Below are 72,089 nucleotides of genomic sequence, written 5' to 3'. Positions count from 1 at the left end.
TCACGATATTGTTATACACTACTTTTATGATGCCTCAGTTACAATAGTACGTTAGATAGTGTCAAACCATATGGATCTTTACACGAGACAATCTGGTAACTTGAAGTCATAGGCTCATATGCACCTATGGTATCTAAAAGATTTATTCTATAGACACTGGAGCAACTATCCATATGGATATCCTCTAGTGTTGTCAGTCTGATGAACATGTTTATAATGTGCACCTATATATTACACTAAGTTGTTTATGAATAGCTTCGACATGTGAGAACTATCATTACCTTTCGGTGGGGTCACTCATAACTGTGATAATCTCATCGTTATTACACATGCCCTTGTTCATTGTAATGTTAGGATTACAGATACTTCTAGAATAACCACTTAATGTGTACATAGGGTTTCACGATTAATCATCTGATCCCCTCATCACAGTTTTACCATTCTAAGAACACATTATTCACACAATCATATAAAAGGACACACACATTTGAGTTGAATAACAATTAATCCTTTATTAATTAATGAAAGTAAATTACAATTACAAATGTCAAATTAATTGGCTCTAGGGCATCTACTCTAACATATCCTTCCTCGTTGCCTCTGCTTATGTGTAATTATTTCAACATACATAGGCATGTGCTCTTACCTATGAGGGTGTGTGCCCCTTCAGGTATTTATTTCAATTTTATTTTAAAACTCGTGTTAACCACGTCACTTCGAGGGTATTTCAATAATTTCTCTTCTACATATGATCGTGCTAATACTATACATGGGAAGTCCATATGTCTTAGTTAATCACTAATTAGTCATCGACATCCAACGATCATCAGAGCACCAAAAAACCCAATCTAAATATGGGAGTTCGTACACACGGACGTGTGTCTTATGCCACATAGCTATATGGTAAATGCCAAAACTGGATCAAGTAGCTTGCATTCGATCCCTAATTCACTTATATGCTATCAAATGTTGTTTATTCAATTCTTACATAAGAAGAGTGCTCACAACAATAATATATTTCCACTTTAACGCAATTGAGTGTCAAGAAACTAATCATCAACCTAATTAACTTCTCCATGGAATAATAACTAAACCTAAGCATCCAGATATCTCATTATGAAACACAAGTTAATCCATTCTAGTATAAGCATGCATAAATCGTATCATAAAAAGACATAAAAAATTACATAAGCCATATTAACATTAATAACTACCTATAAGACAATTATCTCCTTTTGCCCCTCATCATACATGTTTTCCATCATCAAAAGAATGTATTTTGGTAAAGGAGAACGCTTCATAGTCCACAGTAAGATACAAATCAACCATTATCAAGGGGGAAGGTAGAGTTTCTACATTATACCTTTATACACAGCAAGCAAAATATAACACCCATTTCTAGATACATACCCTTACTTGGAATATAACTCAAAAAGACATGTACAACTAGACTACTTAATTAAAAACCTTGTAATTTAATGTATGATCATACAAGCTTAAGTGTTCAAAAAGGTGCAATGAGAATAAATACTAAAATACATCATTTAATAAACTTCATAAATGAAAGAAATATTTGAAAATTAAACCATCTTAGTTAATGTGTCTAATAACCCATGATCTGTAACTAAAGTGAATAAAAAAATAAATCATATTAAGAGAATCTAAAAATGATAATTATGCCCCTTGCCCTCATGTAGCAACTCGCTAAACCACTGGTTCCACTCGTATACCCCACTACTCACCTTTACTTGTAAAATAACAAAAAGGAATGTGTGAGTGAAAACACTTTGTAAGTTGGTGACCTCTCAGGTCCCTGAATAGATATATAACTAGTAAACCTAGTGTTCTATTTGCAAATCTAAATGTGGTCATAACTCGACATTTCTGTGCCCTGACTTTGGCCATCTATAAAGATTACTAAGGCCTAAGCTAGAATTGATATATCTGATATCCTAATAAAAGCATAAGACATCTTACATGTCACTATCTATTGTGCTTTGCACACCTACCATACAACTTATTAGGCTACCTAATTGGGACACCCTAGTCACACAGGAAAAAATCTAGTAGTAGTCTATTTCTTTATCATATAAGCTAATCACAATTGTTATCTAAACTATTCTAAGATAACCTCATAACATAGTTACATATGTAATGCACCCTATTGATCACGTGAGAAAAATATCCGAATAATTAATCCTTACCATGCATACCTAAATAAAATAAGTGGTTATGTGTCATAGCGCCAAGTGCATGATGCATTTCATGGGTATCCATTCCTATTGCTTTCATGAATCTTGCCACTTACGCAAATATTAGGTGGCTAGTTGGATGTGAACCACTTACGCAAATATCTAACTTAATCGGGGTCTCATGTCATCTTTCACATAAGAAGGCACTATTTCTATTTCTATCTAGCTTGCTTCTTTTATTAAATTCTTTGTTCGTTTCTTTTCCTTTTTCTTCCCCTATACTATGTTTAAACTAGGGGAAAATGGTCTTTTAACTAGCTAAATAGGTGTATGTCTAAGGTGAACCCCCGTGTGCCTCTTTTAAAACTCAGCATCCACTTTTGAAAAGTCACATACAGACGTATGTCCTATATCACATGGTCATGTATGGCTTTCCTTAGAACGAGTGTGAAACTTTTCTATTTTAAACTAAGGACACATGGGTTTGTACCATCACATACACGACCGTATTTGTGATCTGGAGATCATAACTTGTCGTCTTCTACACTATTTTGACTAAATTTTAACAATCCAACATATATCAACAACAAAATGAATATCTCTAAGCACTCTAAGTATATTTATTCAATCAATCACACATGTATAACACTTATCATCAAAGATCAAAACTAGAATTTATATACAATTTTCAATTTACATCCAAACTTCATAATCATGACCAAATCAAATAATTTCATTGTCATAGAAGCATAAATGTGCATATAAAGATCACCATGACACTCTTAATCAACCATAAATTCAAGTTTTTAGAATATACATCTTACATTTACCAAGGCATGTTTGATATAGTCAAGGGAATAACTAACTTACTTATCTTTTGAAGTACAAATGGTCTTCACATGACTATAGAGGTGTGCACAGTCCATTTTGGTGCGGTTTATGATATTTTTCAACCCAAATTGAAAAGAAAAGGTTCGAAAAAATTTCAAACAAGACCAAACCATTTTAGATTGCAAACCAAACTAAAAATATATGATTTGGTGTGATTCAGTTTACAGTTCAAATTGAATAAAATCATTCACTTTCAATATTTTGCATTCAAGAAAAAATAAATGAATAATAACCATGATCAAAAGGCATGATTAGTTAGAACTTATCATTGATGTCTTCTATCTGTAAAATTTCATATACTATATATTAGATTATAAAAATAACAAAATAATAACCATGATCAATAGAATTAATTTAGACTTTGTGCCTGTTTTCTTCAATTTTCTACTCCTTTCAAGAGAATTAGTATAGCTTTTAGTGATGCTTTTCTACCCAAAATTCCTCTCCAGGATTCCTACACTTTCTGTTCAACTACAGCTACTCTCCTCTATTACATCCTAGTCTCTTTTGTAGATGGATCATGCCCTGTTACTGCTACAGATTTTGCCAAAATCTATTTAGGGGGTTTAGAAATTGGAATTGGAAACATGTTAAAATTACAAGGCCATATTATTAAAATGCTAAAAACAAAATTAAGAAATGTAGCAGAGTTATGCATGTTCAAGGCCATATTATTAAAATGCTAAAAGCAAATTGGAGAAATGTAGTAGAAAAGAAAATTTTGATGAGTTAATCAAATAAAAAAAATATAATTTAAAGCCTAGATAATTACTATTTGTTGTCTTGCAATCCTAGTTGCTCTGTATTTTGTCACATTTTCCAAGAGCTGATGTGATGCTTTTTCAAAATTAACAAATCCTATAAACCAAAATTCATGTTTGCATTATAAAATATCGTACTAACATTAATTAAAGAGATTAAACTATACATGTATACGTTTGTCACTTATATATAGTTAGGATTGTAACAAATACATATATTTAATTTCAAATCACATACACCTACAAGAGATATTACTTATTAGAAAGCTATGGTCTAACAAAGCTAATGAAAGTAACATATAAATAATAAATATCGCCCTAATAGCTTCTTAATAACCATTCTAAACGTGGAAGAAAAAAATTGATAATTCAATAAATCTTTTCCATTTAGAGAAATTCATATAGAGCTTTATGAGAAGTCAAAGAATAAAAAACTTGTATTCATAGGTAAACAACATTCTACTAAATGGATGACAGTGTCATTCAAACTTAATATACAAAGCCTAAAAGATAAGTATACTAGACCCAGGATAAAAAAAAGAGAATTGAATAGATTCATAAAAAATCAAATGTTCTTGAAGTTAATTCACTAAAAACTTGTGCCTAAGGCATAATCAACATCTACTTATTTTGCACACCAAATTACTAAGAACTTCCTCAAAAATGGATTCGAACTACAAAATCAGTCTTAACGAACAATACTTCTACTTATGTAAATACATGTTATTAAAGAAAATCACAACATATACATAAGATTTAGTTTCTAGAAGAGACGACAAATAGAGAAGGCATTCTACATTCCCATTAAAACAAAGCCACATAAATGAAACTTGACCATACCAACCCATAATCAATACACTTCTTTTAATATACTTTTCTTTGATAACTAAACTAACATTCATATAGCCATCTCACTAATAGTGTAAAAGCATAGCCAAAATTAGACTTGAACGGTAATGTTGTTTAATACAAAAGAAGCATACGTATGCCATAAAAGTGTTCAATCATTGCAAAAAATTTCTTAGTTATAAATAGTCTTTAAATTGCTTAGTTCTAGCTTTTAAAGTAAACTAACGACTTACCTGTGATGCACTGAGTTGATCAATGCTTCAGATGATGATTGAGACAAGGAAGATAGTAATAGAGCTATGGTTATTTTTTGTTGAGAAAGAACCACGGTGATGTTAGAGATTCAATATAAATGGTATATAGTTAGTTACAGTGCTGAAGGCTGAAGGGGAGAAATTATCGAGATTTAGATGAGTTAGGGTTGTGTTATGTTTTAATAACTTTCATCAAATAATATATATATATATATATATATATATATATATATATATATGTAGTTTACAGTTTGGTTTGGTTTGAAAACCACCAAAACCGCAAACCATTTTTCAAAAAATTTTGAACCTAAATCAAACTATAATTTTTAAATGGTTTGGTTTGGTTTTGTGGTTTGAACAAAATTATGTACACCCCTATGTGACTATAAGAAATTTTGGCATCCAATGGCTCATTTCTATTGACTATAAGACTTTCATCCCATTGTTTTCTCTTTTGAGTGCGATTAGGGTGAGAGTAATATCAATAATTTACGTTAAACGCATTTTTATGTTTGCTTGTTGGACGTGATACATGGGTGTGTATGGTGTCGCACAACTAAGGGAACACCCGATCTTGTCACAATCTTAATCTTATCAGAAAAATTCAAATTTGTTAATGATACATGGTTTTGTATCCCTTTATACACTATGATGTATCACTCTGAAGAATATTAATAATTGAATTTATAACAAGGGAAAAGACTAAAATATCCTCAAGCTTACCTATGGTTATTACATTCTTCTCCCTTTATGAATTTCATCCTCGAAATTCAATCAAAAATATGTATAAACTACTGCCTTATATCATGCTCAACCTCCTATGTGGCCTTCTCAACTCGGTGATTCTTTCATAAAACCTTAACAAGGAGGATCTATCTACGTTTGAGCTCTTTAACTTGCCTATCTAGGATTTAAACTAGACATTCTTCATATGCCAAATTATCCTCAAACTTGGCATCCTCAACTCAGAGCATATGGCTAGGGTCACTAATATACTTGTATAAAAACAACATATGGAACATGTTATGAATGTGGTTTATGCTTGTTGGCAATGCAAGCTAGTAGGCAACCTTACCTACACGCTTAAACACCTCAAATAGTCTTACAAACCTCGACACTAATTTGCCTTTCTTGTTGAATCTCATAATATTCTTGTAAGGGGCTACTCTAACAAATATCTTATCACTTACACTAAACTCAAGATCACGTCTCTACTAGTATAAATCACTCTTTTGATGGTCTTGAGCCTGCTTCATCCTCTCCCCTATCAATCTGACATCTTCTATAATCTTTTGGGTCATCTTTGGTCGCAAAACTTAAGTCACAACATCTTTCTCTCCTGTCTCATCTTAATACAATGGTGATCTACATCTACTACCATATAAGACCTTTAAAAAGTCATCTTGATAGTTACATGGTAGCTATTATTATACACAAATTCCATTAAGGCCAACACCTCTATCCAACTCATTCCTCGATCTAGGCAACAAGCCTTTAATATATCCTCGATCACCTGGTTGACTCTCTTAGTCTGACTATTTATCTAGGGATGATAGGCTATGTTGAAGGCTAACATTGTACCTAAGGATTTTTGCATACTTTGTCAAAAAGTTGAGACGAACCAGGTGTCCTAATCTAAAACTATTTTCTTAGGTACTCTATGAAGCATGACTATTTTTCCAACATACATCTTACTTAACTAATTCGTACTTGTAGTGTCCTTTACTATAATGAAGTGTGTCGATTTGGTCAATCAATTAATTGTGACCCACAAAGCATTACATCCTTCTCTGACCCTTAGCAATTTAACCACAAAGTCTATTAAGATATGTTCCCATTTCTATTTTGGAATGCTGAGAGGTTGCAACAGTCTTGATAGTCTTTGGTGTTCAACCTTAAGTTATTAACACACTAGATACCTAGCCACAAAATCTGTTATATCTTTCTTTATACTTAACTATTATAAAGATCTTCTTAAATGTTGAATCTTAATATTTTGATGATGATAAAAATCAAAGTTTAATTTACTAATATGTCCTTAGAATACTAAAATGCATTATAAGATAGTCAAAATATGTAATTTACAGATAAATTTGGATCAAGAAAATATTAGTGAAAATTGGTCATACCTACTCGTGATGAAATCCTTCTGGAAATAAAATGATATAGTCCAACCATGACCCAAATTAAATATTAATGCTTTTAAATATTAATTAGTTGACCCAAATCAAACTAATATTAATTTCCTTTAACCTTAAGCATTAAATGTCCTAATTGGGACATTTGAAAATTGTCACACTCATGACATCTCTCTTTACATTTTGTTGCCATGTGTCACCTCTAACCAATGTCTTGCCACCATGTGTCCAAGAAAGCTTCAAATTCATTGTTGATTGCCATGTGTCTAATTCTATTAAATGTCCCAGCTAGGACATTTGCAAACCTTTCCACCTATGACAATTTTCATCTGAATTGCCATCAGATGTCGTCTCCTAGTTATCCAATGCTTATTACCAAATGTCAAAATATTTCTTATCCCAGTCGGTCTATACTAAAAAGTATCCCAACAGTGACACAAAATCTAGTATAAGTGCAATATGTGTAAAGTTTGTCCCGCTCGTGTAGTTTTTCAAAACTTTCCACCCATGCCATTCTTAAAATCAAACTCGTACTTCAACTGCACGCAAGCCAACATATACTCGTTCAAGCTGCTAGATTGTTTTTTTAAATACAAAAATAAAACAAGCCACCCGTGGCATGATTTTATCGCTCGTACTGAAAGTTATTCATTGAAGCATTTAAACCTATCCGTTGTAACCTTGATCGAGGTTCTTTTTCTTTGTCAAATTTTTTCAAAAGACTATTGATAGAAACTCAACCCAACGGGAATGAAATATCTCTATAAATTTGGTTTCAAATTGAAGAGGAAGGGTGGTGAAAAAAGGAGAAGAAAAATAAAAAAAAGCCAAAAGGAAAAACTGAAAACATTATTACTTTGATTTCTCTGTAACTCTCCATGAGCTTCAAACTTTTATTCTTTTAGAGTTTTGTTCACTTAAACTTCTTCATATCTTGTAATCAAATATTGTAGGTGCAATCTTGTATCAACTGGTGTACTAGGCGAAATCCTGGATATATTGCTTCAAACCACTCTAAACAAGCATTTCTACAACTCAAACTTATTAAATATATCTATTATTACTGCTATTTATTATTGTAGTTATGGTTATTAATATTGGTTTTTATTGTTGTGCTTTGCTTGTTATTTATCTTAGTTGTTGTTGTTGTTTATTTATGCTTTGAAGTCTATTACTATTGAATTTATTATTAGTGTTTCCATTGTGTGGTTTGTAATGTTAGTTCTAGAATTTGTTATAGTGTATCTTTTAATTTTTTGTTAAGAACCTATTCACCCCCCCTTTAGGTTCACATTAGCCATTACGAAAGTATTTAACAATTGGTATCAGAGGTTGAACTCTAGTTTTATTAAAATTTAACAATTTTTAGAGATACAGTACTATTTCTTAATGGCTAATACACTTACTCCTATTTTTGCTGAAAGGCAATACACTATTAGGTCTTCTTTATTTTGTGGAACAGATTATACCCAATGGAAAATTAGAATGAGGCTTCATGTTAGGTCTATTGACTTTAAATTATGGAGAATTATTGAATATGGTGATTTAGTGCCAATAAACCTTAGAACTAATGAACCTAAAAATGAAATGGATTTTATTGATGAGGATGAAAAGATGATGAGCTTAAATGCTAAAACCATTGACATCTTGTTTTATGCTCCTGGTAGTACAAAGTTTAATAAGGTATCGGCTTGTGAGTTTGCTAAAGAAGTTTGGTCCATACTTCAAATCACACATAAAGGAACAAGCCAAGTTAAAGAGTTAAAGATCTAGTTTCTCTTTCAGGAATATGAGTTATTTGAAATAAAGTCTGGAGAAAATATAACCAACATGTACAAATGATTCTCTAACTTAGTGAACAATCTCAAAGGACTCAAACAAAGTTTTGGGATGATTGAATTGGTAAAGAAGATTTTGAAATCACCACTGAATTCATGAACCATAAAGGTAACGACTATTGAAGAGTCTGAGGATCTTAGCAAGATTAGAATGGATGAACTCATAGGAAGTCTTTTTACCTATGAAATGAAAAGAAAATCAAAAGAAGAAGAAGTTAAAACTAAAAGAGATATTGCATTGAAGGTTATAGATGAAAAGAAAGAGAGAAATTCTTCCATGGATAAGAATGATGTGAGTCTCTTAGCTAGAAAGTTTAGCAAATTTATATCAAGATCAAAGAGGAACAAAGGAAAAGGGTTTGCTAGACAAAGAGGAATAAAACAAGAGGGCGAAAAGAGCAATAATGAGATAATATGTTATGAATGCAAGAAACCGGGCCATATTTACTAAGATTGTCCTCTGAGAAAGAAGAAGAAGGATGAAAAGAAGAAGAGATTCAAGAAAAAAGTGTTTATGGCCACTTGGAGTGGAAACAACGACTGAAGTGATGAAAGTGAGTCAGAGGAAGAAAAGGCCAACATATGTTTCATCACTAAAAGTGATTCAGAAGATGAGATAAATGATTCAAACTCATACTCTTTGCATGAATTACAAGATGTATTTGAAAACTTGATGGATAAGTATGAAAACATAGAAGCAAAGTATAAATCATTAAAGAAATAAGTAATTTTCATTAAAAAGGAACATGATATACTTCTACATGATCATGATGAGTTGACTAAGAAATTTGATATTGCTCGAAATGAAAAAGATTCATGCCAAAAAGAATTAACATGCATGAAATAGAAACATGAAGAATTAAAGAAAAAAGTATCTAGTTTGAATGAATTATTTGAAAATTTTAAAATAGGTACTAAGAGGTTGGATAAGATGTTTGCATCTAAAAGAAGTGGTCTTAATAAGGAAAGATTAGGGTATAATGAAAGTAACCCTTTTTCAAATACATGTAGACTTTTAAAAAACCTCATGCATTACAGATAAATTGTAAATTTTGTTCATTCATTGGGCATACTATTAGACATAGTCCAATTAGAAATGGTAAACCTTTCAAAGTAAAGAAGGTTTGGGTTCCTAAAGGGACATTTAAAACTAACGTTGTTGGACCCAAAACTATTTGGGTACCAAAAAATAAATAGATGAATTTATCTTGTAAGCTTACTTACAATCCTTTTTGAGGTCCTCTAGCAACTGGTATTTAGATAGTGGATACTCAATGTAACCTCTCCTAACCATTAGGTGTGTTACGGAAAAACGGCAAGAGTTCCCCTATTTTAGAGGGCCTGGGGAAATTTTTTTTCTTTTTAATTATGCCTTGTAACACTCCAAGTAGCAATTCACACAAACCAGTCCTACCAACAGACTAGATTTTCATCAACTTAATCACAATTAATAAAATAAGTACATAATAATAACCATCATAAAAATTATCACCCACAGAAACTTTATAACCAATTTTCGTAACTAGCCATATATATATATATATATATACATATATAGATATAGCTATACATAATCACATATATATATATATATATATATATATATATATATATATATATATATATATATATATATAGGAAACAAAATATATACATATCCACCAATATTTATATCCAGTATATATTTATGCATATATTCATATATACATCAAGGCATAAAAATCAACAAAAACATGGTGCTTTTCTCCTTTAGCCTCATGTCTGACTAGTGCTCCCTGGGAACCTCTGCGGCAACTCTTTACCTGTAAAATATTAAATTAAACGGAGTGAGCGACCATGGCTCAGTAAGATAATCATACTCAGTACTCAAAGTATTTTATACTAGTACTAATCTCTTCCATACTCAGCGTGTCTAGGCTATTCATATATAAAATAATTAACACGGAACACACATTAAACACATATCATAATTCTTTTCTTTCACCCATTTATTCATTTCCTTACTATACAAATATGATTCACTCATTATGATGTATGCATGTATGAGTGCCCTGACTTTTATATTTTCTAATCATACATCTTTCTCAACTCTTTATCAGCCACATAGGCTTGCATGCATGATTCTAATACAAATGACTTTCATAAAATATTTACTAGTTCTTTCTTCTTTTTTTTTGTTTTTTTTCAAATATTTTCATTGATCGGTCTAGACTACATATGACAGTACTTGCAGTCATCATACAAGGTACAATTCTCTTTTACACGCATATTTCACTTTTTTTTTCTTTGTTGTCAACATAGTACAGTTGATATTTTTCTTTGTTGTCCACACAGTACAGCTCGCGTGTAAAGATTTTAAGTATGTTTTCTGCTTTCCTGTATCATATGAGTCATTATAAAATCAAAAATACTTGTTTTCCATTTTCTGAAAATATGCATAACTTAGAAAATGTTTTTCCTCTTTCTTTATTTTTTTATGAATCATGCATATGCTATGATTCCTTATGTATGCATATATAACCATAATATGAAATATGTCCATTCATTATTTTCCCTTATCCTTTTCACTCCTTATCAAACATCATATTATCTTCTCAAGCATTTATTTATATCTCATGCATCAAATTAATTTCAAAATATATAATATAAACTTAATATAAGGGCTATTCCACATATCATGCACATAATTAAACAAAAATTAACTTAATGCAAATTCTTTCATCAATTCATCATTTCTCATATATTCAACACACAAAATCCACAAAGCTAACCCTAGGAATATGAAATGTCTAAAATACCCTTATGGCCAAAAATTACATCATGAATCCTAATGAATATCTTTATCCATTTAAGCAAAAATCACCTTAATTCTAATACCTTACACACTTATATAAGTAAAGGTTATTGAAATAACCTAACTCAAATTACTTCAAGTATGTAAAGTATGAAATTCTTACCTTTTCCTTGGTAATTAGGTGATTTAAGCTTATCTTCCTTCTTTTCTTCTTCCTAGCAACCTTAATCAATCAAAAATATAATCATCCATCAAAACCTTAAACTTGACGTCTCTTAAAAATTAAATTTTTTACCTTAGAACTGAATAGAATTGATAGATCTACACTTTTTATAACTAGAGGCTCTAGAAATTAGGTGGTTGAGCTAGATTTTTTGATGAATTTTGCTTGAAGGAAAGCTTTAGCTAAAAATTATGGAGTTCTCAGCTAATGAAGAAGAAGATAAATAGTTGATGGGTTTTATAAGCTTTTTGGACCAATTTGCCCTTAACCTTTTCCATAAATGACTATTTTATCCTTAGCCAATTACCAAAACCCTTAGCCCCACCATATAATTTCAAGTGTGTCATTCAATTTTCATTCCCACTTTGTCTCTTAAATCCTTCTAAAATGACCATTTTACCCCCTTTGAAAATTATTGTTCATTTAGTAGTTTTCTATAATCTTTTTCTAATTTCTTTAAATAACAAGTTATAAAATCAACTCTATGGGTAATTTTGGAAGTGGAGTTTACTGATATACCTAAATCCGGGTGTTACATTTCTTTCCCCCTTAAAAGAATTTCGTCCTCGAAATTTAAACAAATAGGTTGGGAAATCTCTCTCTCATTTGTCGCTCAACCTCCCATATGGCTTCTTCCACCTTATGATTCTTCCATAATACTTTCACTAATGGAATTGTCTTATTTCGAAGCTCTTTTATTTTTCTGTCTAGTATCTGCACAAGCTACTCCTCATAAGCTAAATCTTCTTTTAATTCCACATCATCTGATTTCAATACATGTGAAAGATCACTGATGTACTTTCTCAATAAGGATATATGAAATACATTATGAACTCGATCCATACTAGGTGGAAGTGCAAGTCTATAAGCCACCTTGCCCACTCTTTATAGAATTTCAAATGGGCCAATAAATCTTGGAGCAAGTTTCCATTTTCTTCCAAATCTCATCACGTGCTTATTAGGGGTTACTTTCACAAAAACTTTGTCACCCGGTTGAAACTCTACTTCTTTCCTTTTCAAATCTACATAACTCTTTTGTCTGTCTTCAGCTTGCTTCAGTCTAGTCTTGATAGTCTTTATATCTTCCACCATCTTCTAGGTTAACTCAGGCCCAAGAACTTGACTCAAATCATCTCGCTCTCCTATGTCATCCCAATGTAATGGGGATCTACACTTTCTTCCATAAAGAGCCTCATATGATGCCATTTTAATGGTGGACTGGTAACTATTATTATATGCAAATTCTATCAATGGAATCATTTCATGCCAAGTCATTTTGTAATCTAAACAACAAGGCCTCAACATATCCTCTAGTATTTGATTCACCCTTTCTGTCTGGCCATCTGTTTGAGGATGATATGGTGTACTAAATGCCAACCTAGTACCTAATGCTCTCTGTAAACTACCCAAAAAGCTGAAACAAATCTAAGGTCTCTATTTAACATAATACTTTTGGGTACGCCATGTAATCTCACAATCTCCTATATATAAATCTAGGCCAATTGATCTGAAGCAAAACTATCTTTCACTGGAATAAAATGGGTCGATTTAGTCAATCTATCTACAATCGCCCATAGTGCATTATAACCTTTTTGTACTCGAGGTAGGCCAATGATGAAATCTATTGAAATATCTTCCCACTTCCATTCAGGAATACTAAGTGGGTGGAACAAACCTGAAAGTCTCTAATGCTCAGCCTTAACCTATTGACATACCAAGCACTTAGCTATATAGTTACCAATATCTTTCTTCATACCTATCCACCAATAAGTTTTCTTTAAATCCTGATACATCTTTACTCCCCTAGGGTGAGTAGTGTAAAGTGTATCATGTGTTTCACTCAATATTTTCTTTCTCAATTCCAGATCTTGGGGAATACATACTCTGTTTATGAACTTGAGCACTCCATCTATCATTTGAAACTCAGTTGCTTTCCCCTCACATATCTGTTGACTTATTTTCTGGCACCACAAATCTTCTACTTACTTCTCTTTTATTTCATTGAGGAGATTAGGTTGAATTTTCAATTTGGCTACTCGACTCCCTATCACCTTAATCTATTCCCTCTGAAACTCTTCCTGTAACTCTATCTGAGTGGTGAGATGAGCTATGGCAATCTTTCTACTCAAGGCATCGGCTACCACATTCGCTTTACCTGAGTGATATTTAATATCACATTCATAATCTTTGACTAGCTCCAACCATCTTATTTGTCGCATATTCAAGTCTTTCTGAGTGAAAAAATATTTTAGACTTTTATGGTCAGTGTAGATATTACATTTAACTCTATATAAATAATGCCTCCAAATTTTTAAAGCAAAAACCACTGCTACTAACTCTAAATCATGGGTAGGCTAGCGTGTTTCATAATCTTTTAATTGTCGAGAGGCATACGCTATCACCTTACCCCTTTGCATCAGCACGACTCCCAAACCATTATGTGAGGCATCGCAATAAATATCATAGTTTACACCCTCCTCTGGTAATACTAAAATAGGAGTTGTAGTTAACCGCCTTTTTAGCTCTTGGAAACTCTTTTCACAAGCTTCAGTCCATAGAAAAGGAGTTCCTTGTCTAGTAAGAGTTGTAAGTGGCCTGACCAACCGAGCAAAACCCTATACAAATCTCCTGTAACAGCCGGTTAGCCCTAAAAAGCTTCTGATCTCTTTCACAGTCTTCGGCCTCGCCCATTCAAGTATTATTTCCACTTTACTGGGGTCTACAGCTATACCTTCCTTAGTAACCACATGTCCCAAAAATACTACTCAATCCAACCAGAATTCACACTTAGAGAATTTGGCATACAATTTCTTTTCTCTCAATCTTTGTAGCACAAATCTCAAGTGTTCGACATGTTCTTCTTCTGATCTAGAATATATCAAGATATCATCAATAAATACTACCAAGAATTTGTCAAGGCAATCATGAAATACTCGATTCATTAAATCCATAAAGATTGCTGAGACATTAGTCAATCCAAAGGGCATTACCACAAACTCGTAGTGCCCATAACGGGTCCGAAAAGCTGTCTTTGGAATATCTTGCTCGGCAATCCTCACTTGGTGATAACCTGACCTCAAGTCAATTTTGGAAAACACAAAAGCTTCTTTCAATTGATCAAATAAATCGTCAATTGAAGGCAACGGGTATTTATTCTTTACTGTAAGTTTATTCAACTCCCTGTAATCTATGCACATACTAAGCGACCCATCTTTCTTTTTGACAAATAGTATAGGCGCTCCCCAAGGAGAGTGATTGGGTTTAATAAAACCCTTATCTAAAAATTCTTACAGCTGTTTCTTTAATTCTTGTAATTCAGTTGGAGCCATCCGGTAGGGGGCCTTTGAAATTAGGGCTGAACCAGGTTCTAACTCTATACTAAACTCTAACTCTCTCTCTGGAGGTAAACTTGGTAGCTCATCAGGAAAGACATCTGAAAAATCTTGTACTATTGGGACATCCTGAACACCCAATCTTTGAATATCACGCTCATGTACCACATGAGCTAAATATCCCATACACCCATTTTTTAATATTTTTTGCGCCTTTACACTACTGATCATCATACTAGGCTAATGGCCCTCTCCGAAACTAAAGTGATCCTTATTATCGAGTTGGAATCGAGCCTTTTTCTTTCTACAGTCAATCTCGACTCCATATCCTTCTAAGAAATCCATGCCCAGGATAACATCAAAATTAGGCATATCAAAGACAATAAAGTCCACCTTTAACTCTCTCTCATGTATCACTACCCTCTGGTCTTTTAACATCTTATCAGTAATCACACTCTCACCATCTGGCATCACAACTCTAATGGAATGGATAGATCTAATAGGTACTAAACCTACCCTTTCAATAACCCCTAGTGCAATAAAGGAATGTGTAGCTCCTGAATCAATCAATGCATATAAGGAAACAAAATGGAATAAGAGCTGACTAATAACTGTAGATGGGCTAGCCTCTGCCTGACTATGGGTAGTTGTATAGACCCATGTATTAGTACCTCTCCCTAGTTGCACTGGCAGAATTAGGATTTGCTATAACTGTATCGGGATTGGCACCTCGGTACTCTGGTAATCCTTTGCTATATGCCCTGGTTGTCGACATCTATAACAAATCACCTGTTTCTACTGGTACCAACATTCCCCACTATGATGTCTCCCATAAATCTGACACTGGGGAATATTTTCTTTTCTAGGCCTCTTGTCACTCTTCCCATATTTTCTATTTGCTTTTGACTGAAATTTTCTTTTTCCCCTGTTGTTTATGAAATTGGAGTTAATTGAACTACCCCTTGATGTTATAACAGGTGTTGAAATAGTCAATGAAGTAGGTAAAGCTGACTGACTTGGCATCACTGTCTAGGGTGTTGTCAATGATGGAGGTGTTGACATGGAAGGTGCATTCCTGGGTAGCTTATTAACATATACCTCCAACCTCAATGTTCTCTCCAATGCCTCTTCATAAGTTTGAGGAGGTTGTGGTCCAGCTAGCACATGCAAGGCTATCTCCGGTCTAAGGCCTTGAAGAAATTTGTCTAGCCGGAGACTAGGTGTACTCACCATACCTGGAGCAAAACTAGATAAGACATCAAAATGGGTAGAATAATCCTTTACTGAACCCTCCCCCTGCTGCAAAGAAATGAACTCCTGAACTTTGACTGCTATTACATCAGTTGTTCTGTATGCCCTTCTGAAGTCTTGCCAGGTCATTAGATGCATATTTTTGGTTTCTTTAACTAGACCCGCCATACGTGGGCCTCTCCCCTCATCAAGAAAATGGCATACCAAACTTTTTCTCTATCAGTTATAGGAAACAAATCTATGGTACTTTTTACTTGCTTGATCCACTCATCAGTCACCAAAGGATCTTTATTACCTTTAAATTCATGAGGGGTATGCTGACTAGGTAAGGAATAAATGGGCTTAAGTTGCCTTTGAACTCCAACTTCTCCTCTCCCTTCATTCCTCATTTCATTTCTGATTTCTTCTATGACCTCATGAATCTCACTTCTAATCTCATTTCAAATGGCATCTCTAGCTATATTTTCAGGTGTGGGTCTATCTTGACTCTCAGTCAACACTTGACAGATTATATCTCTAATTTCTACTAGCCTAAATCCTGAACCACCTGACGGGGCAGGGTTAGATGGTTCTCCCGTCTCTCTCTGAATACCCCTTCCACGACCCCGTTCTCGTTGTGTGGTACTCCTCATCTAAAAACTGCATAAGTATAACTACATAAGAATTTTATTATTCTATTATTTGAATACGGGCAAAGAAAACAACTTACTGTAGTCAATTCTCGGGAGTTGATCTGTGAGACATGAGAGGCACCTATACAATACTAGAATGCAAAACTATAGATATATTGTATTATATTATATTATATTACCACACATTCTATTATATCTTTCTTTAAGCGCCCAAAATCACGCTCTGATACCAAAAATGTAACCTCTCCTAACCATTAGGTATGTTACAGAAAAACGACAAGAGTTCTCCTATTTTAGAGGGCCTGGAGAATTTTTTTTTTCTTTTTAATTATGCCCTGTAACACTCCCAATTAGCAATTCACACAAACCAATCCTACCAACCGACTGGATTTTCATCAACTTAATCACAAATTAATAAAATAAGTACATAATAATAACCATCATAAAAATTATCACCCACAGAAACTTTATAACCAATTTTCATGACTAGCCATATATATATATATATATAGATATAGCTATACACAATCACATATATACATATAGGAAACAAAATATATACATATCCACTAATATTTATATCCAGTATATATTTATGCATATATTCATATATACATCAAGGCATAAAAATCAACAAAAACATGGTGCTTTTCTCCTTTAGCCTCATGTCTGACTAGTGCTCTCTGGGAACTTTTGCGGCAACTCTTTACCTGTAAAATATTAAATTAAACGGAGTGAGCGACCACGGCTCAGTAAGAAAATCATACTCAATACTCAAAGTATTTCATACCAGTACTAATCTCTTCCATACTCAGCGTGTCTGGGCTATTCATATATAAAATAATTGACACGGAACACGAATTAAACACATATCATAATTCTTTTTTGTCACCCATTTATTCATTTCCTTACTATACAAATATGATTCACTCATTATGATGTATGCATGTATGAGTGCAATGACTTTTCTATTTTCTAATCATACATCTTTCTCAACTCTTTATCAACCACATAGGCTTGCATGTATGATTCTAATACAAATGACTTTCATAAAATATTTACTAATTCTTTCTCTTTTTTTTTTTGTTTTTTTCAAATATTTTCATTGATCGGTCTAGAGTACATATAACAGTACTTGCAGTCACCATACAAGGTACAATTCTCTTTTACACGCATATTTCACTATTTTTTTTCTTTGTTGTTCACACAGTATAGCTAATAACTTTCTTTGCTGTTCACACAGTACAACTGATATTTTTCTTTGTTGTCCACACAGTACAGCTCGCGTGTAAAGATTTTAAGTATGCTTTCTGCTTTCCTGTATCATATGAGTCATTATAAAATCAAAAATACTTGTTTTCCATTTTCTGAAAATATGCATAACTCAGAAAATGTTTTTCCTCTTTCTTTATTTTTTTATGAATCATGCATGTAACCTCTCATAACCAATAGGTGTGTTACAGAAAAATGGCAAGAATTCCCCTATTTTATAGGGCCCGAGGAATTTTTTTCTCTTTTTCATTATGCCCTGTAACACTCCCAATTAACAATTCACACAAACCAATCCTACCAACCGACTGGATTTTCATCAACTTAATCACAATTAATAAAATAAGTACATAATAATAACCATTATAAAAATTATCACCCACAGAACTTTATAATCAATTTTCATAACTAGCCATATATATATATATATATATATATATATATATATATATATATATAGATATAGGAAACAAAATATATACATATCCACTAATATCTACATTAAGTGTATATATATATGCATATATTCACATATACATCAAAACATATAAATCAACAACAATATGGTGCCTTCATCCCTCAGCCTCATGTCTCATTAGTGCTCCCCGGGAACCTTTGCTGCATTTCTTTGCCTGTAAAATATTAAAGTAAACGGAGTGAGCGACTATGGCTCAGTAAGAAAATCATACTCAATACTTAAAGCATTTTATACCAATACTAATCTTTTCTAATATTTTCCATACTCAGCGTGTCTGAACTATTTACAACAAAATAATTAACACAGAACACGCATTTAACACGTATCATAATTCTTTTCTTTCACACATTTATTCCTTTCCTTACTATACAGATATGATTCACTCGTTATGATTTATGCATGTATGAGTGCCATGACATTTTTTTTTTCTGATCATAGATCTTTCTCAACTCTTTATCAGCCACACAAGCTTGTATGCATAATTCTAATGCAAATGACTTTCATAAAATATTTACTAATTTGTTTATCTCTCTTTCTCATTGACCGGTCTCGACTACATATGATAGTACTTGCAGTCACCATACAAAGTATAATTCTCTCTTACACGCATATTTTTTTTCTTTGCTGTCCACACAGTACAGCTAATATTTTTCTTTGGCTGTCCACACAGTACAACTGCTATTTTTTTTTTGCTGTCCACACAGTACAACCGATTATTTTCTTTGCTATCCACACAGTACAACTCGCGTGTAAGGATTTTAAGTATGTTTTCTGCTTGCCTGTATCATATGAGTCATTATAAAACCAAAAATACTTATTTTCCATTTTCTGAAAACATGCATGACTTAGAAAATATTTTTCCTCTTTCTTTATTTTTTTTTTTTAAATCATGCATATGTTATAATTCCTCATGTATGCATATATAATCATAATATAAAACATACTCATTCATTGTTTTCCCTTATTCTTTTCATTTCTTATCAAACATCATATTTTCTTCTCATGCATTTATATATCTCATACATTTAATTAATTTCAAAATATACAATGTAGGCTTAATATAAGGGTTATTACACATATTATGTACATAATTAAGCAAAATTAACCTATATCACATAAAATGACATTTTTGCCCTTATGGCCAAAATTTACCTTTTTACCCTTATGGCCAAAAATTACATCATGAATCCTAATGAATTTTTTTATCCTTTTAAGCATAAATCACCTTAATTCTAATACCTTACACACTTATATAAGTAAAGGTTATTTAAATAACCTAACTCAAATTTACTTCAAGTATGTAAAGTATGAAATTCTTACCTTTTATTTGCTAAATAGATGATTTAAGCTTATTCACCTTCTTTTTTTCTTTCTGGCAACCTTAATCAACCAAAAATATGATCAACCATCAAAACCCTAAACTTGACATATCTTAAAAATTAAATTTCTTACCTTAGAACTGATCAGAATTGACAGATCTACACTTTTTATAACTGGAGGTACTGGAAATTAGGTGGTTTAGCTAGGTTTTTTGGTGAATTTTGGTTAAGGGAAGCTTCAGCTAAAAAAATAATGGAGTTCTCGGCAATTGTTGAAGAGAATGAATAGGGTATATATTTTATAAGCCTTTTGGACCATTTTGCCCTTAATCTTTTCCATAAATTACTATTTTATCCTTAGCCAATTACCAAAAACCCTTAGCACCACCATATAATTTCAAGTGTGCCATTCAATTTTAATTCCCACTTTGTCCCTTGAATCTTTATAAAATGATCATTTACCCCCTTTGAAAAATATTGCTCATTTAGTAGTTTTCTATAATTCTTTTGCAATTTCTTTACACAACAAGTTATAAAATCAACTTTAGGGGTAATTTTGGAAGTGGAGTTTACTGACACACTTGAATTTGGATGTTACATTTCTTCCCCCCTTAAAAGAATTTCGTCTTCGAAATTTAAACAAATAAGTTGGGAAATCTCTCTCTCATTTGTTGCTCAACCTCCTATGTGGTTTCTTCCACCTTATGATTCTTCTATAATACTTTCACTAATGGAATTGTCTTATTTCGGAGCTCTTTTATTTTTCTATCTAGTATCTGCATCGGTTGCTCCTCATAAGCTAAATCTTTTTTTAATTCCACATCATCTGATTTTAAAACATGTGAAGGATCGCTAATGTATTTTCTCAATAAAGAAATATGAAATACATTATGAACTCAATCCATGTTAGGTGGAAGTGCAAGTCTATGAGCCACCTTGTCCACTCTTTCTAAAATTTCAAATGGGCCAATAAATCTTGGAGCAAGTTTCCCGTTTCTTCCAAATCTCATCACGTGCTTATAAGGGGCTTTTTTCACAAAAACTTTGTCACCCGGTTGAAACTCTACTTCTTTCCTTTTCAAATCTGCATAGCTTTTTTGTCTGTCTTGAGCTTGCTTCATTCTAGTCTTGATAGTCTTTATATCTTCCACCATCCTCTGGGTTAACTCAGGCCCAAGAACTTGACTCAAATCATCTCGCTCTCCTATGTCATCCCAATGTAATAGGGATCTACACTTTCGTCCATAAAGAGCCTCATATGGTGCCATTTTAATAGTGGACTGGTAACTATTATTATATGCAAATTCTATCAATGGAATTATTTCATGCCAAGTCATTTTGTAATCTAAACAACAGGCCCTCAACATATCCTCTAGTATTTGGTTCACCCTTTCTGTCTGGCCATCTGTTTGAGGATGATATGTTGTGCTAAATGCCAGCCTCGTACCCAATGCTCTTTGTAAGCTACCCCAAAAAGCTGAAACAAATCTGGGGTCTCTATCCGACACAATAGTTTTGGGTACACCATGTAATCTCACAATCTCCCATATATAAATCTGGGCCAGTTGATCTAAAGCAAAACTATCTTTCACTGGAATAAAATGGGCTGATTTAGTCAATCTATCTACAATCACCCATAATGCATTATAGCCTTTTTGTACTCGAGGTAGGCCAATGATGAAATCCATTGAAATATCTTCCCATTTCCATTCAGGAATACTAAGTGGGTGAAGCAAACCTGAAGGTCTCTGATGCTCGGTCTTGACCTGTTGACATACCAAGCACTTAGCTACATAATCACCAATATCTTTCTTCATACCTATCCACCAATAAGTTTTCTTTAAATCCTGATACATTTTTACCCCCCCAGGGTGGGCAGTGTAAAGTGTATCATGTGCTTCACTTAAGATTTTCTTTCTCAACTCCAGACCTTGGGGAATACATACCCTATTTCTGAACTTGAGCACTCCATCTATCATTTGAAACTCAGTTGCTTTCCCTTCACATATCTGTTGACTTATCTTCTGGCACCATAAATCTTCTACACCATAAATCTTCTACTTGCTTCTCTTTTATTTCATTAAGGAGATTAGGTTGAATTTCCAATCTGGCCACTTGACTTCTTATCATCTCAATCTGTTCCCTCTGAAACTCTTTCTGTAACTCTATCTGAATGGTGAGGTGAGCTATGGCAATCTTTCTACTCAAGGCATCAGCTACCACATTTGCTTTACCCGGCTGATATTTAATATCATATTCATAATCTTTGACTAGCTCCAACCATCTTCTTTGTCTCATATTCAAGTCTTTCTGAGTGAAGAAATATTTTAGACTTTTATGGTCGGTGTAGATATTACATTTAACTCCATATAAATAATGCCTCCAATTTTTAAAGCAAAAACCACTGCTGCTAACTCTAAATCATGGGTAGGGTAGCGTGTTTCATAATCTTTTAACTGCCGAGAGGCATACGCTATCACCTTACCTCTTTGCATCAGCACGGCTCCCAAGCCATTATGCGAGGCATCACAATAAATATCACAGTCTACACCTTCCTCTGACAATACTAAAATGGAAGCTGTAGTCAACCGTGTTTTTAGCTCTTGGAAACTCTTTTCACAAGCATCAGTCCATATAAAAGGAGTTCCTTGTCTAGTAAGAGCTGTAAGTGGTTTGGCCAACCGGGCAAAACCTTGAACAAATCTTCTGTAATAGCCGACTAGCCCTAAAAAGCTTCTAATCTCTTTCACAGTCTTTGGCCTCGCCCATTCAAGTATTGTTTCCACTTTACTAGGGTCTACAGCTATACCTTCCTTAGTAACCACATGTCCCAAAAATACTACTCGATCCAACCAGAATTCACACTTAGAGAATTTGGCATACAATTTCTTTTCTCTCAATCTTTGTAGCACAAATCTCAAGTGTTCGGCATGTTCTTCTTCTGATTTAGAATATATCAAGATATCATCAATAAATACCACCAAGAATTTGTCAAGACAATCATGAAATACTCGATTCATTAAATCCATAAAGATTGCTAGAGCATTAGTCAATCCAAAGGGCATCACCACAAACTCGTAGTACCCGTAGCGAGTCCGAAAACCTGTCTTTGGAATATCTTGCTCTGCAATCCTCACCTGGTGATAACCCGACCTCAAGTCAATTTTGGAGAACACAGAAGCTCCTTTCAATTGATCAAATAAATCATCAATTCGAGGCAACGGGTATTTATTCTTCACTGTCAGTTTATTCAACTCCCTGTAATCTATGCACATACGAAGCGACCCATCTTTCTTTTTGACAAATAGTATGGGTGCTCTCCAAGGAGAGTGGCTAGGTCTAATAAAACCCTTATCTAAAAGTTCTTGCAACTGTTTCTTTAATTCTTGTAATTCAGTTGGAGCCATTCAGTAAGGGGCTTTTGAAATTGGGGCTGAGCCAGGTTCTAACTCTATACTAAACTCCAACTCTCTCTCTGAAGGTAAACCTGGTAGCTCATCAGGAAAGACATCTGGGAAATCTCATACTATTGGAACATCTTGAACACTCAATCTTTAGATATCATGCTCATGCACCACATGAGCTAAATATCCTGTACACCCCTTTTTCAATAATTTTTGCGCCTTTACGCTACTGATCATCATACTAGGCTGATGGCCCTCTCCGAAATTAAAGTAATCCCCATTATCAAGTTGGAATCGAGCCTTTTTCTTTCTACAGTCAATCTTGACTCCGTATCTTTCTAAGAAATCCATGCCTAAGATAATATCAAAATCGGGCATATAAAAACAATCAAGTCCACCTTTAACTCTCTCCCATGTATCACTACCTTCTGGTCTTTTAGCATTTTATCTGTAATCACACTCCCCCCATTTGGCATCTCAATTCTAATGGAATGGGTAGATCTAACAAGCACTAAACCTACCCTTTCAATAACCACTGGTGCAATAAAGGAATGTGTAGCTCTTGAATCAATCAATGCATATAAGGAAATAGAGTGGAAAAAGAGCTAACCAGTAACTGCAGATGGACTAGCCTCCGCCTGACTATGGGTAGCTGTATAGACCCGTGCGTTAGTACCTCTCCTTGGTTGCACTGGCAGAATTAGGCTTTGTTATGGCTGTATCTGAACTGGCACTTTGGTACTCTGGCAATCCTTTGCTATATGCCCTGGCTGTCGGCATCTATAACAAATCACCTGTTTCTACTGGTACCAACATTCCCCATTATGACGTCTCCCATAAATCTGACATTGGGGAATATTTTCTTTTCTAGGTTTCTTGTCATTCTTCCAACTTTTCCTACTTGCTTTTGACTGAAATTTTCTTTTTCCCCTATTGTTTCTGAAGCTGGAGCCAATTGAACTACCCCCTGATGTTGTAGTAGGTGTTAAAATAATCAATGAAACAGGTAAAGCTGACCGACTTGGCATCACTGTCTGAGGTGCTATCAATGCTGGAGGTGTTGACATGGAAGGTGCATTCCTGGGAAGCTTATTAACATATACCTCCAACCTCAATGCTCTATCCAATGCCTTTTCATAAGTTTGAAGAGGTTGTGGTCTAGCTAGCACATGTAAGGCTATCTCCGGTCTAAGGCCCTGAAGAAATCTGTCTAGCCGGAGACTTAGTGTACTCACCATACCTGGAGCAAAACTAGATAAGACATCAAAACGGGTAGAATAATCCTTTACTGAACCCTCTCCCTGCTGTAAAGAAATGAACTCTTGAACTTTGACTGCTACCACATCAGCTGTTCTGTATTGGGCCTCAAATACCCTTCTAAAGTCTTTCTAGGTCATCAGATCCATATTTCTGGTTTCTTTAACTAGGTCCCACCATACGCGGGCGCCTCCCCTCATCAAGAAATTGGCATACCGAACGTTTTCTCTATCAGTCATAGGAAATAAATCCATAGTACTTTCCATCTGCTTGATCCAGTTATCAGCCACTAAAGGATCTTTAGTACCTTTAAATTCAGGAGGGGTATGCTAATTAGGTAAGGAATAAATGGGCTCAAGTCGTCGTTGAGCTCTAATTTCTCCTCTTCCTCCATTCCTCATTTCATTTCTGATTTCTTCTATGACTTCCTCACGAATCTCACTTCTAATCTCATCTTGGATGGCATCTCTAGCTATATTTTCAGGTGTGGGTCTATCTTGACTCTCAGTCAACACCTGACGGACTATATCTCTTATTTCTGCTAGCCCAAATCCTGAACCAACTGACGGGGCAGGGTTAGACGTTTCTCCCGTCTCTCTCTGAATACCCCTTCCACGACCCCGTCCTCGTCCTCGTCCTCGTCTTGTGGTACTCATCATCTAATAACTGCATAAGTGTAATTACATAATATTCTATTATTTGAATACAGGTAAAGAAATCAACTTACTGCAGTCGATTCTCGGGAGCTGATCTGTGAGACATGAGGGGCACCTGTGCAATATTAGAATGCAAAACCATAAATATATTGTATTATATTACCACACATTATATTATATCTTCCTTTAAGTGCCCAAAATCGCGCTCTGATACCAAAAATGTAACTTCTCCTAACCAATAGGTATGTTACAGAAAAATGGCAAGAATTCCCCTATTTTATAGGGCCCAGGGAATTTTTTTCTTTTTTTCATTATGCCCTGTAACACTCCCAATTAACAATTCACACAAACCAGTCCTACCAACCGACTGGATTTTCATCAACTTAATCACAATTAATAAAATAAGTACATAATAATAACCATTATAAAAATTATCACCCACAGAACTTTATAATCAATTTTCAGAACTAGCCATACATATATATATATATATATATATATATATATAGATATAGGAAACAAAATATATACATATCACTAATATCTACATCAAGTATATATATATATGCATATATTCACATATACATCAAAACATATAAATCAACAACAATATGGTGCCTTCATCCCTCAGCCTCATGTCTCATTAGTGCTCCCCGGGAACCTTTGCTGCATTTCTTTACCTGTAAAATATTAAAGTAAATGGAGTGAGCGACTATGGCTCAGTAAGAAAATCATACTCAACACTTAAAGCATTTTATACCAATACTAATCTTTTCTAATATTTTCCATACTCAGCGTGTCTGAACTATTTACAACAAAATAATTAACACAGAACACACATTTAACACGTATTATAATTCTTTTCTTTCACACATTTATTCATTTTCTTACTATACAGATATGATTTACTCGTTATGATTTATGCTTGTATGAGTGTCATGACATTTCTATTTTCTGATCATGCATCTTTTTCAACTTTTTATCAGCCACATAGGCTTGTATGCATAACTCTAATGCAAATGACTTTCATAAAATATTTACTAATTTGTTTCTCTCTCTTTCTCATTGACCGGTCTCGACTACATATGACAGTACTTGCAGTCACCATACAAAGTATAATTCTCTCTTACACGCATATTTTTTTTTCTTTGCTGTCCACACAATACAGCTAATATTTTTCTTTGGCTGTCCACACAGTACAACTGATATTTTTTCTTTGCTGTCCACACAGTACAACTCGCATGTAAGGATTTTAAGTATGTTTTCTGCTTGTCTGTATCATATGAGTCATTACAAAACCAAAAATACTTATTTTCCATTTTCTGAAAACATGCATGACCTAGAAAATATTTTTCCTCTTTCTTTATTTTTTTTTCTAAATCATGTATATGTTATGATTCCTCATGTATGCATATATAATCATAATATAAAACATACCCATTCATTGTTTTCCCTTATTCTTTTCATTCCTTGTCAAACATCATATTCTCTTCTCATGCATTTATATATCTCATACATTTAATTAATTTCAAAATATACAATGTAGGCTTAATATAAGGGTTATTACACATATTATGCACATAATTAAGCAAAATTAACCTATATCACATAAAATGACATTTTTGCCCTTATGGCCAAAATTTACTTTTTTACCCTTATGACCAAAAATTACATCATGAATCCTAATGAATTTTTTTATCCTTTTAAGCATAAATCACCTTAATTCTAATACCTTACACACTTATATAAGTAAAGGTTATTTAAATAACCTAACTCAAATTTACTTCAAGTATGTAAAGTATGAAATTCTTACCTTTTATTTGCTAAATAGATGATTTAAGCTTATTCACCTTCTTTTTTTCTTTCTGGCAACCTTAATCAACCAAAAATATGATTATCCATCAAAACCCTAAACTTGACATATCTTAAAAATTAAATTTCTTACCTTAGAACTTATCAGAATTGACAGATCTACACTTTTTATAACTGGAGGCACTGGAAATTAGGTGGTTTAGCTAGGTTTTTTGGTGAATTTTGGTTAAGGGAAGCTTCAGCTAAAAAAATAATGGAGTTCTCGGCAATTGTTGAAGAGAATGAATAGGGTATATATTTTATAAGCCTTTTGGACCATTTTGCCCTTAATCTTTTCCATAAATTATTATTTTATCCTTAGCAAATTACCAAAAACCCTTAGCACCACCATATAATTTCAAGTGTGCCATTCAATTTTAATTCCCACTTTGTCCCTTGAATCTTTATAAAATGATCATTTTACCCCCTTTGAAAAATATTGCTCATTTAGTAGTTTTCTATAATTCTTTTACAATTTGTTTACACAACAAGTTATAAAATCAACTCTAGGGGTAATTTTGGAAGTGGAGTTTACTAACACACCTGAATTTGGATGTTACAATGCATATGCTATGATTCCTCATGTATGTATATATAACTATAATATGAAATATGCCCATTCATTATTTTCCCTTATTCATTTTACTCCTTATCAAACATCATATTATTTTCTCAAACATTTATTTATATCTCATGCATCAAATTAATTTCAAAATATATAATATAAACTTAATATAAGGGCTATTCCACATATCATGCACATAATTAAGCAAAAATTAACTTAATGCAAATTCCTTCATCAATTCATCATTTCTCATATATTCAACACACAAAATCCACAAAGCTAACCCTAGGAATATGAAATGTCTAAAATACCCTTATGGCCAAAAATTACATCATGAATCCTAATGAATTTCTTTATCCATTTACGCATAAATCACCTTAATTCTAATACCTTACACACTTATATAAATAAAGGTTATTGAAATAACCTAACTCAAATTACTTCAAGTATGTAAAGTATGAAATTCTTACCTTTTCCTTGGTAATTAGGTGATTTAAGCTTATCTTCCTTCTTTTCTTCTTCCTAGCAACCTTAATCAACCAAAAATATAATTATCCATCAAAACCTTAAACTTGACATCTCTTAAAAATTAAATTTTTTACCTTAGAACTGACCAAAATTGATAGATCTACACTTTTTATAACTGGAGGCTCTGGAAATTAGGTGGTTTAGCTAGGTTTTTATGATGAATTTTGCTTGAAAGAAAGCTTTAGCTAAAAATTATGGAGTTCTCGGCTAATGAAGAAGAAGATAAATAGTTGATGGGTTTTATAAGCCTTTTGGACCAATTTGCCCTTAACCTTTTCTATAAATGACTATTTTATCCTTAGTCAATTACCAAAAACTCTTAGCACCACCATATAATTTCAAGTGTGCCATTGAATTTTCATTCACACTTTGTCTCTTAAATCCTTCTAAAATGACCATTTTACCCCCTTTGAAAATTATTGTTCATTTAGTAGTTTTCTATAATCCTTTTCTAATTTCTTTAAACAACAAGTTATAAAATCAACTCTAGGGGTAATTTTGGAAGTGGAGTTTACTGACATACCTGAATTCGAGTGTTACACTCAAGACATATGACTGGAGATAGGAGTTTATTCTCTTCTTTAAAGGCTAAAGATGGAGGTAATGTCAACTTTAGAGATAACGCCAAAGGAAAAGTTATTGGCATCGACATCATAGGTAACTCTTCTTTTTCAATAAATGATGTTCTAGTTGTTGAAGGTCTTACGTATAATTTACTTAGCATAAGTCAATTATGTGACAAGAGCTTCAAAATTAATTTTTACTTATTATGTTGTGAAATTATTGATGCTAGTACAAATGCAATTGCATTCACTGGGCATAGGTATTTAAATGTGCATGTTATAGACTTGCATGACATTGCATCTAGGGACTTATGTCTCATGTCAACCAAGGAGAAGGACATATGGCTATGGCATAGAAGGTTGAGACATGCATGCATTGACATTCTTCAAAAGCTTTCAAAAAGAAACTTAGTAAAAGGTTTGCCAAAATTAGTTTTCAAAAAGGACCATGTGTGTTATGCTTGCATGAAAAGCAAGCAAACAAGAATTTGTTTTAAGTCTAAAGATTGTGTTTTAACTTCAAGACCTCTTCAACTTTTACCTATGGATTTATATGGACCATCTAGAACTATAAGCTTAGATGGAAAACACTATTATTTTATAATTATTGATGATTTTTCAAGATTGACTTGGGTCTTGCTCCTTGCAAATAAAAGCGATGCATCTATACATTTATACCACTTGTTAGGAAATTACAAAACCAAGTAGGTTATGCAATTGCATGCATTAAAAGTGATCATGGAAAAGAGCTTAAGAATTCAAATTTTGAAATGTTTTGTAATGAACATGGCATTGAACATAACTTTTCAGCACCAATGACCCTTCAACAAAATGGAGTTGTTGAGAGAAGAAATAGGAAACTTGTAGAAATAACCAAGACTATGTTATGTGAAAATGATTTGCCTAAGTATTTTTGGGGTGAAGCCATTAATACTTCATATTACATTATAAATAGGGCCATGATTAGGTCAATTCTCAAGAAAACTCTTTATGAGTTATTCAAAGAAAGAAAGCCTAATATTGCATATTTTCATCCCTTTGGGTGTAAATGTTTTGTGTTAAATAATGGTAAAGATAACTTAGGAAAATTTGATGCCAAGTCGGATGAAGCAATTTTCCAAGGTTACTTTTTTTCATCCAGAGGATATGAAGTCTTCAACAAAAGAACTCTCTTAGTTGAAAAATCTATCCATGTGGTATTTGATAAATCTTCTAAGTATGTAGAGAATAGAAATGAAGATGAAGTCATTAAACTCATGGAAGCTCTACAAATCAAGGACTCGTCTCAACCAAAAGAAGAGAAAAAAAGATCATCAAGTTGAGGTTGAAGACCAAAATGATGAATTCATGCAATCTCAAGAACTGTAAAGAGAGATCTCATATCTAAAGGTAAAGGGTGAAGTGAAAGAAGAAAAGATTATTGGAGACCCTACCCAAAGAGTAAAAACTAGACCTTCATTAAGAAATACATGCCAATTTGTGGCATTCTTGTCACAAATAAAGCACAAGAAGGTAGAGGAAGCTCTTAAAGATAAAAGTTAGGTGCTTGCAATACAAGAAAAGTTAGACCAATTTGAGAGAAGTAATGTTTGGGAACTAGTTCTAAGGCCAATGAATCATCCAACCATTGACATAAAATAGGTATACCGAAACAAGGTAGATGAGTTTGACATTGTTATTCGAAACAAGACAAGACTAGTCACTCAAAGGTACTCTTAAGAAGGAGGTATTGACTTTGATGAAACTTATGCACCCGTAGCTAGACTAGAAGCAATTAGGATGCTGCTTGCATATGCATATCATTTTGATTTCAAATTATTTCAAATGGATGTTGAAAGTTCTTTTTTAAATAGTTTTATTCAAGAAGAGGTTTATGTTGAACAACCTTTTGGTTTTGAAAATTACGAATTTCCAAATCAAATGTTTAGATTAAAAAGGCTTTATATGGTTTAAAACAAGCTCTAAGAGCTTAGTATGAAAGATTAAGTCTTTTCTTAGTTGAAAATGGTTTTTCAAAAGGAAAAGTGGATATTACCTTATTTACAAAATGGCATATGCAAGACATTTTGATTGTTCAAATTTATGTTGATGACATCATCTTCGGTGCTACTAATGAGCCTCTTTGTAAAGAATTTTCTAAGATGATGTAGGGTGAGTTTGAAATGAGCATGGTGGGAGAGCTTAATTACTTCTTAAGACTTCAAATCAAACAAACAAAGGAAGGGATTTTGCTTAACCAAGCCAAATAGGTCAAAGACCTTTTTAAAAGGTTTAAGATGCAAGATGCCAAAGAGCAACCCACTCCTATGAGCATTTCTCTAAAATTAGATATGGATGAAGGAGGTAAAAGTATTGAAATCAAAACATATAGAAGCATGATAGTGCATTGTTATATTTAACTACATCTAGACCTAATATCATGTTTAGTGTATGCATGGGTGCACGTTTTCAAGAGAATCCTAAGGAATCACATCTAAATGTTGTGAAACAAATCATGAGATACTTTAAGAAAACCCAAAATGTTGGTTTATGGTACTCTAACAACATTTTGGGATCCTTATTCGAATAACGACATTTTGGAATGTTGATTTCAGAAGATGTCAATTAGATAGAAAAAGCACAAGTGGCACTTGTCATTTTTTAGGTAGTATGCCTATCTCTTGGTTTTTAAAGAAACAAAATTCAGTGGTAACATCTACTATGGAAGTCGAATATGTTTCCACAGCTAGTTGTTGTGCACAACTCTTATGAATGAAACAACTTATGGATTTTGGTTTTAAAATGAAAAGCATTCCAATATTTGTGGCAATACAAATGCTATTCAACTTTCCAAAAATCTTATTTTGCATTCTAGGAGAAAGCACATAGATATTAGACATCATTTTTTTGCTTGATCATGTCAGTAAGGGTAATATTTGAATTGAATTTATTGATACTAAAAATCAACTTGCTGATATTTTTACTAAGCCTCTTGATAAGGGTTGTTTTTGCTTTATTCGAAGAGAACTCGGTATGATTAATGCAAATCAAGTAAGTGTTGAATGCCTTGATTCATATAAATTAGTGACTATGATATTAACTATGTGATGTGTGTGCTTGTTAAGATAAATGTGAATGATTTGTGATCATTTGAAAATGTCTTTCCATTCACATAGCATAAATGCATAATACAAATTCGAATCGAATCAGTTTGAACCTATGTTCAAAGGTGATCGAATCTTGAATTATATCAAATTTCTTTGATTCGATCAAAATATTCAAATTTCATATATTTTGCAATATTTTGATAAATATATATATTTTTTAAAACTAGTCTACATTTTATTAAATATAGTGTATATATTTTACTATTTTTACTGTAATTGTCTGAAGACCTTAATTTGGAAAGGTTTCAATTTTTTTTGCACTAACAAAAATCACTAATACTCATTTAAAAAAAATGCATAAGTTAAAAAGGGACATGTGTCACAGTGAACATGGAAATCATGCCACCTGTGACAATGTATTCATACAACTTAAAAAATTGTATATATTTTATATATAAAAGTTTTTTTCTCTTTTAGTATCACATGTTTTATTACTTCTACCTAATTTTTTTTTTTTTGCCTTGCTATCACATGTTTTATTACTTTCACCTAATTTTTTATTATTCATTTGCCTTGTCACCACATGCTTTATTACTTTCACCTATATCTTTCTATTCATTTGCCTTGCCGACATAAGCTTTCTTCATTTTCTTTCCTTGCTTCATTTTGCTCCAGTGCGTTTCATTTGGCTTCGGTTTGCACCATTTTGCTCTATATTTTTTTTCAAAAAAAATTTCTCACAAGGACAACACTCATAGCATACTCACATCATATTGCATTTCTTTACGAAAGATTATTGTTGATAAGTTCTTATATTTTAGTCTTGGATTCATCTTGATTCTCACAAATTTGTGTCTATGGAAAGTTTTAAAATCCTTACTATTGTGATTCATCTTCATGGGTCCAAGAACTAGAGGTAATCCTCAATCATATTATAATATTCTTGTTGAAAGTGATGAACAAAAGGCTTACTTGAGTGAAATTAGAAATAAAAAAGTTTTTGTGGGAAGGTGTGTATTCTTACCTATTTTAGAGGAAATTAGTATTGTTGATCAATTTATAGAGATTGTAAATCAAATGAAATGGAGAAATCTATTTTTTTTAGATTTAATATATATAAAAATCTGGTTTACGAGTTTTACAGTTCACTGAAAGTAGGCATGGATGTTGAACATCACATTGTAGACTATATTATGAAATTCAAATTGCTTGGACATGATTTTATTGTTACTTTAGAAATGCTTGCTAAATGGTTGGAATGTGATTATGATGGAATAATAAGTGCTCTAAAAAACTTTAATCATTCTATAGCTTGGAATAAGTTAGGAGGTCGAGAAGTTTATGATTCACATCTAAGTCTAGAAAGTTGGATAATCCAGTCTATAGGATCCTTTATAGGATAATTACCTATACTCTAAATGCTTGAACAAACTTGAATGAATCTGTCTCAATTCGTGACTTATAATTGATGTTTGTTACTTAATATAGAATTCAAGTTGATACTGTTTGTTGGCTTATCCATTGATTATACCTTATTAAACATGATGATCATGCAATTCAGTTTAACATGATCGTATCCTTTATTGCAAGAAAACTTGGATTAAACCTAGAAGACAAAGATCCAGATTATCTTATACAATTTAGATATTTAGACCTCTTTTTAGCTTAGTCCTTGGTAAAAATGGGATTGATCGAACGAACTGATCAAAGAGGCTACCGATTTAGAGCTTACTGTCCAAGGCATCAAAGAATTATTGATAGTAAAGAAGAACAAATTCCTCCTAAGTATCTAATTCCTTCACCACCTCGTAATCTTCCAGGATCGAGTTTTCAAACTAAAAGACGACCCAAAATGGAAGGTAAAGAAATGATGAACTCATTCCAAACTCAATATGCTAATATGATGAACTTCATGAGTGAAGGGTTTTAGGCTCTTTATCTTCGTATGGATGGCATTCATAAAAGGCAAGATCACATCATGCACGAACAATAACACTTTAGAGAAGATCATGAAAATTTTCAATAAGAAATTCGTGATTGGATGCATCGTCATTCATGATCATGCATTTCATAATCATAGTTTCTTATTTTACTTTATTTTTTCTATGTATTGATGCTAACACTCATTTCTTATATATTGATATTGATATTGCTATTGCATACTGTTGTTTATGCTTTTATGATTTCATTCCTCGTAATGATATTATAGATGGCCTAGCTTTATTATTGATGTTGATATTATGTCACTGGTTGATTGATGTCGGTTGATATTGGAAGTGTGTTTCATTTATTAATCATTTTGAGATATTCAAAAAATTGAGAAAATTCTATCAATTTTTTTAATTTATAACAAAAATGGGGAAAGATTGGGCTAATGACTTATTAAATTTGTAAGCAATTTATAAGTTTGGTATTGTCTGCTAATACTTCTACTTGATTAATATATAGGTTTTTGCTTGCTGATTCTGATGTCCATTTTTTTTATTGCTAACAAAAAGGGGGAGAAATTAGTAAAAAAAATATTTTTATGGCTAAAAGTGAGAGGGAGTAACTGTGATTTATATTTAAATTCTTTATTATGTATTATATTTTTCTTTTAAACTAGATTTTTGTCATCTATCAAAAAATGGAGATTGTTCAATCTTAATGTTTTGATGATGATAAAAATCTAAGTTTAATTAACTAATATGTTCTAAGAATGCTAAAATGCATTTATCTTTGGTCAAACCTTAATAAAGATGGAGTCAATTGAAAGGACTTGTCAAGGAGGTTATAAATTTAGAGCATGCCACCGAAGGCATTAAAGAATTATTGATAGTGAAGAAGAAAGATTTCCACTCAAGTATTAAGTGAATGTTCCTCTTACACGAAGTGATATTCCAAGACTAAGCTCCTAGGTTGAAAAATAACCTAGAATGTAAAATGAAGAAGTTATAAACCCACTCTAGGATCAATATGCTCACATGATGAGTTTCATGAGCAAAGGGTTTCAAGCTCTACAACTCAGTTTGGATGGACTTTATGAAAGGCAAGATCAAATCATGCATGAACAATAGTGTTTCACAAAGGATCAACAACGCTTAAGAGAGGATCCTGAGAACTTCAAGCAAGAAGTTTGTGTTGGATGAATTGCCATTCGTGATTATGCATATTACTTCATATCATAGTTTGATCATTTTGTATGTCATACCATTTTCACTATCTTTGTTATATATGTTACTTAGGTTTATTTCAACACTTGGATATCATTTAATTTTAATGTCACTCTGATGGTGATTCATAATGCTTTTTATGATAATTGTTGATGTCACTTGGATGTCTTTGATTGTTTAGAATTACTTGAACAAGGGTGTGGAATATATTTTTTGAACATTAGAAGTGTTATTTACGGTTTTTTGATTAATAACAAAAAATGGGAGATTAGAGAATACAAAGGAGACTTTATCGAAATTTTTCCAAAAAAAATCTTAAACCTATAAATTTTCTTCCTTTATCAAATTTGGTAATGAAATTTTTTGCAAAATTGTTAAAGTGAGGGGGAGTAAAATTGATATAAAAGGAAATTTCTCACTTTGATGATTATATTTTAACTTAGTTTTTGTCATGAATCAAAAAAGGGAGATTGTTGGATCCCTAATATTTTAATGATGATAAAAACATAACTTGAAAAAGCTGGCATGTCTGAGGAATGAATTAAACATTACAAAATGGGCAAAGGTTGAGTTTTGCAGGACAAAAATAACATGCAATTAGACTTAATAATGTATTAACCAGGACAAAGTTATGTACCTCTTGTTTAGCATTCTAGAAATTTATATGAAATTTAAGAGAACAAGAATGCCTAGTTGTGCAAAAATTGTCCCAGTCATGCCAATTTGCAAGCAATTATCCATTCGTGATATATCATTAGTCCAACAATGCAAGTACCATTATTAGTCAAGCCAAGATCTTTATTTTTTTAATGAAGTCCAGCCATGCCAAGGAATGCTTCCAGCCATACACCTTTTTTAAATAATTCAAGTCGTCCTCATGTCATGCATAAGTCGCCATGCACTTGTTCAAGCTTTTGGATATGTTTTACTAAATAAAGAAATGGAGCAAGCCCCTCTAACAAGAATCTGTCGCCCGTGCTAAATACACTTAAAGCTATCTATTACAACTCTAATCGAAGATGTCTTCACTAAAAAATTTAGTTTTTTTTAAGGCAACTCAAATTCAATAAGACCCTACTCAGCTTCGTAACCTAGCTCTATAAATTCAACTTCATTAGAAAAGAGAAAGGTTAAACACATACACTCAAGAAAGAAAACTAAAATAGATTCTATATTTTTTTGTCTCTCTAAAACTCTCACTAAGTTTTCATTCTATTCTTTAAGAGTCCAAATGAACTCAACCTACATTTTTTAGCCTCAGAGAGGCATTTGATACTCATATCCCCTTGTAATAAAAAACGTGTCGTCATAATCCCAAAAAACTAATGTATTGGGTGTAATCTCAGACAAACTACATGTAAAATGTCTTTCAAGTGATAACAAAACTCTGAAAATTGCTTGGAGAAGTGGATATAAGAGACTTGTAAGATAAAACTTCAAACCACACCAAATTGAGCTTTTATAAACTTTACTCCTTAATACTTGTTTAGTGGTTTATTAAGGCTAGATTCGAACCAAGCTTATTCGAGCTCGAGCTTCAGCTAACATTCTTAAGCTTGAGTTTCAGCTACTCGGCAAATTTGCAAAATAAAAATTTTGATACAAAACGATGTCATTTTGACCAATATGTTTTAAAAAGACATCGTTTTAATAACGAGCTAGTTAAAAGCTTGAGTTTAAAACGAGCCAAGTTCAAGCTTAGCTTCCACGAGCTCGACAATCTTGAGCTCTGCTATATACAAACTGAGCCAAGTTCGAGCTCAAAAGAGCTTGAGCTCGGCTTGGCTCAATCCAGCCCTAGTGATTATTGATTATTGATTACTTGCCTTAACTGTCTACTTGCTTTATATTTATTATACTTATTTCTGTTTACTTTGTAATTATTGTACTCATATACTCTATTACAAATAGCTCTGTGCAAAAATTATGTTTATTGAAATTTTCTTTTAAGAACCTATTTTTCCCCCCTTTAGGTTCATTTTAGCTATTTAAAATAGTTTATCAATCCCTAATAGTTCAATCACCCTTCAATTGTGTCCAGTGAAGAGTGTTTTAGCAATCTTACCTACTAGACATGATTTGTATTCATCATATGACTAGAAGTCAAATGATTGCAAGATTCTTTATTCAAGAAATGTTGTTATACATTTAAGCCCTATGTGGCTTATCCTACAATGCCATAAATGTGTGGTATTCAGATCATTCGATTTTAATCATTTATTATTTTGTACATTGAGAATTTCATTATCCAGTTTTATAATATATAAAAGATTATGCAATTTAGTTGTTTCATAGAGAATATTATTTAAGTTGATAGTTATAATACCACCAACAATTGAAAATAAATATTCCTCTTTGTCTAAAATAGACATAGAAACTAAGTTTCTACATATAGATGGAACATTTTCTTAATTCTAAAACCAGCTCAGTGGATAACCCAAGATAATAAATCCCTACTGCTAATGCAGCAACACGTGCTCTATTTTCAACATATAGGTCAACTTTTTATTTGCTGAGCAATCTACTCTACTATAGTCCCTGCATATCAGAACAAAGATGACAACTGCACCCTGTGTCTATAACCTAGGATAAACAAAGAGAATAATTTATCTCAATGACAAACATATTTATAGTAGAGGTTTTAGTTGTCTTCTTCTTTTTGTTCTTTAGATATGCCTTGTAATGTCTTATCTAATGACCTGTCTTGCCACAATAGAAGTAGACAACCTTTTCCTTCCCTACATCACCTGTAGGTAGAGTAGTAGTATCAGGTTGTTTCTTTACTTTAAGCTTAACCTTAGCCTTAGCCTTATCTTTACCCTTAGCCTTGATTTTTAATGCTTGGGCTTTAACCACAAGTAGATTAATCAAAATTACCTTTCAAGCTCCTTGTTCAACTTGTCTAAGCATATACAACAACTTTTTAAGAGTTTTCTCCTTTTCATTCAGGTTAAAATTTATAATGAAATTAGGTCAAGATTTAGGGAGGGATTTCAACACTAGGTTAATGGCAAGCTCATTGTCCATGATAAAGCTTATGCTTACCAACACATTTAACCACATGAGGGCTAACTTGTCCTTCCTTAGAGAGTTTGCAATCAAACAACACACTTGACACCTCTTATCATCTAGCCCTTATACAAGTGTCATATAATTCTTGAAGGTGTGCAAGTGTGGATTGCGTATCCATTTCCTCATGTTGTTTCAGAAGCTCAAGTGATATGGAAGTCAATATGAGGCACTGGACTTCCAAAGAATCATTAAGATTCTTATTAAAAGTATCCTTTTGCTCTTAGGTGGCATAAAGACCAAGCTCAAAGGTGTTATTTGCAAAATAAACCCTATACATACATTCTACAGTGTAAAAATAAAATGTGTCAATACATAACCATAACTAGTGTCATGTCTTTCAAGCTAAGAGGAGTTTAACTAGTCAACTTAAGTGAATTTTCATCTTCAGGTTTTTGTGCTTGTCCTTTCAAAATCTAGTCTTTAATTATTACATGTTTTGTTTTCTCGTTACAGATTTCTAAGGAAAATAAAGCAACCTAATCTAAAGAAGATAAAGGATAATAACAAGGCGCACAAACCATATTTAAGAATTACATCCCAAAAATGAAATTAAAAAAAAATAAAAACATCAACAAGGTTCATTGGTTATGTAATGAGCATTTTCCATATATACATCCATACATATACATACCAATTAAAATTAAATTTTAATTATTATTATACTAAGTGTTAAATTACATTTTAAGCCCTCAAATTTTGTAAAATTGTAATTCAACCCTAAAGCTCAAGAAAATCTCAATGTAGTTCAAATTCAACAAAACAAGAATAAACTGAGATATTCTAATTTGTTAGGTATGCAGGTTTGGTGTCTAGTCGTGCTTCTAAAATTCCCTAAAATTTCATAATGATGCATGGCTAAAAGCACAGGAAAAGACATTGGGCACGACAAAGAGGTGACTAAGGTATATGGTTGGCACCTCTGTGGAGGTCATGACTCCAACACATGGTTCCAAGGGGTGTTCACCTGACACCTACCATGTATGGTTTGATTCCAATCGTGCATGACAGGTTTTTCCAGAATCAGTTTTCTAGATTTTTTCCAATGACAAAAAATCTAGAAAACTTTTCAATTTTTGGCAAACCTATCACCAGATGAGAGAATACGACATGTAAACTGCACTCACATTGGTGGCTACCCTCAAATCATGCAAGCAACACAACTTGAAGGCGATTTCATGCAAACACAAAACCTATGGCATTCAACAAAGATTAACTTGCATATATCAACAAAAAAAAAAATAAAGAAATAAAAAAATAAAGAATCATCACTCAATAATTTAACACAGTTTATGTTGTACATGATATTTAACAAATCGTGTAATAACACAACTACAAATCATCTTTACCAATTTTATGCCCAGTTTGATTAATCAAATTACATGCAACTAAAACATAAAATTAATCAAAACAATATAGATATAATTTTCATGAAAATTATGTTAAACATTGTCTTTGATACCACTATAGGATTTTTAGGGCATCGACAACCAATAACATAGTGGAATTTAAAAGTTTTAAAATCAAACAATCTTGAAAACCCCAACCAGGATACCCGTTTCAAATATAAAATTCATAAGCATATAAAATGCTCATAAGGTGTTTTAGATTTATACTTGTGTTGACAGCTTCTTCAACCTTCACATGGCTAGAGAAAGTATGTTATCTAACATTCACGAGGAAACACCTTGGTATCTATGTGAAGCACGAACATGAAAGTAGAAATCCAATCAAAAAGACTATTGGGGCTCTTGATTGGAACTACTACTCATGGTAAAAGGAGAGAGTACATAACCAGTGGCTAAGGTTTATGTGCGATTTGTATATGCTTATTAAATTTACACACAAAAAAAATGTCTTATATATATGTATAGGTATCCAAGCACAACTAAAATTCCAAGCATGCACGACACCTTCAACACACAGATGCATGTCTGACATGAAATATTGTCCAGTCAATATTCATCAGACTATTTGCATGGTCAACATCACTTGTTTATGTGTCACTTGTCAAGCCTCTAAAAAAGTCCACCAAACCAAGCAAAAAAGCTCTTGGCCAAAACTTGAGAAAAATAGAAGAGAAATGCTTTTTAGTGAGATAAAGAGTTTTAGTTCAAATGAATGTGTTAAAGGCTAAAATAAACTAAACTCATATTTATATAAAGTGGGTTTAGTTAACAATTAACTAACTCTTGCAGGACTCTTTTAAATTCTTAATTTAAACAATGATCATGCACACACACACACACACATATATATATATACCATGCATATACATTAGCCACACTAGATTTATTTCATAATCACCTTAAATCTTAAAATGTTATTTTACACCCATATAACAATTTATATGATTTAATCTTTATTACCCTTTGAAAGTTGTTAGCCAATCCTAAATAATTAATCCCCACTTTTCTAAATGTTTGATTTATTAGTGTGACCCTTTAGGTTCATCGTAGCATAGTTGTAAACCCTTTTTTTGGACAATCCAAAAAACATATTCAAAAACTCAATGACTATAGTAAACATCTAGCAATGTGTCATAGCTTTTAAACCAGGATGAAAATATACTCCATTGAACCTAATTTCACAATTGTACATTTCTTTTAGGTAAGATCCTTCCATTGTCTAATCTTGATCGAGTTTAGGCTGATGGTACATCAAAGCCCTATACTCAAAACTTTATCAATAATCGATCACTATATTCAAAACATGTCATCACGAACAACCTTCATAAGACTTACATTTATTCTAGCCAGAGATTTTGGTTTCTAATATTAATTGAAATTCGTTCAAGAGCTCAAAACTGGATTATTCCTGAGTCAGCTGATATCATCTTAATCATCATTTGTCTATGCATACAACCACAACATATGACCAACATGGTCTTTCATACAAAGCATGACTAGCCTCATATTTGTACAACAAATGAATAATATACATCCGTATCAGATCTGACCATGGTATCTCATATCAAAAGAGTACTTCGGACACTAGTACAATTATAAAATAAGTCATTGACTACGTTACAATGACTATGTGACTTATAGTTATTGGTCACATTCAAAAAATAGTTCACTAACTGTTAATCCGTACTAATGCCCTAATGGCATGATCATTATTGTCACTTGCACTAATATCGTCTCATGATATTTAATAGAGCTATTCAGTATGCCTACTATGTAATATTATTGTCTAACTTATATCACGTCTATAAAGAACGATTCGATAATTTAGTTTTACATACTAAGTGAATTATCTTGATAGTTCACATATGAATTTTATATTAATGCAAATAAAGGAAGCAGTTTACATATATGAACAAAAAAATGATTTCTTTTATTGATAAATTATTACACATACACATATATAAAAAAGATAAAATACCCTAAAACTGATAACATGAATAGTTCCTAAGGTATACACAATATTATACCCTCAATTGGTATAATAATGTACAAATTTGCCAGTATATATGAGGTTGATTTGCTCTTGATTCACTCACCGGCTATAAAACAATTTATCTCTTTGAGGAGAAAAAAAAAACAATAATAGATATTGCATTGCTATTGAAACTTTTAATTTTTTGGTTGCTTAATTGGCAATCAAGAATGATTGTTCGAATAATTAGTTTTTTATTTGATGATTCACAAAATCCTCAAGATAAAGATTCTAATGTAATGCCTTGATCTACAAATAAATATTCTCCATGGAATGTTTCTACAAACCTATTACAATTTTTCAGAAGAATTTTTATTGATTTATATTAGGTTTTCATGATAAACAAGCTAAATATGTATATATATCCTAATAAAACTATAAAACAAAATAAAACATAGAAAACCTAATTAAAGAAGACAAAACAAATATAACAAGCTAAATTATATTAGGGATAAAAGTGATAGTTGATCAAGCCATGTTATGTTAGGCTGAAAATGCAAGGTTGATATGTCATGGATCATGTCGTGTTATGATCCATAAAAATATGAGTCTTGATGGGTTGGGTTAGCCCACGAAACCTTAAGACCCATGCATAATGTATTGTCTTTGTGGGTATTTTTGTAAATCAACCTATAAAATTTTAATTTATAATTTATAATTTTTTTAATTTTTATAGATGGTATTGATGCATACATCTTCCTCAAGTCACCATGCCACCCAAAAAGCTTAGATGAATAAAGTTCCAACAACATACAATCCCAAGGATGCAATACCTGCTCAATTTTGGTCCAAATCCACCTTTGGGTATAACCTTCGAAGTGGACTTAAGACTTACTTATATAATTGCTCTAATTGATCAAAAAGTGCAACTTTGAAGTCAACTATTGGCCCAAACGTCCAAGACTCCTTTTGAAACCCAAAGAGCTCAAAGTATACCTTTAGTTGGTTTTGAACTAGAAGAGAAGATGATTTTCTTAGTTAGGAAACAAGTTTCCTACATTTAAGGAAAAAGTGTACTATTTTGTCTTGTTTTTATTAAATTGGGTATAAGTTTAGTTTATGATGGATGGCTTAGCATACATTAGGGATTTTAATTGATTTTATATTAATTTTATTAACCAAAGTGTATCATTGTCATCCATGCCTCCTATAAAAAGGGGTGAGTCTTTATTTGTAATTGGTTGGTTTTTGCATTTTGAATGAAAATTTGAAGAAAGCTTTGTTGGTTGCTATCTCATTTCCTTTATCCAATCATTCTTGGTGAAAAATTGATAGTGTAAGACCCTAAGGTTGGTGGAATTTCCTTTATTCCTTGGTTACATTATATGTTTCCTTAGAAATCTAAATTAGAGTGTGTATGTGTGTTAATTTTGCTTATGGCAAAGAGTTGTAGCATAATTACCATTTCTGCCACTACATTCTATTTGTAATTTGATTGCCTTATTCTATACCAATTGTGTACATCCATAGCTTAAAAGAAAGCTCATTGTGTTGTGATTATGTTGAAATAAATTCGGTTGGATTTAGAGTTGATTTGGTTGGTTAAATTGCAAGAAAAAAAAATTGCACATACCAAATGAACAGTAAAAACAGTTTTTGATTTTTTTGGGTTGATTATTGCATGTTTGGATAAATATACACCATTTGGTATTCGAGCCTAGGCTATTTTTGTGATTTTTTGACTATAATCTTCTTCTCGAAGCTACTGTTCATGGTCAGAATTTACTGTTTACCATAAAGTTATGATTCATAGAACTTTAATTTGCCTAAAACACAAACCTTTCTTAACCTAAACACTTACCAATACTCACCCTAACCCTCAAACACCTATAACCATTTGCCATTAACAAAAATGCCCCATAAAAGAACTTCATCCTCATCCTCCTCACCCCCTCATCCTTGGGAATTTGCACACATGACACTAAAAAAAGAGGTCAAAGGAGAACTTAAGGCCATTAGAGACCAAATGAATTAAATGATGCAAATGATGAGAGACTTGACCCTCACTTAAAGCCAGACACCCTTATCACAACCCCAAACTTCAATACAAAGCTAAATACCCCCTCCTCCACCTTGCCATCCTCATTCTAGACATAATAGGGAGGAATTGATGCTTTATGGTTATTCAAGTGAAGAAGAACAAGACAGGGCACCTAGGAGAAATAAGGATAACAATAAGGGATTGAAAATTGAAATTCTGAAATTTGAGGGTAGTATGGATCCAAATGACTTTATTGATTGGTTGTATGCCATAGAAAGGGTTTTTGAGTACAAAGACTATTCAGATGAGAAAAAGTCCAAAATACCCACCCTAAAATTTAAAGACTATGCTTCTTTGTGGTGGGAAAATTTTAAAAAACAAAGAGAAAGGGATGGTAAAGAGAAAGTTAGATCTTGGGAGAAACTTAAGAAGCTTATGAAACGGAGATTTTTTCCCAACAATCATAAACAAGACCTTTACCTCAAATTACACACTTTCAAGCAAGGAAGTGATAGTGTTGAACATTATATCAGGGAATTTGAGAAGCTATTGATGAGTAGTGAGCTGTCGAAAGTAAAAGAGCAAACCATTGCAAGATTTATTAGAGGATTGAATCAAGACATTGCTCATATGGTGGAGTTGCAACCATATTGCACTTTTGAAGATGTGTGTAAGTTAGCTATTAAAATGGAGAAGCAAAAGAAGGCTATAAAGCCCATGGTTTCCAAGTCATTCTCTAAAGGGATATTATTTAACAAAAGCACATCTTTTACCAAGGGAACTACCTTCCATAGAGGTTCCCCATTCTACACAAATGTTGCTAGTTCTTCTTTCAAGGATAAAGACAAGGAAAAAGAGGTAGAACTAACTAAGGACAAGTCTCATATGGTGAAGACCAACCTCTCCAACAAAAAGTGCTTTAAATGCCAAGGCTATGGACACTTCCAAGATGAATGCCCTAATAGGAGAGTTTTATCTTTGATGAAGATACAAACTATTGAGGAGTCCCTTTAAGAAAAAGAAGAAAGTGAAGTTTCTAGCCATGAAAGTGATGAAACCAACAAGGAAGAAGAAGAAATTCTACAAGGAGCTGATGAAGGAGAGTTATTAGTCATTAGAAGGGTTTTGCATGTTAAGCCCCTTCCTCATGAAGAGCAAAGACTCCAAATTTTTCAATCAAGGTGCACTATTAAAGGTAAAGTGTGTTATTTAATTATTGATAGTGGGAGTTGTGCAAATATGGCCTCATCCACCTTAGTAGACAAACTTGGATTATTAACCATGCCACATTCTCAACCATACAAACTACAATGGCTGAGTAATGGAACCAGCCTACAAGTTGTAAGATAAGTGCTTATTTCCTTCTCTATTGGCAAGCATTATAATGATTGGATTTTATGTGATGTGATTCCTATGGATGCTTGTCACTTGTTATTGTGAAGGCCTTGGCAATTTGATAGGGAAGTGAAACATGATGGCAAGAAGAACACTTACTCCTTTAAATTCAATGACAAGACTATCTCTTTAACTCATTTTAGTCCACAACAAGTTCATAAAGCTATTAAGGGAAAAGAAGTCAAGAAAGAGAGCTTGTTTATGAATGGTCAGCAAGTGGAGAGTAGTCATCTTGAGGATTTAAGGGCAAATCCTTCTCAACCCAGAGAGGATGATGCATACACGAGCCCTTCTCCATTTTTTAGCCCCATATCTTCCTCAAGTCACCATGCCACCCAAGAAGCTAAGATGAATAAATTTCTAGCAACATACAAGCCCAAGGATGTAATACCTCCTCAATTTTGGTCCAAATCTACCTTTGGGTATAGCCTCCTAAAGTGGACTTAAGACCCACTTTATAATTGCTCCAATTGATTCAAAAGTATAACTTTTGAAGTCCACTATTGGCCCAAACGTCCAAGACTCCTTTTGAAGCCCAAAGAACTCAAAGTATGCCTTTAGTTGGTTTTGAACTAGAAGAAAAGATGATTGCCTTAGTTAGGAAACAAGTTTCCTACATTTAAGAAAAAGGTGTACTATTTTGTCTTGTATTCATTAAATTGGGTATGGGTTTAGTTTGTGATGGATGGCTTAGCATACATTAGGGATTTTAGTTGATTTTATATTTATTTATTTTTATTAAAGTGTATCATTGTCATCTATGTCTCCTATAAAAAGGGGTGAGCCTTCATTTGTAATTGGTTGGTTTTTGCATTTTGAATGAAAATTTGAAGAAAACTTTGTTGACTTTTATCTCATTTTCTTTATCCAATCATTCTTGGTGGAAGATTGATGGTGGAAGACCGCAAGGTTGGTGAAACTTTCCTTTATGTCTTGGTTACATTCGATGTTTTCTTAGAAATTCAAATTAGAGTCTGTATGTGTGTTAATTTTGCTTATGGCGAAAAGTTATAGCATAATTACCTTTTCTGCCACTATATTCTACTTGTAATTTGATTATCTTATTCTATACCAATTGTGTACGTCCATAACTTGAAAGAAAGCTCATTGTGTTGTAATTATGATGAAATGAATTTGGTTAGATTTAGAGTTGATTTGGTTAGTTAAATTGCAAAAATAAGAAAATTGCACATACTAAATAAATAGTAAAAACAATTTTTAATTTTTTGGGTTGATTGTTGCATGTTTGGATAAATATGCACCAAGTATTATTCACAAATTCTATCAAGCTATATGCTAGTCTAACATAACCCATTAACACCTCTAATCGAACATTTATATGACACATTATCATTTAAAGTATAATCTAAATGAAAATGAAAGTATTATGTTTTGAGTTAAATTAAATTCCTAAATAATTAGATGTCAACCCTTTTCAAAAAATCAAAAATGACAACCAATAATACCGGCCAATTAATCATGATGCAATCGAAATTTGAAATAATATGTGATAGGGGCGTTTGCTTTGCTTTGTTTAAAAAAAAAAAGCCAAAACCAGAAGAGTCCTTACAAATTTCTCTATCTTCTTACCATACATAATCACTAACATGTAGCAGGATCTATTCGTTTCTCCATAGCATAAAATATTATTTTTAAATATAAATGAATTCAAATCAAATCAAATTTTATTAGATATTTCAACTAAGCATGTTATATTTTTATAAAATTTTTTACTTTTTAAAATTTATTAAATCGAAGAATTGTATCTAAATTTAATTGATATCCCATTAATAATTAGATATTTTGATCGAAAACACTATTGCTTTATAGAAAAAGTTGGTCTCAATTGTCGAAAACCTCTCCATCAGACTGATACAAAATGATCACTTTCAATTCAAGAACTTGTAATTCAATCCAAATCCCATGACAATTTCATATTTTAATCATGTTTTAAAGAGTTTGTTCACGAGATGACCCCTACAACTACCCAAATTGTTTTTTTTTTTTTTCTCAAATTATAATAATAAGAAAAATTACAAGTTGGTGAAGAATAGGTTGGTGACAGATTCAAGTTACCTTGGGTTGCTTTAAACATAAGATAGTAACTAGCATATATTTGAATTCAAACCCATCCAAACTAATAAAAAAATGTTTCCAAAGGGTTAATAATTAGATAAGTAATGCTACTAATGAGATATATAGTATTATTAGAGTAATAAAATTATGTATACTTATTTTTAATATATAAATAAATATACATTTGATATATATTATTAAGTAATATAATTATTTTATATTAAAAAATAAAATTTAATTATAAAATAATATATTATATATACACTCAAAAATAAATACATATAATATTATTCTTATTAAAGAAATATTTGATCTGAACACCAAACCAGACTTGTAGCTTCGGATCCACCCAACCTAGTAATTATGAGAAGTGAATATGACAAATACAAGACTACAAAAACATATCACGAGTCACTAGAAAACAAATCCAGCCTCATGCAATTAGCTCTTTCCTCTATAAAATCCTCAGCTTTCAATCAAGACCAACCGATCCATCTCCCTTTGATTTTTAATTATATATTCTTATAATTTTGAGCAACAATGTTTGGTCTTCTTCTCTTCATTGCTGCTGGTTTCTTGAGCCTTTCTTCTGCTCCTGTTGTTGGCCTTAACATAGGTGTTGAAGGCATAGATGCAACAGTGTCTGTGGTAAGATTTTAATTAATTAAAGTTAGATTCTTCATCTCTATCAGCAACAAGGTTAAGGTGATAGAGATGACTTAATTTGCAGAGTAAAGACTGCAGCCGAAAATGCGAATCGGAGTTCTGTTCAGGTATAATAAATTAATATATTTGATGGAGATGGAGACGGAGACTGATTTTGTTTTAATTGCAGTGCCTCCATTTCTGAGATATGGCAAGTATTGTGGGATTTTATACAGTGGATGCCCTGGAGAAAAACCCTGTGATGGTCTGGATGCTTGTTGTATGAAACATGACGCTTGTGTTCAAGCTCACAACAGTAAGCAAGTTTACTTTGGTTTTCATAATCTTAAGTGGATGCTTCTTGTATAATCAAACAATTAATGCTCTACATCTCTTCTTCCAATCAAATTAATAATAACATGTCAGTGTCGGTGGTCCTCTAGTTCATATATGGGCATCTACGACCCCACCCTTACATCAAACAAACATGCTACATTAATCACATTCACACCATTTTCCCTTGTTTTTCAATTCCTTCTTCCAACATTGTCGTGAATCAAAATTGAAATGGCAGCCGTTGACATGCCTCACCACAAAATCCACTTTGCAAATGAAGTCAGTCTCTACCAGACTTTCCAACGGTTTAATTCTTATTTGTGCCATAGGTATGTACGAGCATACAAATAATATGCACGGTCATACATAGCTTCACTTGATCAAGCCTTCAAAAATTCCAAAATTGTGAACACTTCACATGTACAAAAATATGTATGCCTAAAATTTTGCTTTTGTACAAGTGTGCATACACTCTACATAGCCGTGCATTGACCTTGCTTTGACTTCAACTTTAATGACCAACTTCATCATGTACAGGGAAATTTAGTCGTGACTCCTTATAGGACTTGTGCATAGGTGTGCATGTTACAAATGCATAGGCGTGTATGGAAGTTCAACTTTGCCGATGCACAATTAAACTTGCACAAAATGCTTTGCTAGTGACCCTTCAATATGTCTATGCATGGGTGTGCATGAAACTTTGACTAAAATTTGTGTTGACCTTGGCTTGAAATGTACAAGGGCTTGTGCATAGGAAGCCTTTTCCCATGAATGGCCTGAAATAAGCTATGCCTAGGCAGGCGTTAATTGTGCATCGCTTGTCTAATGTAATCTATAATTCTAGAGTCATGAACGACGACATGTATAGTATTGTTCATCTGCATATATGACTAGATTTTGAACTATACATAGACGTGCATGCATGTGTTTTACACCTACAATTTTTCACAAGTTGTCTATCTAGTCATAATATAACTCATGTCTTTGACAAAATTAGTTGGTTTTTATTATCATTATAGGGTCCTACATACATAATATTAATAAACTCCTAAAAAATTAAAAATTTGTATTTACAACACTAAAAACCTACATTTACCTTGCTAAACTTCTATATCATAGTGTGACAGAAAATTATTTGACACCCTAAACTTTCAAAATTCACAAGTATAACCTAAATAGAACTTTGAATATGGAATGATAATTAATAAATTTATAAGTTACGAATTTTAACTGTAATTTCCCAAATCGAGCTTAAGTCAACAATTTCTATCTTAAACTCAAGCCTTACATAAATTGAATCGAGCCAAGCTTGAACCATAACACTTGATAACAAGCCTAGTTTGAGATTTTAAAATGTGGTTTTAAATAAGATGACATTTATTTCTTTTCTTCTTAAATATTAAATCGGTTTGAGATTAAAGTGTTGTAAATGCAGACGATTATCTGAGCCAAGAGTGCAGCCAAAACTTGTTAAATTGCATGACAAATTTCAAGAAAATAGGAGGCCAAACATTCAAGGGAAACACATGTCAAGTTGATGAAGTTATTCAAGTTATTTCTGTAGCCATGGAAGCTGCCTTGCTTGCTGGAAGAGTTCTTCATAAACCATAATCTTTCTTATCTTAACCACTTTGATTATTATTGTTTTGGCAAAATGAATGCAGATGATTGAATGAAAATGAAAGCTAGCTAATTTATACATTACTTGCAAAAAAATTAATTCATTGCATCCTATTTTGACAATGACATGCACATGGACACTATCAACTGATTTCGTAAAATTAGGTGAAATGTACAATTGTTAATCAATTCAAACTAATCCAACCAACTTAGCTCAAAAAAAGTCAAACTCGAGCTGGAGCTCCATCTCAACAACTTGGCTCAAATTTACTGGAAAAAGAATGGTTGAATTATTATATGCATAAAAGGATCCTTGAAAGACTAGAACAAAACGTTCCACCTTTGGCTAGATACATATATTTGCTCAAGGAATCCGGGTGATGTTGATCCAAATGAGAAGATTTGTTACCGAGAAAGATGAAGATGGATAGATTCAAATACAAGAGAGTTAAAAGAATAATCTTTCCTGAAGTACCACACAAATCTCTCCAACTATAAGACTAACCGTAATGAATGTACAGAAATAACATCTTTTGCCTACTTCTCTGCCCCGAATTTCAAGCTACATCAAGAAAACTTAACTATAACTTTGACCCAGATACAAAACCTGGAGGATACCGATTTTAACATGCAATTGTTGATGTCTTTTCTGAGGTTTCAAACAAATGTTTTCATCAATCAAGAGCAAAGCAACTATTGTCTGCAAGACACAAATATGTTATACACAGCTTAGCTTGCTCACAAGACAAGCTCTTAGTTGTGAAGCTAGCTAAATAAAAAGAAGAGAAAATCTGTTAGGACTTGGAATGGGGATGGACAGTTATGAAGTGAGTAAGCATAAAAGAAACATTGGATAAGGAGAGGGGGGAGAAAAAATTGAGTTTTGTTTGGCCAGTTTTTGGCTGATTAAGGGACAGTGTCTAGCCTCTTGAAAGCTAGACAAATTAGGAAGTGTTCTGGCCTCAAGAATAATCAGAAGTGGAGAGCACCAATTTCTTGAATTGACAAAATTATCTATTTGAGAATATATACAATACAGTGGAGTGTTATTCTATTTTGGGTGTTGTTCTGTTTGCCTCTTGAAAATCATGTTTGTGTATGCTGGCTATGTGAATTGGTTGGAGGTGAATTAAGCAGGTTCCTAACAATATCTCAGATGTTTTGGGCTACAAAATCACTCAGAAATTGAAGCAAACTAAAACTGGGGTGACTGTGAGGAAGTTCAGATGAGAAACTGATGTTAGACATTTGATATAGATTAATGAATATACTGCCTCTAAATGAAACACCAAAAACGGCACATGTCCAACTAAAATATAACAGTTCTAGGCGCTATATCATCTGTCACAACACAATTACTGAGTTGACACACATAAATGAGGCTAACAGGAGCCGTTGTTATTGTTGAAACAATATATTTAAATCAAACAGATTTTTTGATTGAAAAGTCATGGTCAGTTTAATTTAAACACTGAACTCCAATCTGAATATTCTACGCTCTACCATACCTTTGTTTTGGTTTTGACACTGTGCAACCATCACTTTCTAAGCTTTTTCAATTAATTTCGAAATTAGTCTAGTATCGCTATATGCATACAAAAGCAGAGAGAGGTAGCAGGATAGAGCAATATACTTGATCACATTGGAATCTCATTCCAAAACAAAGCTGTATAGCACAAGTACCAGACACATTCATTAACAGTAATTCTACTGGAAAGAGTAAACAAAGGCGTTGGTCCACACACATTTATTCATAATGAAAATAGAGGCAAAAGACATAAGATTATTACTCAAAGTTATAGTGCTTGTCCACAGCGACTGAAACATCCCAAGTGCAGCTCATTCCTTTTGGGAACACAACCAAGTCACCAGCGCCAATTTCTACAGCATCATTTGAGCCATCAGGGTAAACCTTAACTTTTCCCTCCAGCAGATAGCAGGTCTCTTTTGCTGAGTAAGTCCAGGGAAATTTGCTTGGTGGACAACCCCATCTGCCCATTCACAATGGCATCAGTCAAACATAATCGCCATGAATCAACACAGTTGCATCAATATATGCATAAAAATTCTCACCAGCTACTAGTTAAAGAATCAATAAGAAAATGAGAATTATACATGAACAAACCCATATTATTATCAATCATTAGGAAGATGCAATACCGATACTCAATCACAATCAGCCTCTACCCCTTTCTCTCCTCAAAACCGAAAAGGCAACCCATCAAGCATGCAAAGATCAAACATTGGCAAGTCTTGAGCTCTAAAAGACAAGTGTTCAAGGCCAAATGAATTGAACAAAATTACAAGTCTGACTCTTCATTCAACAATTACCCATTGATCCAAGTAAGTCAAACTTATAAGAACAAAACATGAAAAATAAAATAGAGGCCAGACTAGAGTTGTGAAGACTGCATGAACTTACAAAGATCTCAACACAAGATAAATAACAGTACAAAAACTTCACGAATAAGATATAATGAAAGATCTTAAATTAAATAAACAAACACAAAGCCAAATACAAAAGTCAACAGGATTATATATGTCATCCCTTGTAAGTACTTTCTTCTGACATTAAGCACAGAAAGAAATCAGGAAAGTTAAAATCATTCACCAATTCAAGAAGAAATGTAAAGATAGGGGAGTGAGTTACTTGGGCCATTTTCTGACACCGAGCTCAGTGAGTTTGGACTCAGGAGGGTTCCTCTGAATCTTCACACCCAGCTTCTCAATAGTAGTAGACATAGCTTCCGCTCTCACCCTGAGTGTTCTCCTTGCTGATATTAAAGAGAAAGTCGAGTTGTGATTGAAATGTTTTTGAAGTTCAGAGGGTTGTTTTGAGGCTAACAAACTAGAGTTGGGAATTGCAGTTGCAGTTGCACATGCCATTGAAGGAGTTGTGGCTTTGTTGGAGAAGCAGATAATTTATTTATTTATTGTTTTATTTTATAATTACAAAGAAAAATTTTGTGGTGAACTGAAGCTTTAAAGTGTGTTTTCAATATAAAATCTTAATAAACAAATGAATATTAGCCTTTCAGTTTCACGCCTCATCTATTTCCCAACAATTCATTTATACTATGGAACTGAGGTTAATTTTCTTCATTGGGTAGGGCTACATTCCCTAAACTTGTACTAAATACCTCATATGGGCTAGACTAAACAATAACATTTAATTCAAAATCAATTCAAGATCAACAAAATGAAATTTAAACTTGACCAAAAATAATTTAACTTTAGATATCTACTAAGAAGTCGTTGAAAAGGTTTCTTGTCTAAAGGTTTGGTGAAAATATCTATTAGTTATTGTAAAGTAGAAATATGAGTCGTATGAATGAGTTGTCGAATTTTCTCGCGAATGATATGATAATCAATCACAATGTGATTAGTTTTTTGTGGAAAATAGTATTTGTATCAATGTGAAGTGTTGCCTTATTATCACAATGAAGGAAAGCTAGAGTGCATTGATAAATGCCTAAATCGTGCAACAAAGATTGAAGCCATAAAATTTCTCGATAGGCAGAAGCCATAGCTTGATATTTAGATTTAGTAGAAGAGGAAGAAATAGTATGATGTTTCTTGCTTTTCTAGGAGATAGGTAAGGAATTAAACAAAGAACAAAATCTTAGATGGAGCGATGAGAATTCGAGCAACTAACCCAATCTGCATCAATGAAAACTTGGATAGTGAAATCAAATGAAGATGAAAGAAGAATGCCTTGCCAAAGAATAGATTTCAAGCAACGTACCAATCTAAGGGCAACTTCCATATGAGGTTTGCAGGGCTAACTCAAAAACTAGCTTAGAACATGAACTGAATAAGCAATGTATGGCCTTGTAGTTGTCAAGTAGATGAGACTACCAACTAAATGTCTGTATTGAGAAGGGTCATGCAAGAGTTCACTTTTGTTGTAGACAATTTTATTGATTGTTCCATTAGAATATAGAGAGAATGCGCATCTAATAGCCCAGTGTTAGATAATAGTTCCAACATATATTTTCATTGTGACAAATAAATCCCTTGCTTGGAACGATCTACTTATAATCCCAAAAAGTATCGAAGATTACCAAGATCTTTAAAATGAAATCGTTCGTTTCTTCTTCATGGAAGCAATTCGAGTAGAATTATCTCCAATAACAATCATATGAGCCACATAAATAAGTATTGCTAAAAAACCATTTGAAGATGATTTAGTGAATAGAGAATAGTTTGAACAAAATCGAACAAAACCATCTAATAAAAAGGTAGAGGAAAATTTAGCAAACCATTGCCTTAACGCTTGTTTTAAGCCATACAAGGACTTGTTCAATTTGCAAAGTAAATGCTCACTCTTACCTTAGACACCTAGTGGAAATGACATGTAAATTTCTTTATCAAGGTTACTTTGGGGAAAGACATTATAAGCATCCAATTGATGTAAAGCCCAATTCTTCACAAAAGCAACAACTAGAAGGCATCTAACTATGGTCATTTTCGCCACAAGAGCAAAAGTTTCATGGAAATCTACTCCTTATTGTGAATAACCTTTGGCAACAAGTCATGCCTTATATTAATCAATAGAACCATCAAATTGGTATTTAATCTTGAAAACCCATTTGCAACCAATTGGTAATTTATGAGGAGGCAAATCAACAATGCTCCAAGTACTGTTTTTAGTTAAAGTCTGAAGTTTTGCATCAATGGCTACTCTCCAATTTGGATCTTTAATAGCTTAAGAGTAAGTTTTAGGTTCAACAACTTGGGTGACATTTGAAACAAATGAGGGATAACAAGAAGATAATTTATGGTAAGATAAAAAGAAATAGAAATAGGATACTGCGTACCTAATCACAAAGACAATGATGAAGGTGACTAAGTGTAAGCATTAAAACATTGATAATCCTTTAGATAAGTGGCTAGCACTTAATTCTTTATAGTCAAGTTGAGGAAACTCAATGACTATAGTAAACATCTAATAATGTCTCATAACCCCTAAACCACAATAAAGAAATACTTCATCGAACCTAAAATCTCCAATTGTACTTTTCATATAGGTAATATTCTTCCGTTGTCTAATCTAGATCGATTTTGGACTCATGGAGTCCTAATTTTGATTCTTTATCAAATACCGATTTAAATATTCGAAACATGTTATAATGAACATCTTTCGTATGATTTACATTATACTCTGCCCAGAGATTCAATTTCTAATATTTATCAGCAGATATTCAAAACCCAATACTTTTTGAGTCAACGGATCCCATCTTGACCATCATTCTTCTTCACATACAAATAACACATGATTAGTATGGTTTGTCTTACAAGATGTGGTTAATCCAATATATATTCACCATATGAATCATACGTATTTATATCAGATCTGATCATAACATCTCAGGTTAAAAGATTACTTTGTACACAATTACGATCTTACGATAAGTCATTGACTATGATTTAATGACTATGTGACTTATCATTATTGGTCAAGTTCAAAAAATAGTTCTCTAATTGTTACTCCATACTAATATCCTAATAACATGACCATTATCGTTATCTGCACTAATATCATCTCATGACATTCAACAGAGATATTCAATATGTCTACTGTGTGATATAATTGTTCAAGTTATATCAAGTCTATAAGGAACAATTTGATGATTGAGTTTGTATTAAGTGAGTCATTCAAACAGTTCATACACATACTTTATATTATTGCAAAATAAAGGAAACACTACTTCTTTATTAAAAAATTATTTAAAAAATTATATATAAGGTGAAATGCCCTTCATTGGTATGTGTATGTAGGCCATTTAATGAAATAGTGAGAGGTGATTTCCAATACTTCATTGCTTTTATTGGCGATTCAAGGTATAGGTATGTGTATTTAATGAAATAGAAATCTAAATCCTTTGAAAAGTTCAAGGAATTCAAAAATGAATTGGAGAAACAACTCGAAAAGAATATTAAGACCTTATTATTAGATCGTGAAGGTGAATATTTGAGTATGAAATTTCAAGATTATCTAAAGGAAAATGGTGTCACATCCTAAATGGCTCTTTCATGTACACCAAAACACAATCGTGTATTAGAAATGAGGAATCGTACTATATTGATATGGTATGGTCCATGATAAATTTTACAGGTCTACCAACATCATTATAAGGATAAGCATTATTTACTGTTACACATATTCTGAATAAAGCACCATCTAAGTTTATTCAGAAAACGCCATCTAAGATGTGGTATAACAAGTCTTCCAATATCAATTATCTAGAAATTGGGGAAGTCCAACTTATGTTAAATTAACTAAAGCTGATAAGCTAGATATCAAGTTTGAAAAGGGTTAGTTCGTAGGATATCCTAAAGATTGTTTAGGATATTAGATTTACTTTCTAAATGATCAAAGAATTTCAATTAGTAGAAATGCATACTTCTTGGGGAGAAAATTCTTACAAAAAGAAGGTATGGAAAGAAGAATAGCGCTCAAAGAAAAGTTCAAAGAGCTTTAGATCTAATAGGTTGAGCCTAGTCTGTCATCTCAGAAAGATCTCTATATTTGATGTACCAATTTCAATGTGATGGTCTTCTAGAGTATCAAAACCTCAAGACAAATATGAATTTCTTCATGAGTAGGAGTTTGAATCCTTCTTTATGAGAGAAATAGATCATGATGATGATTCTAGAAGTTATGAGGAAGTTATATTAGATACTGATTCAGGTAGATTACTGAAAGCAATAAATTCTGAAATAGAATCCATGTATGTTAATCAAGTTTGGACACTTGTTGATCCACTAAAAGGAATTGTTTTCATAGGCTATAAAAGGGTCTTCAATAGAAAGATTGACAAGGATGGACAGGTAGGTACCTATAAAACTAGAATGGTAGTAGAAAGGTATACTTAGAAATAAGGATTATGAGGAAACTATTTTACCCGTAGCTATGATTAAATCTATCCAGATAATGCTAGTCAATGTTGTATACCATAACTATGAAATTTCGCAAATAGATGTTAAGGCAACTGCCAAAAGATATAAGGTATACAAGTTGCATTGCTCTACTTATAGATTGAAACAAGCTTCAAGGAGTTGAAACAATCAAATCATTTGGTTTTATAAAAAATCTAGATAAACACTATGTCTAGAAATGGGTTGAGGATCATGCAATTACATTTCTTATATTGTATGTAAATGACATACTTTTGATGGATAATGATATTGGCATGATAAATAAGGTCAAGATCTGGTTATCCAAAACTTTCTCCTGAAAGATTTGGTAAAGGTTACATATGTCTGTAAAATTAGTATCTATAGAGATAGAACGAATAAGGTAATTAGATTATCTTATAAATTGTAAATAAAAAAATTGTTAAAGAAGTTCAACATGGCAAACTCAAAAAGAGGACTTTTGCCCTTTATTCATAGTCTTCATCTTTCTAAAGATATAAGTCCAAAGAACGATGAAAAGTAATAATGGATGCATAATGTGCCTTATGCTTCAGCTATAGGCAGACTCATGTATGTAATATTATGTACAAGACTTGATATAGCATATGTCATAATTTTTATAAATAGATATCAAACTAATCTTAACGAAAAACATTAGTTGACTATAAAATCAATCTTTAAGTACCTAAAAAGAATTAAGGAGCATATTTTGAGTTATGGATATTCAGGGATACTTAGACTCTAATTTCTACTCAGATATTGACGGTAGAAAGTCTACATCAAGGTTCATTTTCATATGTAATAGGGGTATGGGTAGTTTAAAGAGTTTCAAAAAATCAACCATAGCAAACTGCACTATAGAGGTTAAATATATTGCTTCTTCAGATACAACAAAATAGATTGCATGGGTGTGCAAGTTCATATATGAATTTTGTGTGGTATTAAATATGACTTATCTAATAACCATATTTTGTGACAATACTGGTGTGATTGCATAAGCAAAGGAACTGAGAGTGCATTATAAGTTCAAACATATTTAGTGAAAATATCATATTTTGAGAGAGTTTGTTGGAATTGTAAAGACAACAATACAACATACATCATTAGTAGAGAATGTTATTGATTTACTGACTAAGGAAACAACACTAAAAAAGTTAGACCATTATCTTGAAAAGATAGGTAAGAGATACAAAAGCAAATGACTCTAGTGCAAGTGAGAGTTTTCTTAGTGTATGCCACAGGAATCATTCGTGTTATCAGTTTCAAGGGCATTTTATCTTTTTTGTATATATATATATGTGTGTGTATGTGTGTATGGTAGGGAAGGGGTATACATGTGCAAGTTCATAGATGAATTTTGTGGTAATAAATATGGTTTATTTGATAACCATATGTGACAATACTAGTGCGATTACACAAGCAAATGAACTAAGGATACATCAAAAGTCCAAACATTTTTAGTGAAAATATTATATTTTGAGAAAGTTTATTGGAATTAGAGAGATAACAATACAAAAAACAACGTTAGCAGAGAATGTTATAACCCACTGACAAAGGCATCGACACTAAAACAATTGAACCATCATCTTGAGAAGATAGCTATAAGATATAAAAGCTGAATGCCTTTATTGAATATCATAAGATGATATTAGTGCAGGTGACAATGACGGTCATGTCATTAGGGCATCAGTATTGATCAACAGTTAGAAAACTGTTTTTTAAACATGACTAATAACACTAAGTCACATGGTTATTAAATTATAGTCAATAACTTATTATATGATTTTACTAGTTTATAAAGTAATCTTTTGACCTAAGATGTCATGGGTGGATCCAATATGGATGTTTGTGATTCATACGACGAATAAATACGGGGCTAACCATATGCTACACGAAAGGCCTTGTTGGTCATGTGTTATTTGTATGCGAAGACCAATAATGATCAAGACGGGATTCATTGACTTTAAAAATGTTGGGTTAAGGATATCTACTGGTTTGACCCAAATTTGAATTCTTAAACTAATATCAATAAATATTGAACACCAAAATCTCTAACCAAAGTATAATGTAAGTCTTACAAAGTGTGTTCTTGATGATATGTTCTAAATATATCAAATGATGATTCATAGAGCATTGAGATTAGGGTTTTGATGGACCATAAGCCTGAAATCGATTCAAGATTAGACAATGAAAGGATCCTACTTACACAAAACATATGATTGAGAAATTAAATTAGATAGAGTGTTTTTTCATCATGGTTAAGGGTTACAACACATTACGAGATATTTACCACAATTGTTGAGTATTCAGATGCATTTTTAAATCGTCCAAAAAAAGTCTCACAACTACGTTATAGTGAACCTAATGGGTCATACCGATAAATCAAACATTTTAGAGAGTGAGGATTAATTATCTTGGGTTAGCTAGCACTTTTTGAAGGGTAATAAACATTGCATTATATAAAGTGTTATATAAGTGTAAAATAATACTTTAAGAGTTAAGGTGTTTATGAGATAAAATTATAGTGGCTAAAGTATATGTATGATATACATACATGGGAATTTCTTAAATTAAGAATTTACAAGGGTCATGCAACAATTATGTTACTACTAACTAGGTGCAACAATTATGTTACTACTGATTAGGTCCACCAATATATAAAGCCAAAATTAGTTCAATTTTAAACATATGAACTTATTTTGGGCTAAAACACTTCTCTCGCTTCTTTCTCACTCTAAAATTTCATCAAAGAAAGAAAACGCTTGGTTTGGTGGACCTCTTTAGAGGCTTGATAAGTGTAAAACTCTTCTCTATCATCCTTCATCAAATAAACAAGATTGAAGTAGGTAATATTCTAACATTCTTTTTGCTTACTTGCATTATGTTTGATTCTTGCGTCTTTCTTTGCATGCGTGTCATTTTACCATGTTTTCTTATTCACATTCTTTCAGACTCCATAGGGTACCTAGGATTATAGTATTAGATAGAGACATGAGATTTGTTTCGGTATTCATGTAAAGCTTGTAAAGATCCATGGGTGCCAAATTACTTTTAGCACAACCTATCATCCTTAGAATGATGGGCAAACTGAGAGGGTAACTTAGGTGATTGTGGGTATGTTGATAGCATGTTGCATAGATCAGGTAGTGAATTAGATTGATGTCTTACCTTTAATGAAGTTCATGTATAATAATAATTATTAGGTAACTAGCTGGATGGCTTTGTATGAGACACTTTATAGGAGGAAATGTCGATTACCACTTCACTGGGATAAGATAGGTAAAACGGATGCTTTAAAGCAAGCTTTGGGACAAAAAGTGACCCAAACAATGATTAAAGATGTAAAATTAATCAGAGAGAGGATGAAATAGGCCTATGATCATCTAAAAAGTTATACGGATCAGAGGAGATGAGATCTAAAGTTTGATGTGGATGGTATGGTCTTTATGAAAGTAACCCCTTATCACCATGTTATAACATTTGGACATAAAGGTAAGCTAGCTCTTGAAATTATGTAGTGCATAGGTGAGGTTGCCTACTTGTTTGCATTGCCAACGAGCAAAGAGAGGATTCATAATATGTTCCATGTGTCATTGCTATGTAAGTATATCAATGACCTGAGCCATGCGTTAAAGACTAAGGATGTGCAATTGAAGTACAAATTGGTTTATGAGAAGCATTTAGTTTAGATTTCGAACTAACGGTTTAAATAGCTTAGAAACAAATAGATTTAATTGGTTAAAGTCCTCTTGAGGAATTATCGGGGTAGAGAAAGCCACTTGGGAGTTAAAACAAGACATGAAATAGAGATTCCCATAACTATTTGAGTGAATTTTGAGAATGAAATTCTTTTAAGGGGGGAGAAATGTAGCACCCACATATATACCCAAAGGTATTTTAGTCTTTTGACCTTGCGTAAAATTAATTATGCTTAATTATGAAAACATGTTGAAAAACCATAATGCAAGACTAAGTGGGGTTGTTACACACCTGTGTGTAACATGACATGACAAAGGGCAAAATGGTCTTTTTCTAAGAAATTTTCATAGTTTTAGCTAAGTCTAAAAGTCATGAATGACTGTGTATGAATAGTTCATACCCATGCATAATCAGTGCATTTGAATTTTTGGATAAGAAGTGATTTTGCAAGAATTTCAAAAACTGTCATGATGGTGTAATAACATACATGATTGTGTATGGCCAGTACAGCCCCGTGTATTGCTAATTACAATGAAAATATAAGCATGTTTTGATTTACATTCACATATAGTTTTTAGATAGTTAAAAGTTGTGAGTGAGAGCTAGAAGAAGATCTAGCTAAGAGGAAGCCATTAGAAGTTGTTTGAAGACATCCTTGCCACGTGAATACCTCTTTTACTGATAAGAAGTGAGATAAGTTGGATAACCCTTATTTTATTTTATGCTTGAATGATCTTGTGATGGTTAGTTTGCATGAATTGGAAACTATTGATTGTAATTATGTTTAATCAGTGACGTTCTTGTATTGATGATATACATACGTATACTTGTATTTATATTGAATTTAAGTGATTATTGTTCATATGGTGTTTGGACTTAGGAACATATTGTTTTGGGAAGAATTGATTATCAACATTGATTGGTAATTTATAATGTGTTATTTGTGTAGTGTTTCTAGGGTGTTGATAACCGATAACACAACGGAATTTAAAAACAAACAATCCTATAAAACCCTAACTAAGATACCTGTTTTAAACATAAAATTCATGGAACATGCAAAACCACTCATATAGTATTTTAGATTTTATACTTGCATTACTAGTTTCTTCAAACTTCATGCGACTTGAGAGAGAACATTATCCAACCCTTAGGCTTAGCAGTCTACACTTTTTATCTCAGTAAACTTTAATCCCAAGAATGTAAATTACTTCTCTTCAGTCTTTCATAGAGAAATACTTGGATAATCAAACCTTTATAAATTGTAAGTTCGGTATATCATTTTCAATAATAAAAATGCCATTGACATACAATACCAAAAATGCAATCACACTCCTACTAACTGTTTTATACACACATAGTTCATCTTTGTTTTTTATGAATCTGACTCATAAACAGCTTTATCAAAACAAATATTCCAATTTCTCGAAGCCTGTTTAAGTCCATAAATGGACTTTTCTAGCTTTCATACTTTATCTACCTTTCTAGCAAGAACAAAACCATTAGTTTGCATTATATAGACATCCTCTATAAGGTTACCATTCAGGAAGACAGTCTTAACTTCCATCTACAAGATTTCATAGTCATAGTATGCAGTTATAGCATGCATAACCCTAATAGACTTAAACATAGCAATTGGCAAAAAAGTTTCATCACTGTCAATGTCATACTTTTAAGTGAAACCTTTGACAACCAATTATGCTTTATAGGCATGCACGTTACCTTCCATGTTAATTTCCTTTTGAAAACCTATTTGTACCCTATGGGTTTTACTCTTTTATGTATATCCATCAGGGTCCATACTTGGTTCTAATATATAAAGTCTATTTCAAATTTTTTGGCATTAAACCATTTGTCAGAATCTGAACTCGAAATAACCTTATCATAAGTTTTTATGTTTGTCATCATGGATGACCAGTACATCACCGTATTGAGTCAAGAGAAAACCAAATCTTTCTAGCATATGACATATTTGTGTAGACTTATGTAGCTCTTATGTGTGCAAGGTTATTCCACCTATGGTAAAGGAACTTCCTCATCATAGTCAGCCAACTATGATGACTTGACTTTAGAAAGTCATAGGTAGATGGGTAAAACTCATCATCAACCTGATCATTTCTATCAAAATTTTTATTCCTTCATTTAGATACACCATTATGCTATGGTGTAGTAGAAAGAGTAAGTTGAGATACTATCCCATTTTTTTTATATGCTCTCTGTATTCTAACGCATGACCCCAAAAAATCATGGGTAGATTGGTAAAACTCATTATAGACCTGGCATTTCCATCAAAGTCCTATTTCTTTATTTAGATACACCATTATGTTGTGGTATACTAGGAAGAGTGAGTTATCATATTTTCCGTTAGGTATTCTATGAATTCATCACCAGGTATTGACCTCCTTAATCACTTCGAAAGACTTAAACTTGTTTCCCAAGTTGTTTTTCTACTTTATTCTTGAATTCTTTGAATTTATCAAAGTATTCAAACTTGTGTTTCATCAAAAACACATAGTTGTATCTACTAAAGTTTTCAATAAATATAACAAAGTAAGCTTCGCCATTTTTACTATACTCTGTCATAGACCCATACATATCATTGTGTATGATTTGTAACAATTAAGTCGCCCTTTCATTATGTCTAGTAAAAGGTGTTTTAGCTATTTTACCTAATAGGTATGATTCTTTGTTCATTAAGTCTTGATATATGTTTCATCCTATAAAGCCTAGCCTGTAATGCTACAAATATATGGTATTAAGATCATTCCATTTTAATTATATAATACCCACAAATTCATCTAAGGGTGTTATCATCTTTTAGCTTTACTTATGATTGATTGTGCTTAATAAACTCAGTGCATGCAGATTTGGGCTTGCATGACAGTATGGGAAGGCCACATCCCATGTATGTAGTGGAAAAGGCAAAATAGTCTTTTTCTTGTTTAATGCATGATAATTGGTTAAGACATGCATGTTTATTAGACATGTCTGTGTGTCAAGCCTGTACATGGTCAATAGATTTGAATTTTGGATAAAGATTCATTTCACGAAGATTTCAGGACATGCTATTAATAGGTGACAACATACACACCTATGTGTGAATAGTACATGCCTATGTATCACGAGTTTTAATTAAAAATAAAAAGGTTTCAGACATGTTTGGTTGCATTCTTTTGCCATTCCTTTTAACAAATAGTGAGAAAAGACAAGATTTTGAATATTTTAGAGGCCGAGGTTGCAAGGCATTAATCTAAGCCATAAGAAGAGCTTTTAGGCACTGAAGGAAAGGTAATAGATGAATTTTGTTCCCCTAAAACTACATTGATGATTTGATTACATTAAATATTGTGAATTGATTATATTTGAACCTGTGGTGTAGATTTCATGTGAATATATGATAATAATGTATGTGATTCATAATAGTTAGTAATTCTATTGATTTGAGTATATGTGTACATCTATAGATGAAATGATTTTATGGTCTTGAACAGTGGCTGGATTTTGATGATATGTGATTATTATGTTATCTCAATCATGATTTTGGTAGTAGATTAATGGTTACATTAGAAGATGTGGTTATATTAAGCAACCCAATTTGTTATGATGATAAGTGTATTTTTTATGCATGTATTACATTGAAGTAGTAAGGCTATGGGATGAATAATATGTTGATATACTTGATGCATTACACAATATAGTGGACGAAAGAGAGACTAAATTTCTAAACTACTGTGGTATGGTTTTGATAAGGATTTTATGAATAATTGTAAGACTATTTTGATATATTAAATCATCACATGGGAATATGTGGTGATGAGATTGATTGGTGGACAAGCAATGATGTTAGAAATGTTAGGTATGATACGGAAACCTATGAGCATGTATAAGGAAGTTATCTACCAAATTTTGGAGAAAATCGTGACATACACCTAGGTGTTTTTAGGGGAGAATTCTCCTCGTATTGATTGAAACTATGAGAATATGGAATTGTGAATAGACATATGCCTGTGTAGTATAAAACACATGGTTGTGTGCCCTGTACTAAAGATACACCCTTATGTGCCTATTTGAATACCCATGTGGATGAAGTAATACACCTTCGTGTGTGACAGCCTGTATTCTTTTGGAAAATTTTGGAAACAAAGACATGTAAAGTACATAAAGAGTATATGAAGTTTCAATGTAAGTATATAAGTTTAAAAATGACTAATTTACCCTTATAAGGGATGAATGAGAGGAAAAATATGGATTACAACCCTAACAAAGCATTATGAATAGAAAATGGATAAATGTGTCAAACTATATGAAAAATGGTACAAATGGAATTTAGGCTTGCCCAATTTTGTGAACGACAAGTACCTGATTGAAGTGGTTTCATGTCAAAAACTAGAAATGATGTACTATCATATTATGATTTGTCACTGAGTACTACGTAGCATGACGTATCATCAAGCTATATGTAGTGTGATTGAGCCATCAAGTTAATGAAATCATCAAGGCTAGTTTGTATGACCTTAATACCTTTGGATGATTGTGTATTGGCATAGTGCACTTTAGCATTTGGGATGCTTATGCATGCACTAAAATTAGGCGTCTTAGCATATAGGATGTATGTTCAAGAGTAGGTGTGGCTCAGAGTCTCACTGCTTTTATGATATGGTATCTATAACCTGAAGCTCAAAGCCCCAAGTTGAACTCGTATTAGCATTAGGTGTACTTTATGATTGAAATTTGGGATGTCTCATTGTTTTCACTAGGCGTCTAAGATGTTAGTGTACATCGTTTTGCTCTAGGTGTATAGGATGTTGGCGTACATTGTTTGACATTAGTTATCCAAGATGATACCACCATTGAGAATTAGGCTTAGAGGGTCGAGATGATTCAGATGGGCATCAAGGATGCTAGAGAAACATTCATGATACCATAAGGAGATTGATCAAAGGACACATATAAGATGAGGATTATCTATGAAATATGTTCATGTATTGCGATATTGTAGGGTCATCTACTTACCAAATGTATTTCACTTACCATTTTCCTTTGTAGTTTTATAGGTAAGACTTCTAGAGTAGCGGGTCAGCTTGAGTTAAAATATGAGGCAGAGGCTTTTTGTTCATTTTTCATGTTAGGCCATATTTATATATTTGGGTTTGTTTATGATGTTTGTGTACTTTATTTTATGATTTTAGATTTCAGACACTAGGATTGGTATCATGGTTAATGTAAATTATTATACATTTAGGGCTTATGTGAGTGAATTATTTATCATGTTATTACTTATTACTGCCTGTGTATGGGAAGAGTTTTATTTAGCACATCTTTTTAGATACCTATTCTAGCTAAGGATATGTATCTGGAGAGGGTTGTTACAAATCGTGTATTGTTTTGTACATTCAGAATTTCATTCTCCAGTTTTAGATTATATAAACCATTATGCAATTTAATTATTCTATAGAGAATATTATTTAAGCTGATGGTTATATACCACCAGTAATTAAAAGTAAATATCTCTTTTTATTCAAAACAGACATATAAACTAAGCTTTTAGAAACAAAAGGAATTTAATAACAATTTCCTAATTCTAAAACTAACCCAGTGGGCATCGTAAGATAATAAATCCCTACGGCTAATACAACAATATGTGCTCCATTTCCAACAAATAGGTTAACCTTTCCTTTGGTAAACAATCAACTATGTTGTAATCCTTATAGAACGAATATTAGAATCACATTCTATGTCTACAACATAAGATAAACAAAGAGAATAGTTTATCTAAATGACAAACACACATGAAATAGAGAGTTTGGTTGCCTTTTTTTTCTTGTTCTTTAGAAAGATTTTATAATGTCTCCTCTCGTGACCTGCCTTGTTAAAAAATAAGCAAACTGTTAGGTAAGTGTCCCAGATCTAATCGAATTGTTACAGTCTGATGTTATCTAACATGTCACTGTAATAGGGGTAACTATAAAGGTAGTAATCGATTATATCCTAAGATACATAGAGACTATAGTTGATCAATAAAAAATTTATCACTCCTGAACATAGAGAAAGATATCTCACATGAGAATACTGAATGACATTTATGACAACTTGAATTTGTGGCCACAGTGGGATGAGGTTATAGCCTAATCCATGTTAGCCATGAATGTATATCAGTTCATATCGAGAAACTACTGAGATAAACATTTTTCTATGTCTTAGCCTCGAGAGATATCGATTGATAAAAAGATTAAATTATAAATAACTATGATGTTGTAAAAGTATAAGAGACTTCCACTAACACTATCATTTGGGTAACCAAAATGCTTTACTAAAGGTTAATGTTAGTTTACGTCTAAATTTGGCTTAAATTCAGACTTTACTAGTTTGATAGAGAGCTTATAGATCACACATATATAGAGGTTGATTTGAACCCAGAGGCAAGGATTATTCAGTGATAATTCTGGTGTTTAAAGAAAGAGAAAACACGGTTGACCATGCTATGACCTAGTCAAACTTGGTGTGCATGGTACTGGAAACATCGAGTAAAATTTTTAAGGCATAACATGACTGGACAAAATATTATTAGTCATGCAAGGTCTAAAATTATGTTGGGTGGCAAACGTTTGGTGCCACTCATGTATGGTTTGAAAGCTTGTCAGGCAACATACTTGTGTGCCATCCATGCAAGTTGTGAAACATGTTAGCTTACATGCCAGTTATGCATGTGTGTTAAGGGTATTAAGTTTGGATGAAATTCTTGCTTCACTCGGGCACCTACACATATAAAAACGTGCGTTAGAATTAAAACCTATATATAACACATACTAAAAAGAAAGCCTAGCCGCAGGTTTCTATTTCCTCTCTTTCTTCCTGTGAACATGATTAATCTAGAAAAAAAAAAACCCTAATACCGTCTCCCTGGATTGCCTCTTGCATCTTTGTGCTCTGTATGGATACCAAGGCACTGCCTCTCGAGGGTTAGATAACATTCAATATTAAGTCATGTGAAGATTTGGATGAGCCACCAACACAGGTATAAATCTAAAACACCTTATGAGTATTTTACATATTCATGAAAGTATGTTCTAAAACTGGTATCTTAATTAAGGTTTTTGTGATTCTTTGATTTTAAAAAATTTTTAATTTTGTTGCAATTTTGGTTACCGATGCCCTGAAAACCCTATAGTGGTATTAAAGCCACTGTTTAGCATATTTTCATGAAAATATATATCTACTAAATTGTTTTGATTAATTATATATATTGAATGCATGTATCAGAGTAATTAAGACTTTATTGATAAAGATGATTTGCAATCATGTGATTACACGACTTGTTGAGTATCATGACAATGTAAACTGTGTTAAATTATTGAGTGATTGTATTTGAATGTTTGTTTGAGTTTTGTTGAAATTTGTAAATTGAAATTTGGTTAAAAGTTGTAGGTTTCGTGTCATTGCATGAAATCATCTTCAGATTTTGTTAACTACATGATTTGTGAGTTGCAACCAGTGTGAGTACAGTTTACTAGAAAACCTAGAAAACTAGGTTTAAAAATCCCCTGCATAACTTATTTCAATCATGTAAGGAGAGTGTCGGCAAAATATACCCTAAGAGAAGTGCATGGTTGGATTATTTTTTGTCTAGCCATGATTGTCTCTTGGTGCAAGGCACCACAATATAGCATGGTTGGACCAATTTGGTCCAGCCATGCACTTTTTATCCATGACATGACTAAACCAATTTTGGTCCAGTTGTGCCTTTTGCGCATCCACCTTAGTTGAACTCCTATTGTGCCCAAGTCATGACTTAAGCCATATAGTATTTTGGAATTTTGTTAAATTCTAGATGCATGGTTGGACAACACACCTGCACACTTGATCAAGTTGAAAATTTTAGTTTAGTCCTATTTTTTTGAATTTAGACTAAATTGAGATTTTTCTTGCTTTAAGGGTTGAATTGTAATTTTGTAAAACCTCAGGGCCAAAGAATTTAACACTTGAGATAATAATAATTAAAAACTAATTTTTAATTGATATGTATATGTATAGATGTACGTATACATTATGCCCAATACATAATCAAAAAACTTTTGTGGATGTTTTTAAATTTTTATTTTATTTTTGGGTTGTAATTCCTAAATAAGGCCTGCACAACCTACCTTTATCGTCTTTTTGCTTTTAGTTTATGTAGTTTTTATTTTCTTAGAATTCTATAAGTAGAAAATAATGTCATATAATAATTTAAGATTGCAGATAAAAAGACAAGCGCAAAGACTCGAACATAAGATTTGGCTCGAGGAGGTTAACATTAGATAGAGTTATGTGTTGACACGTTTTTATTTTACGTTATAGAATGTATGTGTAGGTTGTTTTTGCAAATATCATCTTACATGCGGCTTAAAATCTGATGAGACTAAGTAATAAAACCCTTAACTTAAATAAATATTAATTATGAATAAAATTACCGATTATCTTTATTTGTAAATTATAGATCAAATTATCACCATGTCAAACCCAACATATCGATCAATTCTTGAAAAAGAAAATAGGCTTATTAGAAGCAACTTTGCTAATTAGTACATAAATCTTTGGTTTATTCTATGTTAGGAAAAGAGACTGTACATCCTCAAGGGGTCGTGGCCTCATTAGCGTAGTTATGATGCCACCCAAGAGAAAAAAGATACTTTTAATAAGTATCTTGATGACTCCGTAGAAGTTTAGTGCGTTATGCTAAGTTCTATGTCATCTGAGCTTCAAAAATAGCTAGAGTTTCATCCATACTTGCACACCTTCAAGAGTTATCTACTGCTTATTGACAACTGAATGATATTAAGTGGTTGGCGAACTTAGGCTTCATCATAGACAATAAGCTTGCCATTAACCTGTGTTGAAATCCCTCCCTAAATCATGGGCTAATGTCATCATGAAATTTAACCAAAATGATATGGAGAAACCCTTGAGGAATTGTTGTATATGCTCAGGTAAGCTGAATAGAAGGTATGAAAGGTTACTTCAACTATTATACTTGTGGTTGAAGCCCGTGTACCTAGATTCAAGGCAAAGGGCAAAGGTAAAACCCAAAGCAAAGAAGTAACTAAATATTGCTACTCAACCAACAGGTGGTATAGGGAAGGGAAATGTTGTTTACTTCTATTGTGGCAAAGTTAGTCATTGAAGGAGACATTGCAAGACCTTCCTAGAAAACAAGACGAAAAAGGCAGCTGAAACCTTTACTTTAGGTATGTATTTCATTGAGATAAACTATTCTCGTTGTTCATCCTGAGTTGTACACAGAAGAAGTGGTACTCATATTTTTTTTTATATGCATGAACTACAGTACAGTAGATTGCTTGTCAAAAGAAAGGTTAACCTACAAGTTGGAAATAAAGCACATGTTGCTAGATTAACCGTAGGAATTTATTATCATGGGTTACCTACTAAACTTGTTTTAGAATTAAATAAATGCTATTATAATTATTCTATTTTTAGATATTTAATTTCTGTATTTGTTTTAAATAAAGAAGGATATTCATTTTTTATTGTTAGTGGTACTATAACCATTAGCTTTAATAATATTCTTTATGGAATAACTGATTTGCATAATAGTTTGTACATTCTAAAACTAGATAATGAAATTCCCAATATGCAAAATAATAAATTTTTGAAAACAAATGAACTGAATACCATATATCTATAACATTGCAAACTAAGGCATATTGGACCGAAATATATATTAGAACTTCTTGAACAAAGAGTCTTGCAATCATTTGATTTCTAATTTTATGATGAATGTGAATTATACTTATTAGGTAAAGTGGCCAAAGCACCCTTCACTGGACATAATGAAAGGGCAACTAAACTGCTATAGATTATTCACAGTAATGTGTATGGGCCCATGATAGTACATACTAGATATGAGAAAGCCTACTTTGTCACATTTAGTAATGACCTCAATAGATAGGTTGTGTTTTTGTTGAAACACAAGTCTTAGTGTTTTGATAAATTCAAAGAATTCAAGAACGAGGTAGAGAAATAACTTGGAAAACAAATTAATATTTTATATTGTGACCACAAAGATGAATATATAAGTGTTGAATTCAGAGGATACCTAAAGGAACATGGGATAGTTTCTCAACTTACTCCTTCTGATACACCATAACATAATAGTGTATGTGAATAGAGGAATAGGACTTTGATGAAAATAGTCTAGTTCATAATGAGTTTTATTGATCTACCCATGTATAGGCTGCTACCTATATAATAAACAATGTCCCATCTAAATTTATGTACAAAAGTCTATATAAGTTGTGGATTAGGCGAAAGCCCAATTTAGGATACTTAGGGATTTTGGGTTGTAAGCTTATGTGAAGAAATTGACTTCAAACAAGTTGAACGCTAAATTTGAAAAATGTATCTTCGTAAGGCATCCAAAGGAAACTAAAAGATATCGCTTTTACCACCTAATGGAGCGAAAAATCTTTGTTACTTGTACTGGCGTGTTCCTTAAGAAAAAATTTATTCTCAAGAGGACTAGTAGAAAAAGGGTGGAATACCATACAGGTTAAACAAGACAATATGCCATCACAGATGGTTGATCATGAAAACGTTTCTCAACCTTGAGAGGAATAACCTTAAAGCACACAAGAGCTGCATAGATCTGCATGAGTATGTTAAGAGCCAAAAAGATTTGGTTTTCTTATGACTTAACATTGTGACATATTAGTTATCTTTGATGATGAACCTAAGACTTATAATGATGTTGTTTTAAGTCCAGATTTTGATAAATAGTTGAATGCTATAAAATCTAAAATAGACTTCATGTATCAAAACCAAGTATAGACTCTAGTGGATGCATTTGATGAAGTAAAACCTATAAGGTGCAAATGGTTTTTCAAAAAGAAAACTAACATAGACGGTGACATGCATACCTATAAAGCACGATTGGTAGCAAAGGTTTCACTAAAAAATATGACATTAACTATGTGAAACCTTTTCACCAATTACTATGCTTAAGTCTATTAAAATTATTCTTGCTACTATTGTATACCATGACTATGAAATCCTTTAGATAGATGTCAAAACTATCTTCCTAAATGGTAACTTTATTGAGGACGTCTATATGGCTCAACTTGATGGTTTTATTTTTGGTGAACAGGTTAATAAAGTATGCAAGCTACAAAAGTCCATTTATAGGCTTAACCAAACTTCTAAAAGCTAAAATATTCATTTTGATGAAACTACACGAGGGTTCGGTTTCATCAAAAGTTTCATCAAAAATGAAAACAACCTAAATGTGTATAAGAAGGTCAGTGGGAGTTTGATTGTATTTCTAGTGTTGTATGTTAATGAAAGACTTAAGAGAAGTAGTCTATATTCTTGGGATTAAAATTTACTGAGATAGAGAGCGTAGATTATTGGGCCTAAGTCAAAACATGTACATAGATAAAGTGTTGACGAGATTTTTTTATAGAGAAATTGAAGAAAAGATTTCTACCTATGTCTCATAGTATATAACTTTCGAAAAAGATGTGTCTATCTTCAAAATCTGAAAGAGATAAGATGAGTAAGATTTTATATGTGTCAGCTATAAGATCAATCATATACACCACGTTAGGTATGAAACCTAATGTCTCCTACACTTTGA

At 32.5% G+C, this 72,089-nt stretch overlaps 2 protein-coding genes across 2 annotated transcripts; one reads left to right on the top strand and one right to left on the bottom strand.

The window, feature by feature from the left end:
- The first annotated feature begins 47,681 nt into the window (after window positions 1–47,681).
- Window positions 47,682–49,925, top strand: LOC123229203 (phospholipase A2-alpha). Its single transcript, XM_044654851.1, has 4 exons — window positions 47,682–47,893; window positions 47,976–48,018; window positions 48,081–48,206; window positions 49,662–49,925. The coding sequence occupies exons 1-4, from the start codon at window positions 47,786–47,788 to the stop codon at window positions 49,835–49,837; spliced, it is 453 nt and encodes a 150-aa protein (XP_044510786.1). The 5' UTR covers window positions 47,682–47,785; the 3' UTR covers window positions 49,838–49,925.
- A 1,541-nt stretch (window positions 49,926–51,466) lies between these two features.
- Window positions 51,467–52,889, bottom strand: LOC123228952. The gene is made up of 2 exons (XM_044654478.1): window positions 52,497–52,889; window positions 51,467–51,837 (listed from the first exon to the last, which is right to left on the bottom strand). The coding sequence occupies exons 1-2, from the start codon at window positions 52,730–52,732 to the stop codon at window positions 51,633–51,635; spliced, it is 441 nt and encodes a 146-aa protein (XP_044510413.1). The 5' UTR covers window positions 52,733–52,889; the 3' UTR covers window positions 51,467–51,632.
- Between the last annotated feature and the right edge of the window lie 19,200 nt (window positions 52,890–72,089).

Source organism: Mangifera indica, chromosome 11, assembly GCF_011075055.1.
Source record: "Mangifera indica cultivar Alphonso chromosome 11, CATAS_Mindica_2.1, whole genome shotgun sequence".
In the NCBI taxonomy this organism is placed as follows: Eukaryota; Viridiplantae; Streptophyta; class Magnoliopsida; order Sapindales; family Anacardiaceae; genus Mangifera; species Mangifera indica.
This window is presented reverse-complemented; position numbering and strand designations above follow the sequence as displayed.

Coding starts and splice junctions, on each gene's coding strand:
- LOC123229203 (XM_044654851.1), top strand. CDS start 47,786: ATGTTTGGTCTTCTTCTCTTCATTGCTGCTGGTTTCTTGAGCCTTTCT. Junction 47,894..47,975: donor TAGATGCAACAGTGTCTGTG/GTAAGATTTTAA, acceptor CTTAATTTGCAG/AGTAAAGACTGCAGCCGAAA. Junction 48,019..48,080: donor CGAATCGGAGTTCTGTTCAG/GTATAATAAATT, acceptor TTTTAATTGCAG/TGCCTCCATTTCTGAGATAT.
- LOC123228952 (XM_044654478.1), bottom strand. CDS start 52,732: ATGGCATGTGCAACTGCAACTGCAATTCCCAACTCTAGTTTGTTAGCC. Junction 51,838..52,496: donor GGTGTCAGAAAATGGCCCAA/GTAACTCACTCC, acceptor GTGAATGGGCAG/ATGGGGTTGTCCACCAAGCA.